General features: G+C 47.2%; 4 protein-coding genes across 9 annotated transcripts; 1 reads left to right on the forward strand and 3 right to left on the reverse strand.

The window, feature by feature from the left end:
* Window positions 1–22,722: 22,722 nt before the first annotated feature.
* On the reverse strand, window positions 22,723–28,171 carry LOC133147301 (2,4-dienoyl-CoA reductase [(3E)-enoyl-CoA-producing], mitochondrial-like). 3 transcript variants are annotated; one of them, XM_061271295.1, is made up of 11 exons: window positions 27,769–27,893; window positions 27,582–27,679; window positions 24,556–24,758; window positions 24,335–24,392; window positions 24,162–24,248; window positions 23,735–23,882; window positions 23,561–23,660; window positions 23,285–23,357; window positions 23,057–23,203; window positions 22,929–22,991; window positions 22,723–22,858 (listed from the first exon to the last, which is right to left on the reverse strand). In XM_061271295.1, exons 2-11 carry the CDS (start codon window positions 27,627–27,629, stop codon window positions 22,799–22,801), a joined length of 987 nt encoding a protein of 328 aa, XP_061127279.1. In that variant the 5' UTR covers window positions 27,630–27,679; window positions 27,769–27,893; the 3' UTR covers window positions 22,723–22,798. The 3 variants fall into 3 exon arrangements, with proteins under 3 accessions (XP_061127279.1, XP_061127281.1, XP_061127282.1); XM_061271297.1 differs by lacking the exons at window positions 27,582–27,679; window positions 27,769–27,893 and adding an exon at window positions 28,061–28,171; XM_061271298.1 differs by lacking the exon at window positions 24,556–24,758 and having other exon boundaries at window positions 27,769–27,899.
* LOC133147303 (phosphomevalonate kinase-like) lies at window positions 27,914–31,022 on the forward strand. Its single transcript, XM_061271301.1, has 5 exons — window positions 27,914–28,049; window positions 28,143–28,206; window positions 29,653–29,805; window positions 29,877–30,006; window positions 30,082–31,022. The coding sequence occupies exons 1-5, from the start codon at window positions 27,955–27,957 to the stop codon at window positions 30,222–30,224; spliced, it is 585 nt and encodes a 194-aa protein (XP_061127285.1). The 5' UTR covers window positions 27,914–27,954; the 3' UTR covers window positions 30,225–31,022.
* On the reverse strand, window positions 31,018–37,491 carry LOC133147302 (tropomyosin alpha-4 chain-like). 2 transcript variants are annotated; one of them, XM_061271300.1, is made up of 9 exons: window positions 37,350–37,491; window positions 36,657–36,797; window positions 36,457–36,590; window positions 36,271–36,388; window positions 32,085–32,155; window positions 31,803–31,878; window positions 31,675–31,737; window positions 31,508–31,577; window positions 31,018–31,432 (listed from the first exon to the last, which is right to left on the reverse strand). In XM_061271300.1, exons 2-9 carry the CDS (start codon window positions 36,786–36,788, stop codon window positions 31,350–31,352), a joined length of 747 nt encoding a protein of 248 aa, XP_061127284.1. In that variant the 5' UTR covers window positions 36,789–36,797; window positions 37,350–37,491; the 3' UTR covers window positions 31,018–31,349. The 2 variants fall into 2 exon arrangements, with proteins under 2 accessions (XP_061127284.1, XP_061127283.1); XM_061271299.1 differs by having other exon boundaries at window positions 37,238–37,442.
* LOC133147300 (rho guanine nucleotide exchange factor 2-like) lies at window positions 37,238–60,630 on the reverse strand. 3 transcript variants are annotated; one of them, XM_061271292.1, is made up of 22 exons: window positions 60,432–60,629; window positions 58,448–58,595; window positions 58,273–58,340; window positions 57,862–57,925; window positions 57,540–57,672; window positions 57,350–57,453; window positions 57,137–57,280; window positions 49,994–50,244; window positions 49,776–49,901; window positions 49,209–49,326; window positions 43,593–43,841; window positions 43,437–43,513; window positions 43,186–43,358; window positions 41,010–41,077; window positions 40,726–40,947; window positions 40,581–40,658; window positions 40,455–40,504; window positions 40,126–40,167; window positions 40,010–40,060; window positions 39,665–39,940; window positions 39,042–39,201; window positions 37,238–38,217 (listed from the first exon to the last, which is right to left on the reverse strand). In XM_061271292.1, exons 1-22 carry the CDS (start codon window positions 60,486–60,488, stop codon window positions 38,168–38,170), a joined length of 2,709 nt encoding a protein of 902 aa, XP_061127276.1. In that variant the 5' UTR covers window positions 60,489–60,629; the 3' UTR covers window positions 37,238–38,167. The 3 variants fall into 3 exon arrangements, with proteins under 3 accessions (XP_061127276.1, XP_061127277.1, XP_061127278.1); XM_061271293.1 differs by lacking the exon at window positions 39,042–39,201 and having other exon boundaries at window positions 60,432–60,630; XM_061271294.1 differs by lacking the exons at window positions 49,209–49,326; window positions 49,776–49,901; window positions 49,994–50,244.
* Between the last annotated feature and the right edge of the window lie 9,129 nt (window positions 60,631–69,759).

The raw sequence follows: 69,759 nt of genomic DNA on the forward strand, positions 1-69,759 counted from the left end.
TCGGGGACTCGGTCGGACTCGGTCGTTTTTGCTGGACTCGGACTCGGTGCTGATTTCGACCGAGTCCACCGAGTCTGACAATAAAAAAAAAGAGGCAAGACGCAGCCAGAGAGTGTCAGGTTACAGTCAGCGCGGTAGGAGTTGGAAGAAGCAGTAAAAACTCCACCAAACTCGCCATAATGACCCGTGATATATGTTATATCCTTACTATTTTCCAGGTTCTTAGATAGCAAGAATAGGTCGGACAACGACGTGAATGATAACTGCTTTATTCCTTACTCACAGTGCATTCACAGGGCGTACACAGAATGCCCATCCCACTTCCGGGGTTTTTCTACTACGGAATTTGAGTTAGCCCAAAATACACAACATCTCTTCCCCTCTTACAATGAACGTGCTATATGCATGAACAACATAGTCTTATGCACCTATAACTTGACATCTTCAAGATCTATCAATAACTACCATTAAACAATTATCATATATAGTCCAGACAATTATGACAATAATATTCCCATGAAACCTTAACTTTGGGTGAGGGTGGTCTACCTCGAATTATACCGCGAAAAACCGATGCCGTACGGCGTCGTACGGCGTCAGCACTATGTTGTTTTCAATAAAAACCTGAAGAACTCACGTTTGCGTCAGTCAATTTTAATTTTCATAAAGGATTATTCTGATTTGATGTCTTTAAATTCATCCGCGTTCTGCCATTGAAGCCAAAACCCATGACCCTCAGCTCACAATCTCCCATGAGCCTCAGCAAAGTGTAAACAATCGCGTTTCTCAAACGATCTCCTATAAAATGATCCGAACTGACTAAAGCTGGTCTTTGAATGCACCCCGCTTCAATGGCAGAACGCGGATGAATTTAAAGACATCAAATGAGAATAATCCTTTATAGAAATTCTAATTGACTGACGCAAACGTGAGTTCTTCATGTTTTTATTGAAAACAACATAGTGTTGACGCCGTACGACATGGTTTTTTTGCTTTCCAAATAAGGGGTCGTCACTAATTATTTGTGTTTAGATAAATGTCTGAGCTATAATGGTGTAATTAATGATTAAAACTGGAAAGTATCTGTTTATTGTATTTGTTTATATGTTTAATAAAGACAAAGCCATCACAAAACTGTTGTAATTATTTAGATTTTGATCTAAATGAGCCTTGAATAAAGACTAAGCAGTCACATGAATTAACAGAAAAAATGGACAGCCGGACTCGGACTCATGGTCAAGAGGCCGGACTCGGACTCGGTGCAAAAATCCGACCGAGTCTACAGCCCTGGTTGACGCTTACTCGGGCTGGCCGGAAGCATATCCGTGCTCGAAGGAAGATTCTGCTGCTGTGATCAAGGCTTTGATCACCCATTACATCCCCACACATGGTTTCCCAGCCCTGATCCGCCCTGACAATGGTACACACTTTAACAACAAAGCCTTGGCCAAGGTAGAATCAATTTTGGGGTTGAAACATCAATTCGGCTGTATTTATCATCCTCAGAGCCAGGGCAGGTGTGAGAGAATGAACCAAACGCTAAAAGAGAAATTGGCCAAAATCATGGCTCAGACAACAATGAATTGGCTACAAGTGCTCCCGCTTGCTTTGCTTTGTTGTCCGTGCGGCAATCTGTTAACAGGCAGACTGGTTTCGCACCGTTTGAATTGATGACGGGTCGCCTAATGCCGGGACCAGCGACGACGCTCGTCTTACCGGAGGATGTTCCGGTACCAAATTTGTCCCACACAGCATACTGGTCCTATTTGTCTGCTTTGGTGTCCAGGGTGTCTGCACAGGTTGGAGAGAAATCTGCTGCAGCTGCGACGGAGGAGGGTGTGTCGGTAGAGAAACAGCTCACGCCGTACGTGTACGTCCGAGTCATCTCAAGAAAGTGGACGGACCCCCGGTGGAAGGGCCCCGTTCGTGTCTTGGCCAGAACGTCTCACGCGGCCCAGCTCGACTTCAAAGGACGCAGGTGGTATCACTACTCACAACTCCGTCCGGCCCCTGAGTTTGTTCCGACAGGATGAAGGTGTCCCTGTTTGGCCGTGTCAAGAGAGGGGGGGAAGGTGGAGTAGGAGTAGCAAAACGGAGGGAGAAAGAGGAGACCCCGAAGGGGTTTTCAGAATTGCTTTTAGTGGGAGTATTAATCATAAGATGTGTTTTTGTGTGGACATTGATGACAATTGATGAAACCTTCCAACAGAGAACGTCCCAGATTCAAAATTCACACACAACAAACAACACCGTGCCTGAGTACCATTTGAACACCCGGTCCAAAAGACAAGTGACCAAGATCCCCCGAACACATCGGGGACTCTGTGAACCGGTTCAATCATTTAAATCGGGGATCCAGGTTTGCATCCCTAGGAATACGGTAGTACAAATTACCGTACCGTTTGATAGTTTGGTAAACGGGGAGATTAAAGGGCAAGATTATCGGGATTATGATTGGTATTTGACCAACGAGTTGGTAAACAGGGGTTGGAAAAATTTGGTATAGGACACCAAAGACTGGTATAAGACAGGGGGAAGTAATGTTCAAGCAAAACAACATCAGCAAATGATAAAAGGGGAAAAAACACGGACAGGCATCACCTTGTGGGTTAACACCTCACACGATTTACGGGTTTTCAGTTAAACATATATACGAAAGAATGCCCGTATTGGCAGATGTTTTTATGTCAAGAAGAGGATGCCAAACAAGAGTTATCCTCGAGTCCCTCGACAAACCACCAAATCTTCACGAAAACAGTCAAAAGCGTAGATGACTGGTTTAGGGTAACAACGGGAGTGTCAGCAATTAACAACAATTGGCTTCTCATGGCAGAACAGGCTGCCAACTCAACTCAAGAGGTTTGTTTGGTTTGTTTGCGCGCGCGGCTGCTCCTGAAAATCGGACCGGCAGCTATCGACCCAAAATGTGTTTTACAGGTCTTGTCAAGGTCCCGGGCCACAGGTAATTGTATCAGGTATAATAATGTGTTCCCAGTCGTAGGGAAGGAAAAACACAAACCCATTTTTGACAATCAAGTCACAAAACAAAATTTGTCATGTTTGGTCCTCAATGGAACGAGAACAAGCATCAGCCAAGTTGACCAGACGTGGTGTCAGGTGAATTTGAACCTAAACACAACAAATCCTTTCTCTCGCGCCGATGTATGGTTGTGGTGTGGTGATAACTGTGATAATTGTACGACCGCCTCCCGGCAAACGCCTCGGGGGCGTGTGCGCTTGTTTCACTGATTATGCCTGTTAGTTGTCCCCATTGATTTACAGAGCATCAACTGGAACGCGGAGCTCCCGCTGACAGGGCTGTTGCAGCGGGCACGGCGCGACCTACAGCCACCATGGCTTAGCGAAAACGACCCAACATATATAGACGCTATCGGTATGCCCAGGGGTGTCCCAGATAAGTACAAACTCGCCAATCAGATATCCTCGGGATTCGAAAGCATTTTGATATGGGTCATCCCGAACAAAAATGTGGACCGAATCAATTATGTCCACTATAATGTACAGAGATTGGGAAATTATACCGCTGAATCATTTGCGGCGGTCCATGAGCAACTTGCGGCTACCTCGCTCATGGCCTTTCCAAACCGCATCGCATTGGACATGCTATTGGCGAAAGAACAAGGCGTGTGCGGCATGTTCGGTGAATCTTGTTGCACGTTCATTCCAAACAATACCGGACCTGGGGGGCGGCTAACTAAGGCATTGGAGGGACTTCGCACCCTAAACAAAAAGATGAAAGATCATTCCGGTGTACACACCAATATTTGGTCTGATTGGATGAAAACGTTCGGGAGCTGGAAAGGTCTCATCATGTCTGTGCTTGTTGCTGTGGTTATCTTTACTGCAATAATGATTTTGTGCGGCTGCTGTTGTATTCCATGTATTAGATCACTCACTGTCCCGTTGATCGAGAAAACCGTTGGCCCGTTGCCACCGAATGGCCAATATACCCTGGTGACTCAACATGAGCTGCCGGGGTCAGAAAGAACCGACTGTGTGTTGGTCGCTGCTTGCTAGAGAAACAGCAAGCATAAATGAGGTCATGAGAGGGAATAAAGGAAAATGTGTTTTTTGGCAGCTTGCAAACATATTTTCTTAAAGGCTAAGTTAGACATATATATAATCACATCAAGTTAATCTTCAGTAGTGGCTGTGTTCATGAAAAGCAGTTGATGAACCGGAAAGTGAGGAAGTGTGCAGACAATTGCACCAAGATGTTTTCTCCTATGTGTTGTGTACACAGGGTGCAAGCATCGGTCAGGCGAGACCAAGACACGTACAAGCCGTCAAAGTGAGAATCACACCTCGCCGTTGTGGTCGGGTGCGCTAGACAAATCCAACCACCAGATTATTGGCACTTGCCCATAAGCACCCAGTGAGGAGGAGACGGTCATCAACCAATCATCTCACATTGTTTTGCATGTTTGAATATTCATATTGTGTTTCTTTATAACTGGGCAACCCGGAAGAATGTGTTGTTCCTTAATGGTCTCGAGGAACACACCAGTTTTTGTGTCAGGGGCCCGGGGAACCCAGGCCTGCATTAGCTTGCTTTGTCAGGAATAAACAATTGGTAAATTCGGTCTGATTGATCTACTGGTCTTCTTTTTGACAGAACGTACTCGCAAAATTGTTAGGTGCGCCAGTGTGTGGATTAGAACATAGCAATTCATGTGTTAAATGTGGATCATAATTTGGAGTCAGATCAATAGCTAAAATCCGAAACCTAACAATGCCAATCCCTCTATAATGATCCTAAAAATGTTAAGACAATTAATTCAATTATATACAAATTCATCTGGAGAAATAAAACGCACAATGTGAAAAAATCCCAGCTAACCGAAGACTACATGGGAGGTATTAAAACTGGATTTTGATGCTATGATGGGGACTTTTGAATTATTCATCTATCCATCTTCTTCCGCTTATCCGCGGTCGGGTCGCGGGGGCAGCAGCTTCAGGAGGGACTCCCCTCTCCCCAGCCAATTCCTCTAGCTCATCCCAGGGGATCCCAAGGCGTTCCCAGGCCAGGTGAGAGACATAGTCTCTCCAGCGCGTCCTGGGTCGTCCCCGGGGTCTCCTACCGGTGGGACATGCCTGGAACACCTCCCCAGGGAGGCGTCCAGGAGGCATGCTGATGAGATGCCCGAGCCACCTCATCTGGCTCCTCTCAACGTGGAGGAGCAGCGACTCTACTCCGAGTCTCTCCCGGATGACCGAACTTCTCACCCTATCTCTAAGGGAGAGCCCGGACATCCTGCAGAGAAAACTCATTTCGGCCGCTTGTATCCGGGATCTCGTTCTTTCGGTCAGGACCCATAGCTCGTGACTATAGGTGAGGGCAGGAGCGTAAATCGACCGGTAAATTGAGAGCTTTGCCTTTTGGCTCAGCTCTCTCTTTACCACGACGGACCGGTACAGAGTCCGCATTACTGCCGACGCTGCACCGATCCGCCTGTCGATCTCACGCTCCATCCTCCCCTCACTCGTGAACAAGACCCCAAGATACTTAAACTCCTCCACTTGGGGCAGGATCTCATCCCCGATCCGGAGAGTTCATTCCACCCTTTTCCGATCGAGGACCATGGACTCGGATTTGGAGGTGCTGACCCCTCATCCCGACTGCTTCACACTCGGCTGCGAACCGCTCCAGTGAGAGCTGGAGATCACGGCCTGAAGAAGCCAACAGCACCACGTCGTCTGCAAAAAGCAGAGACGCGATGCTGAGGTACCCAAACCGGACACCCTCAACGCCTCGGCTGCGCCTAGAAATTCTGTCCATAAAAATTGTGAACAGAATCGGTGACAAAGGGCAGCCTTGGCGGAGTCCAACCCTCACTGGGAACGAATCCGACTTACTGCCGGAAATGCGGACCAAACTCTGGCATCGGTGATACAGGGACCGAACCGCCCTTATCAGTTGGCTCGGTACTCCCGAAGCACCCCCCACAGGACCTCCCGAGGGACACGGTCGAACGCCTTCTCCAAATCCACAAAACACATGTGGACTGGTTGGGCGAACTCCCATGCACCCTCGAGGATCCTGCTGAGGGTGAAGAGCTGGTCCACTGTTCCACGGCCAGGACGAAAGCCACATTGTTCCTCCTGAATCCGAGGTTCGACCTCCCGACGGACCCTCCTCTCCAGCACCCCTGAATAGACCTTACCAGGGAGGCTGAGGAGTGTAATTTGGATTGGAGAGTCCGCCTCAGAGTCCCCAGGCCTTGCCTCCACAATGGTGCTCACTCTAACTTATTTTGCAAGAACCACACGGAGACAAGTTAGTCGTTTTGGGCACCTGCAGCCGGAGAGTTCACTCGTCGCTGTGCTTACAGCGATGGTCGAATGAAGTCTGACTCTCGCTTCCCACAAGAGCATCTTTATTAAGAGAAAAAGGGTGGGAGTGACAGTGGACAGAATAGACAAGTTAAAGCCCTTGACCTCTAGATTAGCGGAGCAGGGGATGTTTTACGACATTGTGTAGGATGGGACAAGCTAGGTTATTTATTACTGGTTACACACCAACATAAGCATAAAACTAATCTACCTAGCTTATTTATTACCGGTTACATACATTCCAACATAATCATACGATCAAGATAGTTTTGGAAAACCCTGACAGGTGGAATTGAGGAGGTCTTCGAAGTATTCTCCCCACCGACACACGACGTCCCGAGTCGAGGTCAGCAGCACGCCATCTCCACTGTAAACAGTGTTCACGTTGCACTGCTTCCCCCTCCTGAGACGCCGGATGCTGGACCAGAATTTCCTCGAAGCCGTCCGGAAGTCATTCTCCATGGCCTCGCCAAACTCCTCCAGCCCGGGTTTTTGCCTCAGCAACCGCCGAAGCCGCGTTCCGCTTGGCCATCCGGTACCTGTCAGCTGCCTCGGGAGTCCCGCAGGCCAAAACGGCCCGATAGGACTCCTTCAGCTTGACGGCATCCCTTACCGCTGGTGTCCACCAGCGGGTTTGGGGATTGCCGCCACGACAGGCACCAATGACCTTACGGCCACAGCTCCGGTCGGCCGCCTCAACAATGGAGGCGCGGAACAAGGTCCACTCGGACTCAATGTCCCCCGCCTCCCCCGGGACATGGGAAAAGTTCTGCCGGAGGTGGGAGTTGAAGCTCTTCCTGACAGGGCATTCCGCCAGACGTTCCCAGCAGACCCTCACATAACGTTTGGGTCTGCCAGGTCGGACCGGCATCTTCCCCCACCATCGGAGCCAACCCACCACCAGGTGGTGATCAGTTGACAGCTCCGCCCCTCTCTTCGCCCGAGTGTCCAAAACATGCGGCCGCAAATCCGATGACACGACTACAAAGTCGATCATCGAACTGCGGCCTAGGGTGTCTTGGTGCCAAGTGCACACATGGACACCCTTATGTTTGAACATGGTGTTCATTATAGGAAATCCGTGTCGAGCACAGAAGTCCAATATTAGAACACCGGTCGGGTTCAGATCGGGGGGGCCGTTCCTCCCAATCACGCCCTTCCAGGTCTCACTGTCATTGCCCACGTGAGCATTGAAATCACCCAGTAGAACGATGGAGTCCCCAGAAGGAGCGCTCTCCAGCACCTCCTCCAGGGACTCCAAAAAGGGTGGGTACTCTGAGCTGCCGTTTGGTGCATAGACACAAACAACAGTCAGGACCCGTCCCTCCACCCGAAGGTGGAGGGAGGATACCCTCTCGTTCACCGCGGTGAACCCCAATGTGCAGGCACCCAGCCGGGGGACAATAAGTATACTTATTCTAACAGAGAGGACTCTGGCCTCCTACAAGAGCATTTTTATTAACAGGGTGGGGGTGACAGTGGACTGGATAGAGAAGAGAAAGCCCTTGACCTCTAGTCAAAGCATAGCAGGGGGCGTTTTACGACTTTGTGTAGGATGGGACAAGCTAGGTTATTTATTACTGGTTACATTCCAACATAATCATACGATCAAGATAGTTTGGAAAACCCTGACATATCCCTCCTGTTTTATCATATGATTATGCCACCCCAATCAACAAACACAAGAAAGAAAATATAAAGAAGAATAGTAAAAATTATAAAAACACTAATAAAAAAAGATCGATAAAAAACAGAGATGACAGCGGACGGGTTGAGGATCGTGTAGGGTGAAACATGACAAAAACAACAAACAATGACAGCAATAATTTCCAGTGAAGATGAGGTTTTTCCTCAATACTCCAGTTCAAACTTAGTGTGTGATTTAAAAACCTGCAGCAGATGTTTAAGTGCAGGAACAATCTCACACGGTCCCTCTGCCTTAGGCGACCAGAATGCTATCAATAAAAAAGAAAAAGAAAAACACAGAAACAGTACATCACATGCAAAGCATTTTCGATGGTCAAACCATCACGTTTCTGTAAAACATGCTCAGCAGAACAGCACCTACGCAATCCACGTTTCCTTATAGTTATCACATCCGTCACGTCCAAGAAGTTGTATATGTACTAGTACTCCGGTAGAAGACACAACCTTCGTCACGGCAGACTCCAAACACGGGATAACACAGGAAATCCCAATGATGTGGCACACACCACCTTGTGCTGCCGTCAACAAGTCCAGAACCATCCTGTTTTGCAAAACCATCAGTCTAATAGCCCGAATCTCTTTTTTTATCCATCGTTGACTTGCTGTGAGAGATTCACAAAGGATTGAAAACGATAGTTCAGTGTCTTGATGAAGAGTGAATGTTTTCCAACTCCGACCCAGGCTCTTAGCGGTGATGTCCAAAGCTCCCATCCAGTTTCCTCCTGGAGAGCAGTAGTTGTTAATGCATTCGTGGGTCATGTTTTCTTGGATGAAACACGTGTAGTCCATTCCAGGTAGCGTTCTGGTTTAGGCCACTTGTGGCATCTGTCGTCCTCCAACAGTCACATTGGAATTAATCCAAAAGAGTTCGATCACAGATTCATTTCTGCAAGTCCAGGGCGGTAGGGTTAGCATCACTGACTGTGACAGCACGGTGTTGATATCCAACTCCTCCTATGGATGCCATACATTTCGTTTCAGTGACATTCATTGCTCTGCCCTCCAAATGAACTTGTGTGGAGTAAGGGGAGTTTTTGAACACACATCTAACATCCCTCCTGTGTGTGTGCTCTCACAGTGACCTTTACAAGTGTTGGTTTCGTATGGGTTTCTGGGGTCCCATGACCAGTCCTCAAAGTTCTCATTGTGTGACCATCGTTTTCCACGGTCAACATTGTCACTTGGTCTGTTCAGATGTGTCCATAGACCATAGCACGCTCCAACCACAATGCAGCAGAGGATCCACCTGGCATGTGGAGCCCCGTTGCTACTAAGATGACAGGAACACCCAGACATACCCCCGCCTAGCGGAGTGGGGATCGTTGTTCTCAGACTTTGCCACTACCCCGAAATGAGGAGTCCACCACTTCCTGTAGCTTGCAGTGGCTGAGGTGAATCCAGCTGGGCCGTTCAGCGATTTTCACTGCGGTGGGGGAAGTCAGCAAGACTTGGAATGGTCCCTCCCACCAAGACTGGCCCAGTTCTTTTTTTTGATGACCTTGATATAGACCCAGTCTCCTGGATTTGTGGGGTTGTCGACCTGTGAGGAGGAAAGATCAGGCGGCAGTAAATTTGCATTGGACACATCTTTCAGTTTGAGGGTCCTGATCATATAATCTGCAAAGGACTGTTCTTCATCTGCCCATTGCAACTCTTGTAGTCAATTGTAATGCCCTTTTGAACGAGGCAGATAGGAGTATTTGCGGGAAGAGTTTGAGCACTTCCTAATGATTCCTCCTAACCAAGGACAGTTCATGACAGGGGCTTTCCCATTTATTGCCTTCTGTCTTAAAGGAGATTCCCTTATGCATGCCGTCTTCTTCCTAACACGTTCGCACCCACACAGGTTGTGCACATAAACGCATACAAACCGAGCCCGCACACAAAGCTCAGACAAACAACAACAGCCTGACACAACTTTACAGAGATTACGCACGAACACAGAACACGCAGACAAAGGTAATCTATACATCTCTCATGTAGCTTCTTTTGATAGAACCTGTATAGCGGACTGTTTAGCATATAATCGCTAACTCAACTCCCTTGTTTCTACTTTTCCATTTCGGTGCAGTCGTAAGTGACCCCTATTGCAGTCATTGTCTTGTTAACTGTCGCCTTGTGCGACTCCTATGCATGATTGTGTGAAAGTCAAAAATTGAACGTATCCAACTTTCTGACCACCCAACCTCCACTGTGGTGCAACAAACTTACTATTTTAGTGAGTAGGTACATTGAGCAACCGAGCTTCCTCTTAACTGAATTCACTTTAGTCCAAATGTCCTATTCTAAAATTTATATAACTCGACCTCTACTTCTTAAGCCTGGCGAGCCAAAATATCAGATATTGCTCTTGTTTCCTACCGTTTTAGCCTATTTGTTCTATTCAAATCTGTTCAGTCTCCGATTATGATGCTTTTCTCTGTAGCTCTACGCATTATTCAATTTTTATCAAATCTCCTCAGTTCTGTCAAACCCAGTGCACAATGAAGCTCCCTTCCACTTTGACCCAAGCTCCACCAAGTTTGGTAACGCCACAGCAAGGAGTGCGATTTGGCCGTTGGACACTTCTTTTGCAGCACCTCACACTCTCAAGTTGGTGTTCTTTTGTTGTTGCTTCAGAGCCAACCCATCCATCACTCTCGAATGACTCCATTGCTCAAATGAGTCCATTTTCAACATTGTGAGTTCCTCCGCTTCTCGCTCTCCTTTCTCGTCCCCGAGGATGTCGTCTTTCCTCCGGGGTGTACTTGCCCCCTCCAAGCACAACAACAGTCTTTCCTTGTCCTTGCCAAAGGTCAAAGGTGCCTCAAAGCCAGGCACCGTTTTGTAGACGTCCACGGCTGCAGGCGGAGTCTCGGGATCGAGTTTCAGGGATCCTGGCACTGAGAGTGACAGACTGGGACATCAAACTTGTAACCAAATGTAGCTGCTGCCATCAATTCGCTAGTAACGTTTGTTTACCAAACTTCAAATTCTTCTAGTAACAGCGTCTTTCTTTTGAACCTCTAAATCTCACCTGCGTGAAGCTGGCCCCCCACCCCACGCAGAATTTAAGTAAAATAGTCTGTTTCGTTTGTGCTTCGTTTGTGCTGGTTTGTGCAGCAAAAATTGTCGTTTGTGCTGCTATGGTTTTTTAGTTATGAACGATTCTTTTATAGGTCATCCAGAGTTCACCCAGCCCCCCATCTGCTCAAAATTGACCCAAAATGGTACCGTTCGTTTGTGCTTCGTTAGTGCTGGTTTGTGCAGCAAAAAGTTTTGTTTGTGCCGCTTCCGTTTCGGAGATATTACACATTTATTTTATAGCGATGATGTCACCCAGCCCCCCATTTCGCTCCAAATGGACCCAAAATGGCATCGTTCGTTTGTGCTTCGTTTGTGCAGGTTTGTGCAGCAAAAATTCTCATTTGTGCTGCTTCCGTTTCGGAGATATTATACATTTATTTTATAGCGATGACGTCACGTAGCCCTGCCCCCCTGTTTACTTCCAAATGGACCCAAAATAGTGCCGTTTGTGTTTCGTTTGTGCTGGTTTGTGTTGCAAAAGGTTTAGTTTATGCTGCTACGGTTTTGCAGATATTACACATTTAATTCATAGCGATGACGTCACCCAGCCCACGTCACTGTATTTTGTTGCGAATTTCAAGCTCCTGGAATGCTCCTGATGCAGGACGAATACAAGGTAAATATGTTCTTAGCCTTTTTTTTCTTTTCTTTTTAGCTTACAGAAAACTTTCACTGCGGGGAATGGCTTTTAGTACAAGGATATTTCGGTAATTATGTTTGTATCGTGCTCATTGATTAATTTCCTTGTTTTTAATAAGCCTATGTGATTTTTTTTTTCAATTACATCTGACATGCAAAAGGTTCACCGCAACCTAAATACCTGATGAGTCTATGTCTGCTCCAAAACATTAATTAATGCAACAACTAATACATGTATGTGAAGTTGATGACAGCCAGCAAAAGAAACTTGAAAACGTGAAAAAATAACTTTCTTTGTCAACATTTTTGTTCCAACAATTCAAACAATGCATCACTGCACTGTGTAGAACACAGCATGTGGGAAGATCTTAGTATTTACTGATGCTGCTTTCACTCCACTTCCCAGGTCATTATAGATCTCCCAGGCATATGCAGTCCTCCTGCAGTATGCCACATAATGCCCAAGAAAATCCTGGGTCAGTCCCGGTTCAAAGCCAATGACTGCTCTCAAAGTAAATGTCTTCTCTTTTAGCTCCAGACTGGAGGAAAATTCAAGCAAGGCAACTTCCTTGAAACTGCTACCAAGGTCAGTGTCAATCCACACAAACTCTCCCAGATCGTAGCTGTGAGTAACATTACCTGAACACAGAGCCTTGCCTATATTGTTGTCCTGTGTTTAGAATGAAGATGGACACTGGAAGGATTTTCAATTGGCCTGAGGCAGAGAGAGTCAGGAAGGCTGAGTCCCTCTTCAGCAGCAGTCTGAAGAGAAGCCATGCGACAGGTCTGCAGGACAGCAACATTTTGGACAAACAAGTGAAACTTGTCTTGTTACTTGTTGTCTTAAACTGCAGTACTGTGAGGAGCATTGTTTTATCAAATAAACACTTGGGATATTCCTCATTGCGCTCTCAATTACAGTGGAGATGTGGCATTGTGCATCAATTTGGAGAGCACCAGAGGTCAGGAGGACAGGTTTGAATATTTCCCCCAGCAGTTCTGCCCTCTGTGAGTATACCTGTGGGTTCACAGTGTGAACTTCACACCCTGTGTTGTGATGGTTTTCACCAGGTGGAGGAAATGGTTCCCACGTTCATAGTTCAGAACAGTCTTTTCAAATGAAAAACTTTCACAGAAAGAACAGCATAAGCATTGAAAGACAGAATCAAATGCACAAGTATTGAGCACAAACACTTTTGATGTGCTGTTGATGGTTCCTGTTTTTCAACAATGGTACCTTGACCTTTTTCCAGCCCACTTGTGTATCAATATGCAGCCATTCAGGACAAGGAGAGAGATATGAAGTTATCTTTCTTTTTTTCGGTGGGACCGCTAAACCTCTCCAGTTTTCAACTGCACTGTCAGTAGATGCATCTGGCTCCGCTCCAGGATGAGATTTTTTTTCCCTTTTGTTTACTACTTCAGTTTGAGAAGTACTGCAGACATTGTCAGGCTCTTTGACAGTCATCATCACATCACACACATCCTTTTCACTTTTGCAGAGCAAATCCGCATGATTCCCTCAATGAAGGAAAGATGACGAGCAACAAACACGAATGGGTAGGCTTTCATGCTTGAAAAGGCCTTTTTTTATGTTTTTGAACTCTGCTTCAACAGCTGCAAAACTTGCAGTGATGCTGGTGCTTTTGAAGAGAGGGACCATTATTGCTGTCCAGAGTGGCAAGTAACTTCCAAGTCTTGTTATTTGGGGAATAATCTCAGGGAGGAAGTGGATATTGTCTCTATCCCCATCAGCCATGGCAAGTAACCTGCTCTCCTCACATATTTCTGTCACCCACTGTCGGACATTAGTCTGGATGTGCTGATTTAATGCATCACCTGGTTCTTGTCCCTCAACTTCTTCATCTGAAATGGGGAGAAATTCCTCTGCGATTTTCGCTCTCAAGTATTTCTTGCACTTTTCTGATGGGATAGGGGCTCCAGAATTGTCATTACCCTCTGTCTCACTCAGTGCCACAATGGTGATAGCACGAAGAAGTTCTTTTGCATGTTGCAAACATTGTGACTTAAGAAGCTGTGCTATTGACCTAACAAAGAAATCCTTAACACAAGGTCTTTTGTTTTTCAGGCAGTCCCATCGGCAGATCATCTTAATACAGTGTTCTACATCTACCCTGACAAAACATGGGGGTAGATGTCCAGGTTGATTCCCACGTGAAATGTTAAAGCACTCATTGATGTAGCTCTTCAGATCAGGATGAGGGGTAAAAGCTTTGACTACAGCTCCAAGAATTGCCAGAGAAAAGTCATTCACTGCTTCTTTAGGAACAGATGCACCTGCATGGATCCATTCCTTCAGCCACTGTGTGATAGCATTAACATCATGCTTCTCTGACAGCATCTGCACGACTGGGACACTGGAGCTGGTATGCCCTGTCATAAAGCCCTGATACAGGAAGATATGGCCAGACATGCCATTCGGCCTCATCAGTTTTTTTTAACTATTGAGCCAGTTGCATCAGCACATAATATTGGGTGAGATTTATTTAAGCTCTTGTACACATGCATTTGTGTTTGACTCCAATAGTGACAGAAAAACTTGTCAAGTCCAATGTCTTTGATGCTGTCACTGTGAAGTGCACTGTATTTCAACATCTGCAATGATAAAATTGGATTTTTGTCACCTAATGCAAAATCATTTTTTTTTTACACATTTTACTGACATTGGTCGATGGTCACTTCCCAGAAAAAGACGCTTTCTGTCACTCACTGTTATTAAATCTTCAGAGATAGTTGTGCATTTGTCGCTTGAAAAAGTTGCACGTCTTTGTTTTTCGCCACCCTGTTGCGATATGTCTTACCGGCCTGCAGAGGTCACTTTGCATGGAAATTAGTTGGATAATACATGTATAAGAATTGAGGCGTTATCATGATGTCAAGTGAAAAATAATAAAATACATGACAGGGGGTTAATGAAGATGCATGATTTTAATAATGAAAAATTGCAATGGCACAAACAAATGGTTAACTAATGGAGCAAGGATTTGACATCTCAAGAAAATAAATTAGTATTAAATGAATGACAAATTGAATGATTCACTGAACGGCAACAATTTTTTTTGCGGCACAATCGGTACCATTTTTGCAGCACAAACCAGCACAAACGAAACACAAACGAACGGCACTATTTTGGGTCCATTTGGAAGTAAACAGGGGGGCAGGGCTACGTGACGTCATAGCTATAAAATAAATGTATAATATCTCCGAAATGGAAGCAGCACAAATGAGAATTTTTGCTGGACAAACCTGCACAAACGAAGCACAAACGAACGGTACCATTTTGGGTCCATTTGGAGCGAAATGGGGGGCTGGGTGACGTCATCGCTATAAAATAAATGTGTAGTATCTCCGAAACGGAAGCCGCACAAATGAAAATTTTTGCTGCACAAAACAGCACTTACGAAGCACAAACGAACGGTACCATTTTGGGTCAATTTTGAGCAGATCAGGGGCTGGGTGAACTCTGGATGACCTATAAAAGAATCGTTCATAACTAAAAAAAACATAGCAGCACAAACAAATTTTTTTGCTGCACAAACCTGCACAAACGAAGCACAAACGAACGTTACCATTTTGGGTCCATTTGGAGCGAAATGGGGGGCTGGGTGACGTCATCGCTATAAAACAAATGTGTAATATCTCCGAAACGGAAGCATCACAAACGAAAATTTTTGCTGCACAAACCTGCACAAACAAAGCACAAACGAACGGTACCATTTTGGGTCCATATGGAGCGAAATGGGTGGCTGGGTGACGTCATCGCTATAAAATAAATGTGTAATATCTCCGAAATGGAAGCGGCACAAATGAAAATTTTTGCTGCACAATCCAGCACTAACGAAGCACAAACGAACGGTACCATTTTGGGTTCATTTTGAGCAGATGGGGGGCTGGGTGAACTCTGGATGACCTATAAAAGAATCGTTCATAACTAAAAAAAACATAGCAGCACAAACGAAAATTTTTGCTGCACAAACCAGCACAAACGAAGCACAAACGAAACTGACTATTTTGCTTACATTTTGCGTGGGGTGGGGGGCCAGCTTCACGCAGGTCTAAATCTCTCGTGTTGCTAACCTATCCACACCAGTAAACCATTTAAAGGGTCTTAAAGAAAGGACCAACAGATTACTCCCAATATCTCCTCATTATTTATGAGTTAGCCCCCCCTTTCCTCACTCGGGTGCATATCTTGTCAGTTGTTAATGGAAACCAGATGTGTCTCGTGCCAATGAGTCTACGTTCATGGACCAAGGTCCAAACAATCCCGGACGAACCTGACCTGAAACATGACCCGGTCACACTTAGGCTTACTAGTGAGATATACATTGCATAATACCAGAATAAAAAATTACCACAGTATGACACCAAATGTATTAGAAAATCCATATGTCGTAAAGTGTTGTATTATTACTATCTTCCACTATCTGTCCTACTCACTCCTTCCTTCTGAGGCTTGGCAACGCCCATGCCTCACACCTTGACAAACTTTTTGGGAGAATGTGTTCTTTACTACATATGATTCCATCATCATTTAATTTGACTTTCTTTCCAAAACGCTTCTCAATTTCTCAGTTTACACATCTTCTGCATGTGTTACTGGTTCTCCAGTTTTTTCTCGAGTTAATTATCAATCCAAAAAAAACTCAACACAAAAAAACTACTGGCAAATTAATCAGAATTTTTTCGATGTTTTTAAATTTAAAGAATTCAATCTCTCAGATTTAGCTCGCATATAGAGGTTTGTATAATTTTATAACATCATCAATCAATTATTCCTATTAAATGTAGCATTGCGATTTCTTAAATTCACAATTTTGCTTCTTCCAAATCCTGAAAGCATGTTTTGCAGGGGGGTTTTTTTCGAATTTCTCATAAGGGCTCGACACTTAACATGCACTAGTGTGGATCAATTTCTGCTCGCAAACAGATTTCTCTCTTTTCCTCTCACTTTTATCTTTCCAAATCGTTTCTGTTCTGCAGTACAAATTGGATGGACCACAGTCTAGCAAATTTCTTCACATTAAAAGTTTAGCCAATCTTCATAATTTTAACACATGCACAGCTCTCGTGCGCGAAAGGTAGATCCCAGCACCAATGATTCGTCACAGTCTGGCCATTTCCTCCGGTCGATCATGAGCTGGTCCCTCCCACGCACACGAGGACAGCACATTCTAACTTTTTATTTATCTTCTAGAAGCAAGTTGCATTTATTTACCACTTGATTTGCAAATTTTAACTTTTGTGTACACACACAATTTGATCTCTGGTCATTTGTCATTGGGCATACAAACAGCATTGTCATACTTCTTGTATGGACAGGAGCTCTAATAATCTAAAAAACGTTCCAATAATCTGACAATGACTTGTTTTGCTGTCATATGGGCATCTATTCTTTCTTTCTCTGTATTAGCATGAGCGGTCAAAGGGGAGGAAGCTTGTCATGCAGAAAATGTGGCTTTTCCTCTGCCTCTTCCTCCGCCCTTTGATTGGTACCGTTTTACAAGACAACACACTCTTGCCAAGTGTCCCCGTTTCCCACAGTTCCAACAGTCCAAATTTGATGTGGAGCTTGAATTGAATGGCGGCCTTGTTGGTCTCTAACTCTTCCTCTGCCCCTTTGGGAACTTTGGAAGAAGACCGTTGTATCTTCATCTAGATCATTACCATCATCATCTAGATGAAATACAACAGAACTTTCGCCTTTTTTTTTTATACTTTCCTTGTAATCCATACTTTTTCTTCCACTTCGGCATGTATTGCATACAATCTACTCGCCATGAACTTCTCATCTCCTTCAAGAGCTAGAGATTTATCGTTCCTTTTTCCCATCTTAATTTTAATAGTTTTAGTTTTTCCAATTTTTTTTCAATTTTTTTTTTTTTGAGGATCCTCAATGCAGGTTCAAATTGACTTTTCAACAAATTACTAGCCTGTGTAACTATTACACCATAGAACCCTCCGGTTTTGGGAGGCAAATGGTTTCATGGAACAGCACACAAGCTACCATTTTGCAAATTTTTCCCAGCTAAAGGACTAAATATTTGTGGTCCCACCAAGACTTGAATTCTGATTGCTCACCATTACACCATGGAACCCTGACAGTGATCCAAGGAAGAGGAAGAGAATTTTTCTGAGCAAAATGTACTAAGGTTTTACTAAATTGACGAAATTAGTGGCGGCGGGGCTTACATGGCTGTACACAAAGTACTGAATTTAATTTCAAAATGTTTGTTCCAGGTAAATGACTACAAATTGGAACTTACACCTAGACTTGAACTTATATTACTAGATTCAGAGGCCAGCATGCTCACAATCACACCATGCAAACATTACACGGTAATTCAGGAGATCATTAGCTTTAGGACCATCCAAGATCTAAATTAAGTTCCAGCAGTTGACAATGCAACTCTGAGAACACGTGATTATTTACCACATAAATCTGAGATGGTAGCGCGCACGGGTGCAGCGGCTCTTAGCGCTCCAATTAGAAAACGTGCTCAGCGGAGCATGACAATGCGATTGGAGCAATAAAAGTAAAACTTAGTGTAACACCTAAACCAGGGGTGGCCAACCCACGGCTCGCGAGCCTCATGCGGCTTTACCTGGTTTCAAAGTCAAAGTCTGCTTTATTGTCAATTTCTTTACATGCCAAGACACACAAAGAGATCAAAATTACGTTCTCACTATCCCATGGTGACAAGACATAGTACACAATATACATACAAGTAAACAACATAAAAACTAAAAACAAGAAGGCACAAACAATGAATAAATAAGAGTAATGAATAAATAATAAATAAACAAATAACAATAAATAAGAGGAGCAAAAATGTAGCAAATGTGCATACAGCAGACAGTCAGAATATAGCGCAAAAGTACAGGACGCTACGCAGAAGGGGGGGGAGAATTCAGGATCCTAACTGCCTGGAGTATGAAGCTGTTGGTGAGTCTCGTGGTGCGGGAGCGCAGGCTCCTTTACCTCTTTACCTACTCGTATGTGAGATTGCTGTTTGTGGACTTCAGTTCTGCCTTCAACACCATTGTACCACAACGCCTCATCAGCAAACTTGATGCGCTGGGCCTCAGTACCTACCTCTGCAACTGGCTACTGGACTTCCTCTGTCAGAGGCCACAGGTAGTACGTGTTGGCGACAAAATCTCCGCCAGCATCACGCTGAGCACGGGGGCCCCCCAAGGCTGCGTGCTCAGTCCGCTGCTCTTCACCCTCCTGACGCATGACTGCACTGCAACCTACAGCGACAACCGTATCGTGAAGTTTGCTGACGACACGACTCTGGTGGGTCTCATCACCAATGGAGACGAGACTCAATACAGGCTGGAGGTTGACCTTCTGACCACGTGGTGCAGGGACAACAACCTCCTGCTGAACGTCGACAAGACCAAGGAGATTGTTGTGGACTTCCGGAAGGGTCACACCCAACACCTGCCGCTGACCATCGACGGTGCTGTGGTGGAGAGAGTGAGCAGCGCCAAGTTCCTGGGGGTGCACATCAGTGAGGATCTCTCCTGGTCCACCAACACCGCATCACTGGCAAAGAAAGCCCAGCGCCGCCTGTACTTCCTGCGGAAACTCAGGCGAGCGAGCGCTCCTCCGGCCGTCATGACTGCATTTTACCGCGGCACCATTGAGAGCGTCCTCTCCAGCTGTATTGCTGTTTGGGGTGGCGGCTGCACTGACTACAACTTGAAGGCCCTGCAGCGCATAGTGAACACTGCTGGTAAGATTGCTGGTGCTTCGCTCCCCTCCTTGAAGGACATTTACACCTCCCATCTCACCCGCAAGGCGACCACGATTGTGAGTGATGCGAGTCATCCCGCTCACTCTTTGTTCGAGCTTCTGCCCTCTGGGAAGAGGTACAGAAGCCTGCGCTCCCGCACCACCAGACTCTCAAACAGCTTCATACTCCAGGCTGTTAGGATCCTGAACTCGCTCCCCCGTTCTGCGTAGCGTCCTGTACTTTTACTGTCTGTACTGTCTGTATGCACACTGGCTCTTATTTGTTGTGTTATCTGTTTATTATTTATTATTACTCTTGTTTATTGTTTGTGCCTTTTTGTTTATGTTTTTTTACTTTTGCGCTATGCTTGCTGGGTCCGTTTTGCTCCTCTTATTTATTGTGTTATCTGTTTATTTATTATTTATTCATCACTCTTACTATTGATTGTTTGAATTTTTGCCTTCTTGTTTTTATATTGTGTCGCGTACTTGTATGTCTATCGTGTTATGTGTCTCGTCACCGTGGGATAGAGAAAAACGTAATTTCGGTCTCTTTGTGTGTTGTGACATGTGGAGAGATTGACAATAAAGCTGACTTTGACTTTGACTTTGACTCTTGCCAGAGGGTTAAATGTCCTTCAGGGAGGGGAGTGAAGCACCAATAATCTTAACAGCCATGTTCACTATGCGCTGCAGGGCCTTCATGTTGTATTCAGTACAGCTACCACCTCAAACAGCGATACAAATGGAGAGGACGCTCTCAATGGTGCCACGGTAGAATGTAGTCATGACGGCCGGAGGAGCACTTGCTCGCCTGAGTTTCCGCAGGAAGTACAGGTGGCGCTGAGCTTTCTTCGCCAGTGATGCGGTGTTGGTGGACCAGGAGAGGTCGTCACTGATGTGCACCCCCAGGAATCTGGTGCTGGTCGATGGTCAGTGGCAGGTGTTGGGTGTGACCCTTCCGGAAGTCAACAACAATCACCTTGGTCTTATTGACGCTCAGCAGGAGGTTGTTGTCCCTGCACCACGTGGCCAGAAGGTTGACCTCCGACTTGTACTGAGTCTCATCGCCCCCGGTGATGAGACCCACCAGAGTTGTGTCGTCGGCATATTTCAGCACGCGGTTGCTACTGGAAGTTGCAGTGCAGTCATGCGTCAGCAGGGTGAAGAGCAGCGGACTGAGCATGCAGCCGTGCTCAGCGTGATGCTGGCGGAGATTTTGTCGCCAACACGTACCACCTGAGGCCTCTGACAGAGGAAGTCCAGTAGCCAGTTGCAGAGGTAGGTACTGAGGCCCAGCTTGTCGAGTTTGCAGATGAGTCGTTGTGGCACAATGGTGTTGAATGCAGAACTGAAGTCCACAAACAGCAATCTCACATACGAGTCCCTCCTCTCCAGGAGGAGTGAAGGCTGAGTGGAGGGTAGAGCAGATGTTTGGCTTGATACACAAACTGGAAGGAGTCTATGGTGGGGGGGAGAATGGATCTGATGTGCTCCATGACAAGCCGCTCAAAGCACTTCATGATGATGGGCATCAGTGCCACGGGGCGGTAGTCATTAAAGCAGGACAGAGCAGGTTTCTTCGGCACAGGTATGATGGTGGCAGCCTGTGTATGTTGGTGTGAGTATGTGTGTGTGTAAGAGGAAGGGATGGGGTGATGTTCATGTGTGCTCATGTATGATGTGGCTCTTTGCGGTAACGCAGTAAAAAAAAATGTCTTAATCTCTGACTGGTTGGCCCTGACCTAAACCAAGCGTTGCTGGTGGTCATTTCTTCATGTGCCTTGGTCAACTCGGCACTGTGAAGTCCTCAAGAGCATTTTTTACTATGCCAACCAAACCACAGGTGGACGATTAGAAAACCTGCTCAGCTCAGCCTGAAAATGCGATTGGAGCAATACAAGTAAATGTTGGGGTAACACCTAAACCAAACATTGCAGGTGGTCATTTCTTCATGTGTCTTGGTCAACTCGGCACTTTGAAGTACCCCAAAGCTTTTTTTTACTATGCCAGTAGGCGGGGGGACACCCTGAACCGGTTGCAGGGCACACAGAGACAAACAAGCATTTGCCCTCGCACTCACACCTAGGTACAATTTGGAGTCTTCAATCGGGCTACCAAGCATGTTTTTGGGATGTGAGAGGAAACCGGAGTGCCCGGAGAAAACCCACGCGGACCCGGGGAGAACATGCAAACTCCACACAGGGAGGGCCGGAGGTGGAATCGAACCCGCACCCTCCTAACTGTGAGGCAGACGTGCTACCTAGAACGCCACCGAGCCGCCCCAAATAACTATTATATAAACAATAATATTATCAAACCATCTGTGTCACTCTAAATCATTAAATCCATCGATCAAATTACTCGTACTTTGTCAACAACGCCACGCGTGCGCCCTGACGTCAACCTCGTCGTTATTCCACAGACCTAGTATATAACTATATTGTAGCGTTAACAAAGTACAAGGAAAGACGTCGGTTTGATAAACGGCTCTTTATTTAACAAAACAAACTTCCAGGCGTGAGGACTTCCAGCCACGGAGGTGGAAGAGAGCTCCATAGAATAGGACCGGGTGTGCGTAAAAGCCATAATAGTTTTTCAAACCTTCTGTGTCACTCCAAATCCTTAAATCCTTCAAACTCTTCAGAGTCATTACTGTGCAAGAACATCCTGCTCTCGATGCTTTGGATTGTCCATATTATGTGTACTATCTGTCCTCACTGCATCCATTGCAGCATGGTCACCCTGGAAGAGGGATCCTCCCATCTGTGGTCTCTTCAAGTTTTCTCATTTCTCCTAGTAGGAGTTTTGAGTTTTTCCTTGCCCGCTTGGGAGTTTAAGATCAGGGGATGTTTGAAAATAATTGTCAATTTTTGCACGTTGTCCTGAATGTTGTTAGCTACCTAAATGTTGTACAGAGGCAGAGATGTACCGGAGTCAAATTCCTTCTTTGGCATGCTCAAACTTGGCAAATAAAGATTGATTTGATATATTTATATTGGACTTCGACACGAAATTGTTTTTCGGCAAATGGACAGCAAGTTCAACGAACAGCGCCAGTTTACAGCGAGTGTGCAAGAACAGCCCTTGTTCCAAAATGACTTCCGTGTGAGCACGTCACTACACACTGGAAATACCAACGTACAAAAAACGTTTTCTAGTGTACAAAAAAACGTACTTGTACTTTGGAGTATGCTTGCATTTGTTTATTGTTGACAAAAACGGGAAAGCTCAGTTTGACTATGACATCACAGAGCGGGAAGCTCTTTAGGCTCCTTTGGTGCTCCTGATCATCGTTTCCATCACCTTCCATTGATCGGCCGTGACCTGAGCAGGGCAGAAAAAGCAAAGCTAAAGCGAAGAAGAGCGAGAAGAGAAAAGGCGGAAAAGCTCCAACCGTGCGCAGCTCGTTGAATTCTCCCGCCATCATCACATACTCGCCACCATCAAAGCGAATCACCTGAAGGCAAACAATTGGGTTAAACTCTTGGCCGTCTTATGGGAAAAAGCGATGGTGCAACTCACCGCTCCGGACATCCAGCTGGCGTAGTCGCTGCACACGTACGATGCCAAGTTGGCCATTTCAGCAGCTCGGCCCAGTCGACCCGTCGGAATACGACTCAGCATTCCGGCTTCAAATTTCCCCGTAGGGTCCAAGCGGCTGAAGGCGCCCTTGAAGTATTATGAGCCTTATTACAAACATCACCACAGCAGCTCGACATGTGTAAAAAAAACAAAGAATGCATACACTACCTTGGTTCGGATGGGTCCAGGTTGGATGATGTTGAAGCGGAGCCCGTAGCGTCCCCACTCTCCTGCCAAAGACCTGATGGGACACCCGTCACTGTGGTGACCACCTTGACAAGGGGCCCAGCACTATGGCAGATTGACAAGGTGCCGGTCGGCGTGGCGACCCCATTGTCAAGACGCCGGTGATCCTAGTGGCCAGCTCGCCGAGGCGGCGATCATAGCAGGGACCCCATGGATGAGGTTCCGGACATCAGTGCTTGTCGCGGATGCGTGACTCACTTGTAGAGCGCCTCGACCCCGGCCTTAGCGGCAGCGCTGGGAACCACAAAGCCGGAACCCGACTCAGCGTAGATGGTGGTGACGGCCAGGAAGGCAGCACCTGACAGACACATGACTGCAAGTGAGCCAGTGACGCCTGATCTTAGCTGCCCCGGCACTTTGGCACCCTATGACCTTTCTGGCTGCGGACCAGTCTCTTCCCCAGCTCCAGCGTGACGAACGCAGTGCCATTCAGGACGATGTCACTGATGCTCTTCCAAGCGTTGGCCGACAGATTTTCCGACGGACACACAAAGTTTCCCGCCGCGTTGTTGATGATCACCTGCGCGCACAACTGTGATGTCATCCGACAAGCTGACTTCCCCTTTGCCATGACACGCCTGTCAGTCTGCATCCACTGATGATGGTGACAACAAAGGCCATCGCACGATACAAGGCGCCAGGCGAGAAGCGTGGCTGACGAGTTGTCTGATTGGTTCATTTCATCGCCAGGAAAACTGATATCGCTTTATCCACAAATGGCGGATGCATCTCAGCTTAACTTCATCGCATAGGAAACATGTCGGATCTGCACGCTAGGTGTGTGCGGTTGCACTCTTACATCAGGCAAGCCTGTCAGACTTTCCACATGTTCCATACAACACGTGACAGCCTGAGGATCTCTGACATCAAGCTGGACCACATGGACCTGAAAGATCAAGGCAAGACCACACCGGTGAATCAGGCGGGCTGAGACCAAGACCAGCATATTGTGCCTTTTCTTTGATCTTCCACCTTGTTTCCAGTCCGACTGCTGATCTCATCCGCCGTCTGCTGCAGAACCTCCAACTTCCTGTACCATAAACATTTCACATTAGCCTCAGCTCGCACATATGGCCAGACACCAAAACTTGAAGATAGACGCTGTCTCCAAACTCAAGCATGAACTCCCACCCCATATCTGACCATGACACCCTAGATCGAATTCCTACTTAGGAACTACGCTGGGGTATGACCTGCTAGCGATGATGCACTGCGCCCCCAGGTGAGAAAGCGTGGTGGTCATGGCGCGCCCCAGTCCGGTCCCGCCCCCCGTGATGAAGGCCACTCGGTCCTGAAAGGTTCCAGGCGGCAGCATGGCCGCCTCCAGCGGTGGGAAGAAGTGCGACTGAGGAAGCGGCGGCTGCTGAGCAACGGCCGGCGAGCTGTGGAAACACGACTGGCAAGGCACCACGCGGTCACGTCATGTGTGGACCAACGCTTGATGAGACGGATGCAAAGTGCTTCACATTTTAGCCTTTTATAACCTTCGGGTAATTTCTCAGGATCCTTTAATGAATTTTTTTGTATTTACTTTTATTAAAGTGCATTCCACTGGCATTTTCAAGGTTGAATTTATGCAACCCAAATGTTTGGAATAAATGTGTCAGATTTGCGGCTCTTTGGCTGGTTTCATGCGGCTCTTTTACGTTCATATCAACATTTGTGTTTATTTTTCGTGCGTATTTGTTTCGCTTGAGTTCAACATGGTATTTGGTCAAACGCGCATGCGCGTGAGGTGAAATCCCGCAAAGGAGGAGGGACAAACAGAGCAATTGGTTTTGCTGGCTTTTTAATGAATGGCGACTGTGACTACGGGGGGCCCATTAGGTCCAGAAAAGCTGACAAGACGCTTGCCACAATGGCAAGGAAATGCACAGCTAAACGAATATATGACGATGAACACAGGACGTTTTTAACAGGGTTAAAGTTGTTTTTTGTTGAACGCTATGGCAAGCCATTCTGCCTGACGGCATTGGCGCATTTAAAAGCTTCATATGGTCAGCGCCACTTCAGCTCACTTCATGCCAATATCGATAAGGACTTTGCAAAAGGGACTGAATTTCGCAAGCACAAGTTTGGAGACTTTGAAAAGTCAGGCAGAAAAATAGGTACAGTTTTTCATAAAAATTACGAAGCACTCAGAGATTGTCACACTTGCATTGTTTCAACTGGCTTGGAACATTGCACGGGCTAAAAAGCCATACAATGAAGTGGAGTTCGTTAAAATATGCCTCAGTGACGTTATTGAAATCTTGTCTCCTGAAAACGACAAACTAAAACGAATGGTCTGTCCCGCCACACATAGTAAGTGAAAAAACTTATATTTTTGTTTGTGGAATTTGTTGAACTGAGGGTTTGTCTGTGTGAGACAATGCACAACAATGTTCATTGTTGAAAATGTGGTCTTTGGTCTGTGGTTTTAGTACTGTAGGAGTCAATTTGTCATTATCATGTTGGTGCGTGACATAATAATGTCACACAATAAATTTGGCTGAGCAGAGGGGTCTGTGTGTGTGCGTGCGTGCATGCATGCGTGTGTGCGTGCGTGTGGGGGGGGTGTTCATGTGTGCTCATGTGTATGATGTGGCTCTTTGCGATGACAAAGTAAAAAATGTGGCTCTTAGTCTCTGACTGGTTGGCCACCCCTGATCTAAACACTAGCATGGTCAACTCGGGACTTCGAGCTTTCTGCGTTAGACTGTTAAATTTCTAGTTTGTCCCACATTTGAACTAAGAAGACGGTGTAAAATAAATGCCCGAAATTCAAATGTACCTGGCAAAGTAGTATAACAAAATTTTTAGAACGCAAAGAGTGCAGTTTTTTCATATCGATTGGTCATCTCAAAAATTGTCTTGACTAATGTTTTAAACGAGCCCAACCGTCTAGACCAGGGATGGGCCAACTACGGCCCGCGGGCCACATCCGGCCGACGGGACCGTTTAATCCGGCCCGCCAACCCTGAATAAATTGGATTATTAAACTTTTTTTTTGGTCATTTTGCCTGCGCATTTACTACCGGAAGCCGTGTCAAGAAGCTCGGTGCACACTCACAAGTGCGTGTACGTACTCAGTAGTACGGACATGGCGCACTCGCGCTCTATTTGTATCAGTCCCGAATTTAGAGCGTGAGCTGTGACGACAGCATTCTTGTAATTACAGTTTTACGCTAAAGCCACCCACAAACCTTCCCCTGGAATCCTTCTATTATGAGTCGTCCAAGGAAAAGTAAGGTGGACACAGTGCCGAGTGTTTAGAAAAGAGTGGCCAATTTGGCTCGACGTACGCGACGTGACGTTCAGCCACATCAACATCAACCCGTCACAGATCAAGGTAAACGGACAGACACCTCGGATCTCTCCTAAGAATTGGCACAACAAATTTTACTCCAGACTATGACGCACTAGCAAAAAAGGGAGACCAACAACACTGTTCCCACTGAAAATGAAGGGGAGGCTCTCAAGTTTGTTGTAAAAAAAATGCATTTTGAATATGATTTGTACACATTGAAACTAGCGACCATTCTCATTTTAAAACAATGCAGGATGCTCAAGGACATTGATGCACCACCTGTTTGCGACTAATCTTAACCTGTAAAGTTCTTAAGGCTTACTTTAAGAAAGTGTTTCCCGTTTCCTCACCTCTGTTACCAGGTGTTTGCGAGTTAAAACTCTGCTCTGATTTTCAAATACCCCTCACCGTGTTGCCGTTTTGATTACTTTATTTGGATGTATGCTTTCACCGATTCTTCAAGATGATATATTTGGTCAGAATGTTTGCCGTTTGATGTAATCTCATAAGATAAACATCTTTCATTAGTCTGACCTGCAGGCACTGAAGTGATGGAGACTGTTATTCATAATAACAGTGTCGTATTTTATGAGAATCACTGATAGCAGTTTTTTAGTGATTTTTTTTTTTTTTAATGCTGTTAATAAATGCATTTGTTTTCAAAAAACTTGTTTGGAATATCCATGCTTTACTACCTACTAAAGGCCAAAATCTTTTATGCAATGACCTTTACAAGTCGCTTATATTACTTGACACAAACACTACGTCCATCTGCTCCTGGTTCGGCCCTCCAAATTTAGAACCCAGTTAGGCCCGCGAGTCAAACGGTTTGCCCACCCCTGGTCTAGACTAAACATGACATTGATATTCACAAAAGACAGAAAATATCAAACAACTTTTGCGTGCAGTTCCACTGAAAGTCAGGCTCACCGCCATGAAAGTTTGAAAAGTTTTCCGTCCAAGAACCAACGCCGCCATGTTGCCAAAATCTTCCGAATCTGAACTTTGTTCAGGACGTAAACGCGCACCTTTTCAAAAGAAAGTGTTGAGAAAAAAATAAAGTAATACTAAAAAGTAAAGGAATAAATAAAGTCAACAGCAAAGAAAGCCGACATGCCATCGTATTGTCGCAGTCTCGTTGCGTGAAGGACTGAAACGCGACGTGAACGCCGCGCTACGACTCTTGTTTTGGCGTGACACCAGTCAGGTCCGTCACTTCCGGTATCTCTCGGAGCGTGAGACGTGAAAGATAATTTGATCGACTAATGAACCTTCATCTTGTGTGATAGGCACCTCTTCTGCTATGGAAGGTTCACACTCAGAACCAAAACTCATTTTGATTTTCAGCGGTAAACGGAAGTCAGGGAAAGATTACGTCACGAATGTCATCCTCGATCGGTAAAGCCCACCTCGCTTAAAAAAAGAAAGTCCACCTCGCTTCCTCCGTTGATCACGTTTTGATACGCTCATTAATCGTCTGTTGTGCTGCAGTTTAGGAGAGGACGTCTGTGGCGTCGTTCGTCTTTCTGCGCCCCTCAAAGAAGCATATGCTCAGGTCAGTGACGTCACACGCACCCACGAATTTCTTGGGGGAAGAAGCAAATGCCAGCGAACATTCAACGACGACACTTACCGTTTTTTTCCATGTATAATGCGCAAAATGTAACTAATTTATTGTCCTAAAATACCGGTGTCCAAACTACGGCCCGCGGGCCAACTGCGGCCCGCAGTCCAGTTTTTATTGGCCCGCAGAAAATTCTGCAAACATAATTGAATATGGCCTGCACAACAAGCTTGAGCTCAACTCTTCGCACTTATCAGTTTCCACACTAGATGGAGCCCACCACACAAAGCGTTTGACGTCCCATCAGCAGACCAGGGAAGAGGAGCGAACGTTTGACGTCCCATTAGCAACCCCCAAGGAAGTGAAGCGAAAAATAATATTGGCCCCCGGGCCCCTTCACGTTACTAAATCTGGCCCTCCTTGCAAAAAGTTTGGACATCCCTGTCCTAAAATCTGGGGTGCGCATTATACATGGGTACAATTTATTTTTTTTCTTCTTTTTTTTTTTTTTTTTATATAGCAAGACACGTCAGCTGTATAAACAGCGAGAGTTCAATTCTCTACCTAAATGCGTATTACAGGTAATATCTTATTTCACAACACTTTGCCTTGTTCCTTTCTTTCCTACAAACACAATGCTCTCATATCAGACGCTTGCTCGATCACCTGCTCGTTTGCTGTCACAATGTACCCTACACAAATCCGAAACATTTCTTCGCTATCGAGTTTGCTACCGCATGCGCAGTGATACTGACCGGCAGAATAACATCCGGTTGTTCCCAAAGATGATGTTTTTTCTGAAATCATTTTACGTTTACGGACTTAAGTAGGAGTCAAAATTTGGGTGCGTATTATACATGGGTACAGGCTTTTTTCCAGCATCGACATGCCATTTTTAGGGTGCGTATTATACATGGGGGCGCATTATACATGAAAAAAACCGGTAAATCGCAAACAGGATTTCTCTTATAAAAACGACGCAATGGAATAATAAACCCCAAATTTAACAATAATCCAAGTCCACTTTTCGAAAAAACTATACGGATCTTTGACGTAAATATTCGGGGCGGTAATGTAACTTATTGATGGAGCGCTGAGAGAAAAAACAGAGCTGCAAAGAAAGTGCTGTACTTGGAGTAAAAACTGGCTTAAAATCAAAGACAGTCAAAACGATATATTAATCAACTAAAGAGACACAAGAAATAGGCTACAATCAAACAATCAATGACGTGTCAAAAGCTGAAGATCTCATTTGACACGTCATAACAGTCATCCACACATGCGTACACGTCGCACGTCTTGAGCGTTCCCCTTCAAGTTGGCTCAACTTGCGTACTGTGACCCAACATCTTGGTCTCCCAACGGAAAGGCCTGTTCAGCACACGCTCGTGTGAATGTGTGCTCGTCATTGTCACGGTGTCGAACGCGCATGTGCAGGAACACGGACTGGACGCCAAGCAACTATCGAGTTCCGGCCCTTACAAGGAGCTCTATCGGGTAGACATGATCAGCTGGGGCGAAGCTCAGAGACGGCGAGATCCCGGATTTTTCTGCCGGCTGGCGACAAGAGGAGCGCACCAGCCCGTTTGGGTACGTTCCTCCGCGACCTCGGATGTAGCCGTGGCAACCGGCGAGCGCTGCCCTACTCTGTGATTGCTCAGGTGGTGAGTGACGCACGGCGGATGTCGGACCTTTGCTGGTTTTGGGCCAAATTCCCTCAACAGACTCGCTGTGTGCGTGTGGAAAGTCGAGAAGAAACGCGCAGGCGTAGGGGGTGGATCTTCACCCCAGGTACGACGGTCCAGGCCCCGTTTAGGTGCCTGCCCTCTTTTCCATCTTAATTTGGTGTGTGCGTGCGCTCGACAGGCGTGGATGACGCAGAGTCTGAGTGCGGGTTGGACAGTGGGGTGGACTTCCATTGGACCATCACAAATGAGGCCGACGCCCCCTCATTAGATGACCAGTTGCGGCCAATCCTCGCACTGGCGGCGGAGGCGACCCGTCACTGATCGATCAAAACCAGCCAAGCCGCATTCAACAAAGCCTTATGACTCGGCTGATCATAACTGAATTACCCACCAGGGATCAATACAGTATCTATCTATCTTTATCTCTCTCGACGACACACTTGACAAATTAGACCGCCTGGAAGGAATGTTTTCCACAGAACGAAACCAATGTTTACATCTGAGATGTAATTGCTAGAACTCGCTATTTTGGCCAAGGCCATCAAAGGCCTATTGTTTGAAAACAATACCAGTTTTGAAACAAAATTAATTGGTTAATATTTGCCATTTTTCACGTCCTGAGTGTTGTTAGTCACCTAAATGTTGAACAGAGGCTGTGATTTACCAAAGTCAAATTCCTTGTTTGGCACGCTCAAACATGGCGAGTAAAAAACTCTTGAATCTTTCAAAATCATTGATGTGCCTCTTCGCGACTAATCCCCGTTCACAATTTTGTTGGTTATGCCGTAGCAAACACTTGAGTCATCTGTTTGTTCAACATATTAGACTCTAACCCGTGTTCTACGATCAATACCTAAAGCCCCACAGTCCCCCTCCTACTCATGATTAATACCTAAAGTCCCACCCTCCTCCTGCTCGCGATCAATACTTAAAGCTCTAGATGTGTATTTGCAAGGTCACAAGCTTGCTTGTGTTTGATTCCTGTTGGCAAATCCCCCGTGCTGGTGGTAACCGACACGGACGTCAACTGTTTGTGTTTGTAGGTACAAACTGGCCAAATCATGTCTGTTCTATTTGGTGCCGATACTTAACCTCTCAATAAAGATGGCGAACAAATGACATAGTGCTTTTATTTCAGAGAAAAAGGCTGTCTTGACATCATCACAGCATAAAACCATGTGACAACTGATCAGGTAGGCATCTTTGACCTCTGATTGGCCTCTTGACTTTATGCTGTGATGATGTCACACATTGACATCACAGCCTAAATGAGCGACAGCCGCTGCGGAACGCAGTGGTGTGACTGACCTATAATTGGCCCCATAGAATTGGCAGAAAAGCCTGATTGGCTGCTCCCTTCCAAGCACATGTCCACAAAGCGACCAAGAAATAAAGCGCGTGTTCTGTTATTGATCCCACTGACGAAGGTGAAAGGATGAGGAACGTTCAGCAGGCATTGAGCTCCTCCATGGTCCGGTTGAGCGTGGCGTGCAGCTCTAGGTTGGCCGTCTTTGCCACCACCAGCGATTCTGCAAACACGCAAGGACGGATCGGTCAGCGTTGCGCGGCTTTGGGGTCGTCAGCCCACCGGGGGCGCGCCGCACCTTCCAGATCGTCCACTGTTCTCTCCAGCTTGGCCACCATGCGCTCGGCAGAATCGGCCCTGTTGTCCGCCTGAACGTGCCGTGAAGAGGAAGCAGCGTGAGTGCTGCGTGAGCGTCGATGCCCTCAGCCTAACCCAAACCAGGGACAGCTCAAGAGCATGTCTCACCTCCATCAGTTTACTCCTGAGGCTGCTGATCTCCAGCTCGCTGCGCTCCTCCTGCATAGAGAACTACAAGAACAAACAGCGAGATGAAACACGCTGAGCCAGAGCAGGTCTCACGGCCCATCTCTCACCTTCTCGGCCTGAGACTCAAAACTCTTGGAACTGGCTACCAGACTCTTCAGCTCCTCCTCCAAGGCGCGAGTTTTGCTGTGGGGCCGAGGTCACAAACACAGTGGGGAAAAGCACAGGCCGAGGTTTGAGTTGGACGAGGCGGTCGACTACCGGTTGGTTCAGGTGACCTTTACCAATTGGCCCAAACGCCTCGGCTGATAGCATTACCGCTAACCACGAGGGGAAATACAGGGTGCACACTGTGTGATTGTGTGTGTGTGTCTGTGCGTGCGTGCGGTAACCTCTCAGCTAGCTCAGCTCGGGCTTCGGCACGCTCCAGCTCCTGCTCCCCCATCACCAGTTTGCGAGCCACCTGTCAATCAAACATCAGCTCAGCAAACAAGCCACACGATACAATAAATGTGTATACCTGGAACAAGCAACTCAAAAAGCTCAATGTATTGATGCAGTGCGCTGTCATCCAGCGTATCCCGCAGAAGCCACTAGATGGCATTGCACGACACGACACCGTCCAAAATGGCTGTTATTGCGTATTATTGACGCCAAAGCGTTTCCTCGTCCAGTGATGCAAATGGCAGTGCTCCATTCTTCACTCCCAGAAATTAAAGTATTGCTGTATTTTCTGGGCTTGCCCTGCTCATTTGAGCTAAAAGCATGTTTGGCGACGATGACATTGTAAGCAATGGAGACCTTTTTCCATATGGACATTTCATATCCCAATAACAAGATCCATCCTCTTGATATCTTTTTCCCAATCTACCACCAATTTTTTTGGTGGCGGTATAAGGAAAACGACTTGTCGCATCCCCTCAAGTGACTGCGGTGCATTGGTGACACATGCTGTCGTCATTGATCCCGCAAATTGGTGATCGGGCTATTCTTCAGGTCGACAAGTCATCTTGTTAGTTTGTCTGACCCTTTGCTTTTCCTCTTAAAAGTGCTTCGTCACTTGCCATTTGCATGTCCGTGACGCCCACGCGTGCGGTCATTGTAATTGGCGTCATCCATGATGTCGATAAAAAAACCAAACACCACGCTGAAGCAGTTCCTAAGCGGCGCTAGAGGCAGAGTCCAAAGGTCAGGGCCCAATTTAGCCAAAACACTACGCGATGCAAAACTGACTTTCACAGCAGCACAGCGGGATGCTCGAGCACCTTGCGGCCGATGCTTGATAGTGTTTCCGACACGGCATAGTTAGGTCTGGAAGCTCGCTTACTGAGGCGTTGGTCGCTGCCTAATACTAGTAGGGCAAAGCAACAGAATCAATAATGGTCAGCTAACATTAAAGTATTACAAAGCACACAAAAGAAAATGACAGGATTCTCTCCGCAGCGGCAAAGAAATCAAACAATTGGAACAATAGAAGGTTATTTGGTACAAGCCACATAAATTGAATGGCCCTAACCCTAACCATTGCAAGTTGACATTGAACCCTCACCGGCAGGTGTAGTGCGAGGCACCCATCTGGTAAACATTGCAATTAAAATATACATGTATTCACCACCATCACAAATTGTTTTACATGAATACCTGAATAATTGTTACTTGATAATTCCGATTACAATATTGATCAAAATGTCTGCCTACCGCTCGTCTGCGCCTTTACTACCGGAAGCCGTGTCAGAAAGCACGGTGCACACTCACAAGTGCGTGTACTCAGTAGTACGGACATGGCGCACTCAGGCTCTATTTGTATCAGTGCCGAATTTAGAGTGTCGGCTGCGACGACAGCATTCCTGTAATTCGCGCGCTGAGCTTTCAGATACAGTTTTACGCTAAAGCCACCCACAAACCTTCCCCTGGAATCCTTCCATTAAAATGAGTCGCCCAAGGAAAAGGAAGGTGGACACTGAGTGCCGAGTGGCCAATTTGGCTCGGCGTACGCGACGTTCAGCCACATGAACATCAACATCAACCAGTCACAGCTCTAGGTAAACGGACCAACACCTCGGATCTCTCCTAAGAATGGCCACAACAAATTTACTCCAGACTATGACGCACTAGCAAAAAAGGGACACCAACAACACTGCTCCCACTGAAAATGAAGGGGAGGCTCTCAAGTTTGTTGTAAAAAAAAAAATGCATTTTGAACATGACTTGTACAAATAGCAGTGATTGAAACTAGCGACCGTTCTCATTTTCAAACAATGCAGGATGCTCAAGGACATTGATGCACCACCTGTTTGCGACTAATCTTAACCTGTAAAGTTCTTAAGGCTTACTTTAAGGAAGTGCTTCCCTTTTCCTCACCTCTGTTACCAGGTGTTTGTGAGTTAAAACTCTGCTCTGATTTTCAAATACCCGTCACAGTGTTGCCGTTTTGATTACTTTATTTGGATGTATGCTTTCACCGATTCTTCAAGATGATATATTTGGTCAGAATGTTTGCCGTTTGATGTGTTCTCATAAGATAAACATCTTTCATTAATCTGACCTGCAGGCACTGAAGTGACGGAGACTGTTATTCAAAATAAGAGTGTCGTATTTTATGAGAATCAATAATAGCAGTTTTTTAGTGATTTTTTAAAAAAATTTTAAATGCTGTTAATAAATGCATTTGTTTTCAAAAAACGTTTTTTTGGATATCCATGCTTTACTCCCTACTAAAGGCCAACACCTTTTATGCAATGACCTTTACAGGTCGTTTATATTACTTCACACAAACACTACATCCATCCGCTCCTGGTTCGCCCCTCCGGTCCAAATTTAGAACCCAGTTCGGCTCGCAAGTCAAAAAGTTTGCCCACCCCTGCCCCAGACGGTGAGACTTGGCCCCCACCTTTCCTCTACACCAGTGCTTCTCAAATAGGGGGCGCGGTGCTATTCCTGGGGGGGCGCGTGTGACCCTGGGGAACAGGCTTTTTTTTTGGCAGTACTAGAATAAAGTGTAATTGCGAATCTTCACAGCAGGGGGCAGTGGCGCTCTCATTGTTACTTCTGTGACGTTTGCGACAGTGCAACATTTTACGACTTACAAGACAAGTTAGGATAGTCACGGTGGGGAAGGGGGGGCGCGAATAGTTTTCTTCTTGCTAGGGGGGGGCGTAACAGAAAATAATTGAGAAACACTGCTCTACACGCACACTGACCACTGGTTAACCACAAGGCTGCATGCTGAACCCTCTCTACTGTCTTTATACCCATGACTGTAGTCCGGCCCACGGCAACAACATGATTGTACAATTTGCTGATGACACCACAGTGGTCGGGCTGATCTTGAATGGTGACGAGATAGCCTAGGGAGGAGGTCCAGAAGCTCACCAACTGGTGCTCTGGAAATAACCTGGCTCTGAACACCAAGAAAACAAAGGAGATCATTGTGGACTTCAGAAGGAGAAAATGAGATCCCCCCCCCCCCTATGCATCAACAGCGAGATTGTGGAGAGGGTCCACGACATCAGAGTCCTGGGAGTCCAGATCTCTGATGACCTCTACTGGACACACAACACCTAGCTGTCATCAAGAAGGCTCAGCAGCATCTACACTTCTTAAGAGTCCTCAGGAAGAGCAGCATGGATCGGAAGCTTCTGCTCGCCTTCTACCATTCCTCCATTGAGAGCCTGCTGACGTACTGCCTCACCACCTGGTATGGGAGCTGCACTGCTGCAAATAGAGGGAGGCTACAGAGGACAGTCAAAGCAGCGCAAAGGATCATCGGCTGCCCTCTCCCCTCCCTGACGGACATATACAACACCCGGTGCGTCAGCAGAGCTCACAACATCATCAAAGACAACACACATCCCGTATCCCAGCTGTTTGAACTGCTTCCTTCTGGGAGGCGCTACAGAGGCATTCAAACAAGGACTACCAGACTGAAAAACAGTTTCTACCCAAGAGCCATCACCGCTCTGAACTCAGAGAAAACACTCCTTTAAAAACTACATGCAATAACTATTTACTATTTATTATTTACTTTTTGTACAAACCTCATTCATGTTAATACATCGAACATACTGTAAATAAGATTTTTTAACCTTCATTCTTAAACTAATAGCTATACTGTAAATAAGATCTTTCTTTTTTATTCTCAGACTTATTTTTATACTTTTTTAAAATTTCTATGTTTGCACTAGAAAGGGAGCAGCTATCCGAATTTCATTGTACAACTAAGATGTAAAATGACAAAGGGCATTCTATTCTAAAATAGTCGTGATGATCATTTACTGTAATTGTCTAGTCCAGGGGTGGCCAACCAGTCAGAGACTAAGAGCCACATTTTTACTTTGTACCGCAAAGAGCCCCCCCCCGAAGCGAACACGCAGCGTTTAACGTCCCATTAACCCCCCCGAAGCGAACACGCAGCGTTTGAGTCCCATTAACAACCCCCCCCCCACCCCCCCCGAAGCGAACACGCAGCGTTTGACGTCCCATTAGCACCCCCCCATGAAGCCGCGGGTTGGCCACCACTGGTCTAGTCCTACTGTGTGTGTGCGCACGTGTGTATGTGTCTATATATTGCGTACATACTTCCTCATATTTGCGGTCAGCCTCCTCAGCAATAATTTGAGCTTGCTTGAGTTCAACGGCCAAACGTTCCATCTTCTCCTCATCCTTCATGGCTCGAGTCTCAATTACGCGAATCCCTCTGGGAACACCGTCATCATCATCATCGTGATCGCCATCAACATCGCCATCACTCGAATGGGCGCTGACCTCTCACTCTCGTCGGCCACCTTCTCCAGCTTGTCCAGCTTTTCAATGGCAGAAGTGAGCTGCTCATGTGTCTGATCCAGGTTGTCCTCTGTCATCTGAAGACGCCGACTGAGCGATGCCACTTCCGCCTCTGCCTGCACGTCAAATGACAGCCAATCAGCACACGCAATGGTCAAGGTCACAGTTGTGCATGCTTTAACCTCATCGCGAGCCCTCTTCTCCTCCTCCAGTTGTCTTTGCAGCACTTCTGCTCGTTCTTCAGCTTCTTCCGCTTGCCCCTGAAGAACTTTGATCTTCTTCTTCACTGCCTCAATGCTGCTTACTCCACTCATGTTCTTGTTCTATCAAGGAAATAGCAATAAGTTACTTTTTGTGTGAATGACAATGAGAAGGGAACAACACATGTAGTTAATTAATTTCTTAAGGCGGCAAAATCAATTATATGGCTTCATGAAAAAGGATCACAAACATTCCCACTGACGCTTAAGTGTAGTGGAGCAGGTTCGGGCGGATCCAGGCGTGTCGTGTTCTTGTGACGTCACAAGACGAACGTGTCATGACGCGTTCACTGTCCTCGTTCTCTCATTAGTAGTAGGTAAAAAAGTCGCAAACTTGGCGACAAACGATAGCTGCCGAGTTACTGGATGGCACCATGCTAGCTCGCTCCTGAACCAAAAAGAGGACCACCGGCCCTCACGGTCTCATTGGCCTGTTAGCATCAAACGTACACGCATGTGTAGTAGTGTGTGTGCGTATGCGCGTGCTTCACACGACATGTTACCTGGACGAGTCGTCAAACGATAGTAGCTAACAGACTAGCTGATAGCAGGCGAAATGCGAATGACGGAAGCACAACTTCCTCTCAGTCTCCAGCTAGAAGGTGTGCAGATCACCTGTGTCTCGATTTTGGCGTAGATTGCGGTTTGGGTGTTGCTTTAGGTTGCGCTCAGCTCGACTCGACTCCCGTATTCAACCAACTCCCAACCTGGAACTCCGCCTTTTTCCGCGTTTTTGCGAACAGGAAGTGACGCAGGAAGACGACCCTCGCCAACTTTGGTCAATAAAATATAATAAAATAGATGAATGACTTGTGTAGTTATATGTATAGACTATTGTATAGTCCTTTATTGTCGTAGTTTGTATTTCGTAAACACTGCCCCAAATATTCAAGAATGAGAGCATGCAGCAGTAATGACAAGCTTATTTGATTTACAGCACAAGTAATGTACATGTTCTTTAAACGTTTTTCTAAAATAAAAAAAACACAACAACAAAGAGTTATCCTGAGGATTACAAAGAAAAAATTGGACCATAACAAATTAAGAGCAGCCCGGATTTCCCTTGAAATGGAAGTGCTTCAAAATGTCTCCAAGACGAATGTCTGCCCTCTATTTTGAAATCACCTTCTCGCTCGCATGCTAAGAGTTTCCTACTTTGCTTTCGTCAGCCATTAAAAATCAGATGCAAGGTTTCAGTCTTTTCTATTCTAGGCAAATAAATAGTCTTGAGGATTTTGGCCAAAGGCATTGTGGCTAGTGTAGTAGACAAGTCTCTGAGTGAGCTTTACGCACATCACCAGCCCTACCCACTCCTATGTGCTTCCTGTTTCAAGTTATTAGACAGCATTGTTGGGAAAAGTCCATCTGGAGCAGACAATGACGTCTTTGTGTGCTGACTCTATTATATTTGCCAGTGAGATCACAGTAGGACATTAACTGGGTTCAGCTCCACACTCGCTCTCCTCTGGGATGTCCTGTAAGTCTGAAAGGTCAGAGGTCATTGTTAGCCATAACATGTATTAGCCATAAACTACAACATCCAGCACATCACCACTCACCAAGAGGATATGAAAGGATGACATCAAAATGAAATTGTAAACTTAAAATGCTGTAGAATTTGTGCATTTACTGTATTTTGTGATGAGCAGCTTGAAGAGTAAATAATGTAAAGTTGTTTTGTTCATCCGTGTTGTCCGATTATGTGAAGCCTACCCCTGACGTATTTCCAGTCATCCTTCCCCATGCACTTCGTATTACAAGTTATGCATGCACAGCAGCTCCTCTTTGATAAAAACGTCATAGCATTAGAAGCACACGAAACCTGCTACTCCAGCTCAGTGGACCACGCATGCAGACTTTTTGCGTTCAGCGGGCGGCCAGTAAAGTTTGGGTCGGCCAAGATTTGTCCAGCGCTGTAGCACATGTCTTCAATGATGCTCTCACGCAAACATGTTTTTGGAATGCGGAAGAAGGGCAGAGACTACCCATGGAAAAGCCACAAACGTGAACCACGGCCAGCCTTGGCCAAGTGGTTAATAGCGTCACCTGCCACCGGGGCCACTGGTTCAAGATGCACTACCCCCCCGAGCCCTTTGAGAGGCCATCCTGACTCCAAACATGGATTCTAGTATACAACACGCACTACGAACAGAGCTTGTCAGCAATAGTAGCAATCTAAGAGGGCCTCACTCCGACTTCAGCCGCGAGGGACAATTTGTACAACAACACACATACATTCAGAGGACCGGGCCAACGTGCTTTCCGTAGTCCCGTATGTGCCCTTCGCGCTCTATACCGGCGACTGACCTCTGGGGCTGTCAGATCGAGGAGAAATCTTCACGACCTGTTGGTCTTGCTTATCCTCACTGGCTTCCTGAAGGCCGTCTAATTGGTCAAGCGGGTCGTGAGTGGCCAAAGGAGCGAGGGGGTGGAGTTCCAACTCTCGACTCCCCCGCCTCTTCCTCGCCTGGTCAAAGTGCAAAGCAGAAATTAGTCGTGGGAGGAAAGGCGTAGGACACATCAATGTATCAACCCAAGGCCACTTCATTAGGAACACGATTGAAAAAAAGAGGCCCCACCTATTTTGGCTCACTGCTCGCCATGCATACTGCCATCTGCACTTGCCTTTTCAGCATTGTTTTGAACCTCTTTGGTCCCGAGTCCAGGATAATTTCATTGATTTCCAATTTTCTCTATTTTCTCAAGTAATTAAACTCACTTCATTCATCCCAAACAAAATTACATACACTGTATCTACTGTTTTGATACTGTTGGATGTCGCCTGGTAGGTGGAAAAGACATTTTCTGCTGCGAAAAGTCATGTTTGATTGGCCATTACATCAGCCATGTTGCGACTCAAATAGCGCTTGCTAATTAAAACATGAGGCAGCGGCCCGCATCACACTCGAGTGGCGTCGCTCGTTCCTTACCGACTCTGCCTTGACAATGTCGGTCAGGTCTCCGTTGCTCCTCCTCCTGCCAGCCGACTGCGCCTCCTGCTTGCTTAGCCCCTCCTCTCGAGACCGCAGCCGTTTCACTTCGTCCTGCAGAAGCTCCACTTGCCGTCTCAGCAGCGCCGCCTTGCCGCCGTCCAGACACAAGTCCCACGACATCGAGCGGCTGAGGAGAGGTCCTGAGGCGGGCTTGGGGGTGGCGTCAGTCCGGACAAACAGCTCCACCGCCGAGTCCTGGCGAATGACAGCAGCCTGGGGGCGGAGTCAAAGAGTGAACCAAGAGGAAGCCAGGCGGGCCAGACCACGGTAACGACCCCTGACCTGAAGAGCGTGAAGCTGTGCGCTCACGCTGACCAGACGCTCACGCACTTCCTGCAGAAAGTATACGATTAGCGCGGACGCAGACGCGCTCGGCACACGCGTGACGGGAGGCTCACCTCCTTCAACACAGCTTCCTGCAGCTGGTTCCCATTTGTGTCCTGCAGCAAGAACGAGCAGGTGACGAAGACTGTACGTAGTCTTGGCCAATGTGTAAAAAGCTCCATAGCAAGCATTAGAGTATTTCAGGAAACAATTGAATTGCGATTTTCTGACTGATCATGCAATTTGGATTCTATTCACCAACCTCCCCCCCACCCAAAATCAAGCTTCGAAAGTCACGATTGACAAATATGGCAAAATAATGACATCATATATAACCTTTGCCCACCAAAGCGCCCGGTTTCATCCATTTGAATGGTGCCTGCTTGACAGCCGGTCAACTTACTTTTGAAGCGTTGAGCTCGAGAGAAGTGTTGAGTGTCGCAGGTTCACCGTCTGATGCAAACACAACAACAGGTGAAGATGAAGTATTATTCTTACTCTGGAAGTGTTGAGGACAGCGGCCCCTCACTGCTCAATTCCTGGTTGCAGTTGGCGAGCGACGCTTTGATGATGCTGCATCCTGCCAGCAGATGGCTCAGTTTGTCCACTGTAAAAAGGGGTTACAGTCCATCATCCTTTCCAGCAGACCAGCGACAAACGACTTTGGTCTTCACCTTCACAGATGGCGCCTGCGAGCAGCGGGCCGGCGAGAGGCACGTGAGCAACGTCCGCTCGGAACAGCTTCCTGTTGTTGGACAACCTGGAAGGTGCGCAGCCAACATCTGGCGCTCCTTCCCCTGCTCCGCTTTTTCCCGTCGCCTCGGCCAGCTCCGAAAACAAAGTCACACGCTCCTGGAGTAGCTCCAAAACCTCACGATCCTTCTGCAAGATGTCCGCTGACCAACAAGCGCACCGTCAAGACAATGATAATGAGCGAGTGCAAGTAAGGCGCCGCTACCTTTAAGTCGTCGCAGTAGAGCTTTGTCTTCCGTTTCAATTAGAGGCAATTCTTCCCTGGAAGGGCAACTGCGCATGCACACAAAGACACACACGCACAGGCAGAAGATGTGGACAGACAACGTGAATGTACGTACGTCATCAGTGCAGTGGTGCAGTGTGCATGTGTGGACTGAATACAACAGGAAGGCCCTGCAGCGCATAGTGAACACAGCTGTTAGGATCATTGGTGCTTCACTCCCCTCCCTGAAGGACATTTACACCTCCCACCTCACCCGCAAGGCGACCACAATTGTGAGTGATGCGAGTCACCCCGCTCACACTTTGTTTGATCTACTGCCCTCTGGGAAGAGGTACAGAAGCCTGCGCTCCTGCACCACCAACAGCTTCATGTTCCAGACTTAGGATCCTGAACTCTCTCCCCCCTCGGCTGCACAACGTCCTGCCTTTTGAGCCACGATGGTTGCCTTGCACTACTCCACTTGCACTACTCCACTTGTACTTTTGCGCTATTATACTGACTGTCTGCTGTATGCACAATTGCACCGTTTCAACCAAGTTGCTCTTATTTATTCATTGTATGTGCCTTCTTATTTTTACTTTTTGTATTTTTTATTTGAATGTTTTGTTTGTCTGTGGACCAATTGGGTGTAATATGGCTTGTCTCCACCGTGGGATAGAGGAAAGGCAATTTCAATCTCTTTGTATGTCTTGAAATGTGAGAAAATTGACTTAAACTTTGATGGTATTAACTGTCGTCGCACATGGAATAGGAACAGTCGTCCCTCGTCAAATCCCGGCTTACTTTTCATGCTCTCAATGAATCCCAAATGTTTCATTCATTTTCATATACTTCATATAAATTTCTATGGCAGATTTCTTGCTACATGGCAGGATTACGTTACTGCAGACTCACACAGTAATGAGTGCCAAAAAGGTGTGCCCGAGACAGACACATTTGGCATCATTTTACACCTAACGACAGACAGTGTCAACTGTAAATGTTCAAGATGGCTAGATACTTACTTTCATGCATCGTACTACCGCAAATTAGATGCGATGGTAATCCCTCCACAGGTGGTCATGGATACCCACCCATCGCTTTATTGTTCAAACGGTGACAAAATCAAACACACAGTCCCTTCATACACAAGTCGCCTTGGCCATAAAACGCGCACTTGGGCAAACCTGAGCTATCAACGTTCACCGACTGCCTGCCACGTCACTTGCCAGGCCAAGCCCTGCCTTTTAAAGGCATGCCTATTCAAGGACCCAGATGCGACAGATTACAACATGAGAATGGCAATCCCAAATGGACAGAAAGAATACCTTTGCCTCACCATTGATGAATTGGACGGGTTTGTGGAAAAAATAAATTTCTATGCACTCATTTGTACAATTCATGAGATGGTGGCTTGGATTCTAAAAATATTCCATGGACCCAGCCCGACAAGTTAGTTTGTAAGAGTACGGGTACGGTTAATGAGAGTGTCGTAAAATAAAAAACTACTAAATACCCCTTCATAAATCTAAGGTCGCTTTGATCAGGATTTGACGCTACTGATTTCCCGTGCCAACTATCCAAGGGGGAGATTGGACGATACCGATTCTGATCATGTGCATGAGCCACACATTCTCAAATTGCACAACAGCTCCGCACGACCGCAGGTTTGTTTGCTTTGTGGCGTGGTCGTGCAGTGTTCAGCAAAGGGATGAGTGGACGCTACATTGCACACAGGCTGCGGCAGTTTTTTGTGGTAGGCAATGAACAGCATTGACCAACATAGGCCGACTTATCCACAGAAATGGAGCGATCGAAGCACCGCTAAATAAAGGGTGTTGACGGTTGCATTCCAAATCCCGCCCATCCATTTTCAACACCGCTTATCCTGTTCAGGGTTGCGGCGGGTGCCGGAGCCTATACCGGCAGACATTGGACCAAAGGCAGACTCCACCCCAAACTGGTCGCCGGTCGGTCGCTGGGCACATATTGAGATGAACAACCAGCCACAGCCGCACACATGACACCACTGAACGGAAATCAATTCCTCACTGCCGGCGTAGGGCGAGCATACCCCAACACCACTTAGCGTTCCCCGCCATAAATTACCAACATGCGCATGCGGCGGTACTAAGTTACGCAGCTGCGCTACCCGAGCCAGGCAATGGCAGCTCACCTGAGCGAGGCCTGCTGTATTAGGTTCATCCAAGTGCGTCGGTCATCTTTGGAAGAGGCATGTAGCTCATACATCTCCGGGGGTGTGGAGTCACTGATTAGGTACATCCCTCGCTCCTGATTGGCTATGTCTCTGACAATGAGCTTGGTCAGAGAAACCACCGGAGACTTGTCCTGTCACGCACACAACACGCACATTGTAGCCGCAGCGGGCAGGCGATGAATCCCTAAGGGTCACCAGCAAGAACTTACAAAGGACGCAAAGGTGAACTTCTGGTCCTTTTCCTGGAGAAAAACCAAGATGTCCGACATCAACAGGACGTGCACATCTGGAAATACAAATAAGATGAAGTCATCCTATTGCCTAAGCGCCGGCTGGCCGGCCAGTTCGCATCTCCCGCCTGGTACCTTTCATCCTGGAGCCTTGGACTCTCCAAAGGAGCATTCCTTCATGAAGGAGCTTTCTTCGCAGAAGCTCCCCTCCTCGGAACACACCTCCGCCACGCACCTCCGCTTGAGCCCGGGGGTCTAGACGAGCTTGTACTTCCTGCAGCCTTCTGCTACGGTCCAGCTCCAGAACCTCCTTATTCACCGAGACGATCAGGTCCTTGAGGAGGACCAAGGCTCGGTCGAGAGCTTGCGCCTCCTCCTCGTTGCCTAGCGGGAGGGAGGTCAGGATATGGTGAGCGGTCGACAGCGGCGACCTTGATGAGCAACCCGCAACCGGGGACTCCCCCTTTGCCATTTTAACCTTGAAGATTCACACGTTAACATTATCTTTGGGGGACTGGCGAACTGACTGCTTTGGTGCTCCAATTAATGGTACATACATACTCTTTCTTTTCAATGGATAGCGCAAAGGCCTTTCACAAGCCTGATGATGGAGCCTTCGCTTCCCAGGCTGTGCCTTTCCAAGTCTTGCCATATACTGTGTCCAGCTATTTAATAATAATAATAGTAAATAATAATAATTCATTAAATTTGTATAGCGCTTTTCAAAAACCCAAAGACGCTTACAGGGAACAAGGCAAAGACATACAGAGGAGGAGGGGGACCAGTTATGGGTAGGGGAGGTCAAAGGCTTGAGAAAAGTGGTAGGTTTTTAGAGGGGACTTAAATATGGGGAGTGTGGGTGAGTCACAGACAGACTGAGGGGGAGAGTTCAGAGTCGGGGTGCTGTGCAGGAGAAGGCTCTGTCACCGAAGGATTTGAGTTTAGATTTGGGGACTGTCAGACGTGAAGTATTGGAGGATCGGAGGGGACGGTTGGGGGCGGTAGGGGATAAGGAGGTCGGATAGGTAAGTGGGAACCAGGTGGTGAAGGGCTTTGAAGGTGAAGAGGAGTATCTTGAAGATGATACGCTCCTTGATGGGGAACCAGTGAAGAGAGTGGAGAACAGGGGTGATGTGTTTGCAGGACCGGGTGTGGGTAAGGAGGCGTTTTGGACTAGTTGAAGTCTATAGAGTGAGTGAGCACTGAGAAAGGAGTTGCAGTAGTCAAGCCGGGATGAGATGAAGGCGTGGATGAGGGATTCCGCGGCAGGGAGAAAGAGGCAGTGTCGGATTTTGGCCATGCATCGGAGGTGGAAGTAGGAGGTCTTAACAACTGAGCTAACATGAGGGTGGAAGGACAGTGTAGGGTCAAAAATAACACCAAGGTTGCGTGCCAGAGGGGCGGGAGTGATGGTTGAGGAGTCAATGGTGAGTTAAGTTAAACTTAAGTTAAAGTCCCAATGATCGTCACACACACACATCTGGGTGTGGTGAAATTTGTCCTCTGCATTTAACCCAGTGCTTCTCAATTATTTTCTGTTACGCCCCCCCCTAGCAAGAAGAAAACTATTTGCGCCCCCCCCCTGCCCACCGTGACTATCCTAACTTGTCTTGTAAGTCGTAAAATGTTGCACTGTCGCAAACGTGACAGAAGTAACAATGAGAGCGCCACTGCCCCCTGCTGTAGTAAACACGCAATTACACTTTATTCTAGTGCTGCCAAAAAAAAAAAGCCTGTTCCCCAGGGTCACACGCGCCCCACCAGGAATAGCACCGCGCCCCCCAAGGGGGGCGCGCCCCACTATTTGAGAAGCACTGATTTAACCCATCCCCGTGTGATTTTGATCCATCCCCTGGCGGAGAGGGGAGCAGTGAGCAGCAGCGGTGCCGCGCTCGGGAATCATTTGGTGCTCTAACCCCCCAATTCCAACCCTTAATGCTGAGTGCCAAGCAGGGAGGCAATGGGTCCCATTTTTATAGTCTTTGGTATGACCCAGCCGGGGTTTGAACCTGAAGATGGTGTGAGTGTGATTGATCCAGTTTTATTGAGGGAGGATTTAGTGTCCATGAGGAGGAGCTCTGTTTTGTCACTGTTGAGTTTGAGAAAGTTGTGGGTCAGCCATGTTTTTATTGTAGAGATGCAGGTTTCAAGGTGGGCGAGGGGAGGGAATTGGGTTGGTGTCGTGCGTCTATAGATCTGGGTGTCATCAGCGTAGCAGTGGAAGTCCAGATTGAGTTTGCGGATGACATTACCAAGGGGAAAGAGATAACAGATGAATAGCAGGGGGCCAAGAAGTGAGCCTTGGGGGACCCCCTGTGTAACTGGGGAGAGGATGGATGTGTGGCCGGAGAGAGAGATGAACTGGTTTCTGTTGGCGAGATAGGAGGTGAGCCAGTCGAGTGCAGTGCCCTCAACACCTACCGTTTTTTTCCATGTATAATGCGCCCCCATGTATAATACGCACCCTAAAAATGGCATGTTGATGCTGGAAAAACGCCTGTACCCATGTATAATACGCACCCAAATTTTGACTCCTACTTAAGTCCGTAAACGTAAAATTATTTCAGAAAAAAGATCATCTTTGGGAACAACCGGATGTTATTCTGCCGGTCAGTATCACTGCGCATGCGCTAGCAAACTCAATAGCGAAGAAATGCTTTGGGTTTGTGTAGGGTACATTGTGACAGCAAACGAGCAGGTGATCGAGCAAGCGTCTGATACGAGAGCATTGTGTTCGTATGGAGCGCGTTTGAAGTGAACAGCAGAGAAGAAAGCGCATCTGTAATGGCGGCCTCCGTATCATATCCGGATTAAAAAATAATAATAATAAAACTTTTTTTTTTTGTACCCATGTATAATGCGCACCCCAGATTTTAGGACACTAAATTAGTTACATTTTGCGCAATATACATGGAAAAAAACGGTAGTTGGCGCAGCCTTTGAAGGAGAATGAAGTGGTTCACAGTGTCAAAGGCTGCGCTAAGGTCGAGTAGTAACAGGATGTTGAGGGCACTAGAGTCTGCAGAAATGAGGAGATTGTTGGTGACTGTTTTGGTCCTGTGAAGTGGGCGGAATCCGGACTGGAAGGGTTGATAGAGGTTGTTGGACTGGAGATAAGTGTGGAGTTGGGCGGGGACAATGCGTTCGAAGGTTTGGAAAGAAATGAAAGGTTGGAGATGGGACGGTAGTTGGAGAGGTTGATTGGGTCCAAGGTGGACTTTTTGAGGATGGGGGTGATGGCTGCAAGCTTATAGACAGTGGGAAAGTGGCCAAGGGATAGAGACTGATTAAAAAGGGTGGTGAGGTGAGGGAGGAGGACAAAGAGGCAGGCCTTAGTTAAGGTTGTTGGAAGGGGGTCGAGAGAGCAGGTGGTTGTCTTAGATGCGCTGATGATGTCTAGGATGGTGGAGGAGTCGACAAGGGAGAAGGAAGTGAGAGAGGGGAAGGGCGGGGGGTCAGGAAGGGGGGCAGGAGAGCAGAGGAGGTGGGGGAGGAGTTATTGATGGTGGCAGTCAGAGAACTGTTGATTTGGGCAATTTTGTTGTTAAAGTTGACAAGGAAGGAGTTACAGAGGGCGGGTGAGGAGGATGGGTTGATGGCCGGTGGCTAGAGCAATTTGTTGATGGTGAAGAACAGTATGCGGGGGTTCCAGTTGGTGTCATTAATGAGAGATGAGAAGTAAGCAGATTTGGGAGCAAGAAGAGCATCACGGTAGGAGGAGATGTATTGTTTGAAGGTTTCAGCATGGACAGTGAGGTTCTTTTGTAGAGGCGTTCAAGTTGACAGCCAGTTTGTTTCATGGAGCGGAGTTCCGGGGTGTACCAAGGGGCAGCGTTAGTGACTGTAACAGCATGGTGGCGAAGTCATCAGCGGAGGAAGGGGTGAGGTCGGAGGGAAGGGCAGAGGATAAGAGCTGGCAAAGCGTGATTGGGTTTACAGTCTTGATGTCGCAGTAGGAGATGGTGCGTTTTGTGGAATTATGAGGCGAGGGTAGAGGGGCGGAGAAGAGGATGCAGAGATGATCTGACAGTGGGAAGGCAAGAGGACGGGGGTTGGATGTGAGTGGAAAGGAGGAGCATACTATATCCAGGGTGTGACCTTTGGTGTGGGGGAAAAAGCGAGATATTCAAAGGAAGAAATAGATGGGAGGTTGAGGTTCAATTCAGTGATGGTAGGGACTGCTCATTGACGACAGCAATGCCACCCCCTCGCCTAGAGAGGCGGGGTTTGAGACGATGTAGCTGTAGTTGGACGGAGTGGCTTGGTTGAGAGCAAACAAATCCAGGGGCTGTTGCCATGTTTCACAGAGAAGGAGCAGATCCAAGTTATTGTCCAATAGTAGTTTAAAAATAACTGGTGATTTGTTGGAGAGGGAATGACAGTTCAGCAGCGCGAAGGAGATGGATGGAGGAGCGTGGGGGGAGGGGGAGCGGAGGTTGTTGAGGTTGGCAGTACGGGAGATGGGGTGTAATGAGAGGTAGTCCAGAAAGAGGGGATGGGTGAGCTATCAAGGAAATGTCGGTTCAAAGATAGTCCAGCACTACGGTGGATGTAGCAGCGACGGCAAAGGATCCCAGCCTTGCTGGCAGCTGAGGCAGCAGCAGCAGGGAGATGTTGATTATTGAGACGATGAAGATCAGCAGCACTGTAGACAAATGGGCGAGAAGTTGGTGGAATAGGTGCCCAGAGTAGCACAAGTGATAGTTCATGGAAGAGATGAGAAGTGACAGCAGTTGGGAATAATCCAGATAAAATGCTAGAAGTGGCTAGTAGCTGGTTAGCTAGAAGTTGGTAGGCAGTGAAATGCATGGAAGCAGCAGTGGACCAAGTAGTGATGTTGGTGCACTTAGTGGCGGTGTTGGTCGATCCCGACTGTACCCACACAAACGGCAAGCCCCAGTGAGTCATGGCGGCACACAGCTGAGCCACGACCGGCGAGCTCGCAGCGAGCGGGTGCTCCCCCCGAGGACGCCTGCCAAGTGGCCAGACAGTTGGGTCAAAGCTGTTTGCCGAGCCAAGAGCGAGCAACCACAGACTCAGAGCCGGGAGGCAGGAGAGTCCCGTGGTGGTTGGCTAGCTGGCTAACGTAGCTCGGAGTCCGAGGTAGCGGGCAGAGCTGCAGAGATACGCGGTGGACAGGGGACAAAACAAGAAAAGTAAAAGAAGAAACAGGTACACTTAAAACGGGAAACACAAAACAAATAGCGGACAAACAAGTAGCGGACACAGTTCGGGACAGAAGCGGCAGTCAACAATCCAGACACCAGCGTTGCTCTAACCTGGAAGACAAAACAAAACGACCTTTACAACTTGAGTGATAATGTTGTCGTTGAATTTCTGCCTCTGCCCAAAGTGGGCTGGAAGGACTCCAGCACACCTGCACTCCAGCAGCTTAGTGGCCTAGTGGTAGAGTGTCCGCCCTGAGACTGGAAGGTTGTGTGTTCAAACCCCGGTCGGGTCATACCAAAGACTATAAAAATGGGACCCATTTCCTCCCTGCTTGGCACTCAGCATTAAGGGTTGGAATTGGGGGGTTAGATCACCAAATGATTCCCGAGCGCGGCGCCGCTGCTGCTCACTGCTCCCCTCTCGCCCAGGGGATGGATCAAAATCACACGGGGATGGGTTAAATGCAGAGGACAAATTGCACCACACCCAGATGTGTGTGTGATGATCATTGGGACTTTAACTTTAACTTCTAACTGTGGTATGTGGGGTCCCAAATGGATGGGCGGGCAGTGGCGTGCGTACCTTTGGTGTTGTCTAGGATTCTCTGAATGAGAACAGGGTATTTTGTGATCCTCTGGGTTACCAGCAGGATGCATTCCGGAACGCCGTGACGACGCAGCAGAGGACCGCGGCAGGCGCGCTGAGCAGGATGGGAAACAAGCACAAGCACACCACTCTTAGTGGACAAGCTTCAACAGCAACCAGTGGAGCACAGACAACAGAGATATGTCCCTCAGTCCAACGAATGCATATGCTAACGGATAATCTCACTAGTCGAAGCCGGCCTGTCTATTTCAACCTTTTGCAGATCACCAAAACCCCAACGAGTGTCAGTCTCCATAGGCCAGACGTGTCTGTGTTGGGACACAGACTAGGCCAACTACTTTGGGGTAGACCATTATGCTTGACTGTTGCGGGTAGGTCCAAGATCTGGCAAAATGCCTTCCTTGCATTGGAGTCATGTCTGAGGACCGAGGCTAGGGGACCCGATACAGATCTCATGTCCTCCTACTGCTTCAAGTGAAATTCAGGTGTAGGTGATTTCCTCCTACTGCTTCAACTGAAATTCAGGTGTAGGTGCTTTCTCACCCTGATGAAATACTGCAGTCTTCTGTCACGAGTCAAAACATCCTTGTAGAGTTTCACAGCTTTCGGGTGACGACTGCAAAATTCCGAGTAAACTTTCTTCAAGTCGTCTGCGCTCTGACCTGAAAACTAGACGCGCAAACACACACGTACAGAGACAGCCGGCTGATTATCACCTTTCCCGATCCCGACATCGCCAGCCTTCAGCGTGGCATTACCACCTGCGCAAGGAGCAGCTCTCCAATGTTGGGGATGATGAAGTTGGCGTCACTGCCCTCGGCCATGCCCTGCTTCCTGCGGGCCACGAGCTGGGCCAAGAAGGCGGTGTGGAGCTCCAGTAGCTGGTCCAGGCACGGGAAGATGGTATGGACCACGCCTGCCTCTAACATCACCTCCTCCAGCATGCCCCGCCTATACACGCCCTCCATGATGCGTAGCGTGCGGACGTGGTTGAATTCCGTCTGAATCAACTCTGCACAACAAGCAAACAGAGGGTGTCAGGGTTTTCCAAACTATCTTGATCTATGATTATGTTGGAATGTATATAACCGGTAATAAATAACTTAGGTGGATTAGTTTTATGCTTACGTTGGTATGTATCCGGTAATAAACCACCTAGCTCTGTCCCATCCTAAACAATGTCGTAAAACATCCCCTGCTCTGTTTACCTAGAGGTCAAGAGCTTTAACTTGTTTATTCAGTCTACTGTCACCCCCACCCTTTTCTTCTTAATAAAGATGCTCTTGTGGAAAGGGAGAGTCAGACTTCATTTGACCATCGCTGTAAGCACAGCGACGAGTGAACTCTCCGCCTGCAGATGTCTAAAACGACTAACTTGTCTCCGAGTGGTTCTTGCAAAATAAGTTAGAGTGAGCACCACTCTAACATTTTGGTGCCGAAACCCGGGACCCTCATACCCGCCATCTGACTGACGGAGGAAGACGTGCTGCATTGTCGACAAGCCAGCGTCCATTAGGAGGACCTGGAAAAGAAAGTCCTGGGAAGAGAACTTCTTCGCTGGGCCAGCATCTTAGGTCTGCCTTCGTCTGACAGAGGTGGTTTGACGGGACCCGGCAATGCAACGAACCAGGAGACACGTAAGTTAAAAAAAAAAAAAAATAATAATAATAATAATAATAATACGGCTGATACGGCTTTGGTTTGTCCGAGCTATGAGATACGGCTTTGGTTTGTCCGAGCTATGAGGTACGGCTTTGGTTTGTCCGAGCTATGAGATACGGCTTTGATTTGTTCGAGCTATGAAACGCGTAAAAAATTAAAGGTGCACGAGATACGGCTTTGGTTTTTCCAAGCTAAGAAACAGCTGGGATTCTCGTCCCAGTGGAAAGAACGGGCTAAGAAAAAAACTTTTTTTTTTTTTCTCAATTGAAGAAGGGCGTAGATTATTATTTTTTTTGTCCGTTTTTCCAAGCTGTTAGGAAGGGTTTTACACCCATCCTGGATAGGCCTAAAAATAAAAAGCGCTGGAGTTTGTGTGATTGAGAGTGACTGGTAGGATAAATTGGCAAAATAGCAGTTCTAGCATTGATCGACGGCAATAACACAGGCTAGTAATTTGTTAAAAGGTCAATTTAAACCTGCATTGAGGATCCTCAAAGAAAATAAAAAGAGATTGAAAAAAAAAAAAACACTGGAAAAACTAAAATTAAGATGAGAAAAAGGAACGATAAATCTCTAGCTCTTGAAGGAGATGAGTTCATGGCGAGTAGATTTCTCGATTGTATGTAATACATGCTGAAGTGGAAAAAGAAAAGAGAGAGAGTTGAATTGTGCTAGACTGTGGTTGAAAGCTTCACAAGAGAGAAGAGAATAAATCCAAAAGACAAAAGACAGAAAGTTGAAAAGTGCTGCGACTATGTTTGTCAGGCCGGAAGACAATGAGGCCACAGTGCGCAGGCGCACCGTCCCGGCCACGGCTCCAGCTGCAGCTCAAGCAGAAGGGCAAGAGAGGCATTCCGCTTGTGTGCAAAACTTGTATACAACAACTATGCAGTGGGACAGGCATGCTGAAAAAGTGATCCAAAAAGGCAAAAGTTCTGATGTATTTCATCTAGATGATGATAATGGTCTAAATGAAGATACAACGATCTTCTTCCAAAGTTCCCAAAGGGGAGAGGAAGAGTTAGAGACCAACTAGGCCGAAGGCCACCATATAATTCAAAACACCCATCAGATTCTGACAACTGTTGGAACTGTGGGAAACGTGGACACTGGTCAAGAGAGTGTTTAAAAAAAAAAAAAAAAAAAAAACGGTGCCAGTCAAGGGGCAGAGGAAGAGGCAGAGGAAAAGTCACATTTACAGCATGACAAGCTTCCTCTCCTTTGACCCCTCATGCTAATACAGAGAAAGAAAGAATAGATGCCCATATGACAGCAAAACATGTCATTGTCAGATTATTGGAACATTTTTTGGATTATTAGAGCTCCTGTCCATGCAAGAAGTATGACAATGTTGTTTGTATGCCCAACGACAAATTACCAGGGATCAAATTGTGTGTGTACACTAAAGTTAGAATTTGCAAATCAAGTGGTAAATGAATGCAACTTGAAGATAAATAAAAAAAATTAGAATGTACTGTCCTTGTGTGCGTGGGAGGGACTAGCTCATGATCGACCACAGGAAATGGCCAGCCTGTGACGAATCATTGGTGCTGGGACCTGCCCTACGCGCGCGAGAGCTGTGCATGTGTGTTAAAATGATGAAGATTGGCTAAACTTTTAGTGTAAAGAAATTTGCTAGACTGTGGTCTATTCAATTTGCACCGCAGAACAGAAACGACTTGGAAAGATAAAAATGAGAGGAAAAGAGAGAAATGTGTTTGCGAGCAGAAATTGATCCACACTAGTGCATGTTAAGTGTCGAGCCCTCATGAGAAATTTGAAAAAAAAAACGACAGAACATGCTTTCAGGAATTGGAAGAAGCAAAATTGTGAATTTAAGACATTGCAATGCTACATTTAATAGGAATAATTGATTGATGGTGTTATAAAATTATACAAACTGCTATATGCGAGCTAAATCTGAGAAATTGAGTTCGTTAAATCTAAAAGCAAAGAAAAATTCAGATTAATTTGCCAGTAGTTTTTATGAGTTGAGGTTTTTTTGGATTGGTGGATTGTTCTATCAGGAACCTTGAGTTGAAAATGGTATATGAATGTTGTGTGGTGAGCTTGGATGAATTGAGACCAATGTGATGGAAAGACTCCTTTTTGGAGACTGTGTGTGAGATGCAAATGAGCATTGATGAATGATTGCCTTGAATGATAGGAAAATACAGGTTGAATGGTTGAAGCTGTTGGCGACTACTATGGAAAATTAGTAGAGCGACTTTGCTGAAAGAGTGGTTTTGAGTAAGTTGAATGCTAAAATGAAAAACATAGCTTTTGGATTAATAATTAACTAGAGAAAAAAACCGGAGAACCAGTAACACATGCAGAAGATGTGTGAACTGGGAAATTGAGAAGCGTTTTGGAAAGAAAGTCGAATTAAATGATGGAATCATATGTAGTAAAGAACACATTCTCCCAAAAAGTTTGTCAAGGTGTGAGGCATGGGCGTTGCCAAGCCTCAGAAGGAGGGAGTGAATAGGACAGATAGTGGAAGATAGTAATAATACAAACCTTTACGACATATGGATTTTCTAATACATTTAGTGTCATACTGTGGTAAAATTTATTCTGGTATCATGCAATGTATATCTCACTAGTAAGCCTAAGTGTGACCAGGTCATGTTTCGGGTCAGGTTCGTGCGGGATTGTTTGGGCCTTGGTCCATGATCTCATTGGCACGAGACATCTGGTTTCCATTAACAACTGACAAGATATGCACCCGAGTGAGGAAAGGGAGGCTAACTCATAAATAATGAAGAGATTTGTTAAAAAAAATAATAATAATAATAATAATACCGTTTTTTTCCGTGTATAGTGCGCAATATTTAACTAATTTATTGTCCTAAAATCTGGGGTGCGTATTATACATGGGTACAAAAAAAGAAATTTTTAATTATTATTTTTTTAATTATTATTATTATTATATATATTTTTTTAAAGAAAGTCATGGTACAACAAAACCAACAACAGGACTGACCGACAAAGTCATGGAACAAAAAGACAGGGTGACATTACCAAAGACAGGAACAGAATGACAGTAACACATGCAATGATCCAACGGTGAGCGAGGGGCAGACAGGACTTAAATACAAAACACGTTACATCGATTGAGGTGACACAGGAAGAGAGGGGTGACGCGAACAGAAACTATGGCAACCTAGACACATAGCAAAACTGGGGACGAGACATGACAAATCTCCCCCGAAATAAAACTCACCTTTCTTCTTGTTTGTTGTCAATCGCGCATCGCATTCAGCCATCCTGCCCAACACACTTAGTAAAATTCATAATTGACGACACATCGTTTGATGCGATGGTGCAATCCTCGATGGTGTGTTATTGTCAAATATTGTTTGTTTTTTAATCTCCATCGCGGACCGGACGTCATACGGAGGCCGCCATTACAGATGCGCAGAACGGTTGCGCAAGACACGTCAGCTATATAAAGAGCGAGAGTTCAGTTCTCCACCTATTAGTTTCAATTCACAGTTTAATTAGCAGTTTCAATCAGCAAATAACAAAATGCGTATTACAGGTAATATTTTATTTCACAACACTTTGCCTTGTTCCTTTCGTCTCTGCTGTTTATTTCAAACACGCTCCAAACGACCGCAATGCTCTTGTATCAGACGCTCGCTCGATCACCTGCTAGTTTGCCGTCTGTCACAATGTACCCTACACAAATCCGAAACATTTGTTGCGGCTCCGAGTCACGACGAGGGGCAAGTTTTGGTTTCCAAGGGTGTTTTTATTCCTCTTCAACGTCTCTCCCATACAGAGCCGCCTCTTTCCCGTGCGCGCACGGAGCGCGGTGGTGCGTTTAGGGGCAGTCGGAGAAATCAACGCCAACAAAAAAAATGACATCCAGCCTAGTTAAGACCATACCAAAGACTATAAAAATGGGACCCATTGCCTCCCTGCGTGTGTGACGATCATTGGGACTTAAAAAAAAAAAAAATAAAAATAAAAATTAAAAAAAAAATTAGAAAAATTCATAAAAATCGGGTGCGTATTATACATGGGTACAAGCTTTCTTCCAGCATCAGCATGCCATTTTTAGGGTGCGTACTATACATGGGGGCGCACTATACACGGAAAAAAACGGTAATAACAATTAAATAATGCGTAAAGCCACAGAGAAAAGCATCATAATCGGAGACTGAACAGATTTGGATAGGACAAATAGGCTAAAACGGTAGGAAACAAGAGCGAGATCTGATGTTTTGGCTCATCAGGCATAAAAAGTAGAAATTGAGTTAGATAAATTTTAGAATAGGACACTTGGACTAAAGTGAATTCAGTCAAGAGGAAGCTAGGTTGGTCAATGTACCTACTCAATAAAATAGTAAGTTCGTTGCACCACAGTGGAGTTTGGGTGGTCAGAAAGTTGGATACGTTCAATTTTTGACTTTCACACAATCATGCATAGGAGTCGCACAAGGCGACAGTTAACAAGACAATGACTGCAATAGGGATCACTTACGACTGCACCGACATGGAAAAGTAGAAGCAAGGGAGTTGAGTAAGGGATTATATGCAGAACAGTCCGCTATACAGTTACCAATAGGAGGTTCTATCAAAAGAAGCTACATGAGAGATGTGTAGAATCCCTTTGTCTGTGTTTTGTGTTCGTGCGTAATCTCTGTAAAGTTGTGTCAGGCTGTTGTCGTTTGTCTGAGCCTTGGGTGCGCGCTCGGTGTGTGTGCGTACGTGTTAGGAAGAAGACGGCATGGATAAGGGAATCTCCTTTAAGACAGGAGGCAATAAATGGGAAAGCCCCTGTCATGAACGGTCTTTGGTTAGGAGGAATCATTAGGAAGTGCTCAAACTCTTCTTTCAAACACTCCTATCTGCCTCGTTAAAAAGGGCATTACAATTGACTACAAGAGTTGCAAAAAGCAGATGAAGAACATAGGTAGCATGATCAGGGCCCTCAGGCTGAAGGATGTGTCAAATGCAAATCTACTACCGCCTGATCTTTCCTCCTCACAGGTCGACAACCCCATCAATCCAGGAGACTGGGTCTACATCAAGGTCATCAAAAGAAAGAACTGGGCCAGCCATGGTGGGAGGGACCATTCCAAGTCTTGCTGACTTCCCCCTCCGCAGTGAAGATCGCTGAACAACCCAGCTGGATTCACCTTAGCCAATGCAAGCTACAAGGAGTGCTGGACCCCTCATTTCGGGACGGTGGCGAAGTCTGCAAGCAACGATCCCAACTCCGCTAGGCGGGGGTTTGTCTTGGTGTTCCTGTCATCTTAGTAGCAACGGGGCTCCACATGCCAGGTGGATCCTCTGCTGCGTTGTGGTTGGAGCATGCTATGGTCTATGGACACATCTGAACATACCAAGTGATAATGTTGACCGTGGGAAACGATGGTCACACGATGAGAACTTTGAGGACTGGTCATGAGACCCCAGAAACCCATACGAAACCAACGCTTGGTACCGGTATGTGAAGGTCACTGTGAGAGCGCACACACAGGTGGGATGTTATGTGTGTGTTCAAAAACTCCCCTTGCTCCACACAAGTTCACTTGGAGGCCAAAGCAATGAATGTCACTGAAGCAAAATGTATGGCATCCATGGGAGGAGTTGGATATCAACACTGTGCTGTCACAGTCAGTGACGCTACCCCTACCGCCCTGGACTCGCAGGAATGAATCTGTGATCAAACTCTTTTGGATTAATCCCAATGTAACTGTTGGAGGACGACAGATGCCACAAGTGGCCTAAACCAGAACGCTACCTGGAATGGACTACACGTGTTTCATCCAAGAAAACATGACCCACGAACGCATTAACAACTACTGCTCTCCAGGAGGAAACTGGATGGGAGCTTTGGACATCACCGCTGTGTGCCAGAATGGGAGAGCCACTTCAAGGCGTAAGGGCTCTCCTGCCAACATGGCTGCACCATTGGACGGGACCTGCTTCATTCAGAACGGATCATGGCTTTATTTTCATTTTCTTATTGATAGCATTCTGGTCGCCTAAGGCAGAGGGACCGTGTGAGACTTTTCCTGCGATTTAACATCGGCCAGCAGGTTTTTAGATCACACAATAAGTTTGAACTGGAGTATTGAGGGAAAACCTTAGACTAACTTGTCTCCGAGTGGTTCTTGCAAAATAAGTTAGAGTGAGCACCACTCTAACAGAGGGCCGTGGCCATCGTCGTGACAACAAGGACACTCAAAGCTGTCGGTTAGCATCCCATGTGGGATGCGGCGTACCGTAGATGACGTCTTGTTGTTTAATCAGGTCTTTATGGAGCGTCTGCAGGAATTTGGGCTCCACCACCAGACTCCAACTGTCGGCTTGTACGCTCCGGCCATCCGTCTGCAGCTCCTCCAGTAGGGGGCTCCACCACCAGTCTCCTAAGACACGGCAGCCTTCACTTTCATCCCACCCCGACAAACAATAAGCAGTGGTGGAAAAATACGCACCGTCATCAGTGAGTGACTCCATGGACAAAGTCCTGCTTCGAAAGTTGAGAGACTCGGTGGACTGAGACAGAATCCTCCTGAGGCCGACCGGGTCCTCGCTCACGCTGGACACACAGATGGATTTCTTCTAACAGGTAGGCTACAATGTGACACTGGGCGGAGGAGAAGTCGGCCAGTGCTCACCACTCACCCTGCGATATTATTGGTGGAGACGCTCTTGGCAAGCGAGAGGCCCGAGCGGACCCGTCGGGAACCCAGCAGAGACTGGCGGAGGCTGTCTGACGGGTAGATGGCCGAACTCGGACGCTGCTTCATTGCCGGTGCTGAACAGCCAAGTGACGAACTCGTCACATCACTACCACCCATCCATGAACAATACACACACTCGTGCACACACACACACACACACACATCGCCACACGCACGCGCACGCATACACACACACTCGTGCACGCACACACGTGCGCACACACACACACACACTGCAAACTGTCAGAATTAAGTTAACTCACTTTTTGCCCGCAGAGCAACGTTCTGAAGAGCTGAACTGTTTCTGGCCATCGCCAGCTTCTGTTGCTGTTAACCAGACAGGCAAGAGACAGAGAGGTAGACACATAAGAGCGAGACAAGTCCGCTGCCATTCAGTACTACTAGAAGCACAACGGACTCCAGCGTATTTGTGCTTTGCCTGTCACAAATTCTCATATTCTGTTGCACATTTTTTTTGTGGAGACCTCTTCTTATCTGCATGTTTTTAAGATCCCTTGGTTACTTGTGATTTACCTCTTCTTCTTTTTTTAAATGGCACTCACAAAGAACATTAACAATTTTCCAATTTTGCCCATTCCCATTTGTGAATGAGATTTAGTTCTTTGGAAGCAGACTAAAGTCCCTCGTGGACCAGGTCTTGTGTTGTCAATTACCTTCTGCTTCATCTTGGCACAGCTCGCCAAACTGTCTCGGCAACGGTTGTGAATGGTCACGTTACAACCTGACAGACGGACCAATTAGAGACAGACAGGTGGTCAATCGTTCACCCATCGTCACTGTCGGTGCTGTCAATTGCCGCGATTGCCTGCGTGCATGTGTGCGTGTTACCAGGGCAGCTGAGGGCCTCCTTGGCGGTGATGCTTCGGTTGCACGCCGAGCACAACGTGGTGGATGAGACCGTGAGGGACGTGAACAGGTGACCTTTGTTGGAGCGAGCCTCCTTCTCGCGCTCCTTAACTCGCTCCTTTTCCTTGTTCTGACGACAACACACACACACAGGGTGACCCCAGGAGATGAAATGTTTACATGAGGCTCCTGTTTGAAATGCAATGTAAATAATGAAGATGACTTTTCTTTTTTCACTTAGTTTCTGTGCCACACACCCAGGACAGGAAGTGTGCGTGCGTATAGTAGTTTGTTTACATGTCTTCACACAACAAGCCGATTTATAATTTCCGCTTGCAGCTTTGCCTTCAAATGTTACCAATTAAAAGTCATGCACGGATATAAAATAACAATAAAAAGAAGACCGGTGTCTCTTTTGCCTTTCAAACTGTTCAGAAATCAGCTGACAAGACTCAAGACTCTCAATCTGCATGCGAGTGTGCAGGTATCATGAGACACCAGTCACACTGCTTGACCACCAGCAAAAAGTACACCCTCATAGCACCTCGAAGGAAAGATGTAAGCATGCCAGTGCAAAGAAATATCATATACCGTATTGGCCCGAATATAAGACGGTGTTTTTTGCATTGTAATAAGACTGGAAAAGTGGGGGTCGTCTTACATTTGGGGTCTGGACGTTATACCCATTCACAACGCTAGATGGCGCCAGATATTTTTAAAGCGAATGCTGAACTTAACTCTCCAGGCCAAAGCCATTAGTTTCAGATGTACTGTAATTATTTTCTGTATAAAAATTAAAATTGGTGTTCAAAAAGTCTTTTTTCAAACTCGAGTCTTGAAAAAGAGGGGGTCGTCTTATAATCAGGGTCGTTTTATATTCGGGCCAATACGGTACGTTGGCCGAGACTTGGCCTAGAGCTTGGACTGGTCGCTAGTCGGTCACAAATCAAATCCATTTTCCAGAACCGCTTTCATACATTCAAAACACACCACAGACATTTCAAATGGTGAAAGAAAAACATACATAAGCCCACCCTTGGTACCAGAGACAGACATGACACCCAGATCCCAGATTGAGACATGCTATGCTTTATCTGTGTCAACATGAAAGCTGATGTAGGGAAGCAGGTCAATTTGAAAAAGAATTGGGCCTCAAGTTGACAGACCCTTGAGACAACCCACTCTCTATTTCATTTGTCAAATTGCAGCTTTGGGGTCAACGTGCAATGTAACAGGCACGCAAGCACGTGTAATGTCTCATGAACTGTTAAATCGTCATTTCAATCCATCCCTAACCCTAACTATTTAAATAGTATTTGAATAACCGTTACTAAACTTTTTTTTATAAAGACCTATACAGTTGTAACCATTACAACTCTGCAATAATAATTCATATGAAAGTATTTGATGAAGTGCGCTTAACAATTTGTAGTTGTACATTTTCACTTCCTGTTTGGACACGCGCACTTCGGGCCTCCCCTCCCCCCGTCCGCCCGTTTCCTCTGTAGGACAAAGCGGCCACGCTGAGAGTAACGGATTTAAGACACACGCGAAGCTCAAAAGAAGCGCTAACACGATACGCAAGACCACAATCATAACATGCCACCGCGCGCGCACGGCACTACCGGGAGTTAAAACGTCCTATATTATTATTTTGTTTTTCAAATCTCAAAAGGAAAAAAACGCTTCAGTTTCCACCAAGTTGCTTCTGATCACGCGCGCAAACTCTCCCCACTGTTGCAAACGCAAAGTGCTCGCGCGACCAATCACCCGATCACGGGTCAATATCGGCTTTACGGACTTTAGGCAGATGAAACGTGGGGGGGGGGGGGGGGGGGGTGCAAAAAAAAAAAAAACGGAACCAAAGAAGAGGCTCAAAGAGACTTGCTTTTAACTAAATCTTTGGACGGCTAATAATCAGTTATCAATGACGGCATTCGTTCTTTTTGCTTTCAAGAGGGCTCACCTTTGCGTTCATTTCTTTCATCTTGTCCTTGTTCCTTCCCTCCAACAGCCGGGACATTCTGCCCGCCCAAGTGTTCACGTGGAGCCAACAGTCAGTCAATACTAAATCAATTAGTCATTTGATCGGTCACCGATTGATATCCGTCGGATTGGGCTGAGGTTCGGGTCCAGGTCCACGAACAAGGCGTGCAGTCTGGGCGCAAGGGCGGGGCTTGCCCCTGGAGTGGACAAGCAGCATTAGCGTGCTGTGTCCAATAGCAGCTCAGGCAGCAGTAGGAGCCTTTGACCAATACCTGAGACGATCCTACCGGAAGCCCCCGCCAGTCCACTTGGAGGGGTTCGCTTTGTACGCTGCGGAGGGCGGGGCGGAGTCGTGTGGCGGAGTCTATCACTATCACAACGTGTCGACTGATCACAATGGCGCTTCAAGAGCCATTCAGAATCCTGTCGGAAGTGAAATGGCTGGCTCCAAATTCTTCTTGATGGACGTGGCCGCTATAGTAGCCCGCCGATTGGGGTACGGCGGTGACATGATGGGACAATTAAAAAAAAAATATATATATATATATATAATAACCAGAAAACCAAGAAGACCAAGAAAAAAAAAAAAACAAGAAGACCAAGAAAAAAAAAGTATTATATATCCATCCAGCCATTTTCCGGACCGCTTATGGTCCCCACAGGGGTCGCGGGGAGTGCTGGAGCCTATCCCAGCTGTCATCGGGCAGTACGGGGGGGACACCCTGAAATCGGTTGCCAGCCAATCGCAGAGCACACAGAGACAAACAACCATTTGCACTCGCACTCCACACTAGGGACAATTTGGAGTCTTCAATCGGCCTAACCAAGCTTGTTTTTGGATGAGGGAGGAAACCGAAGTGCTCGGAGAAACCCACGCGGGCCCGGGAGAACATGCAAATCCCACACAGGGAGCGCCCGGAGGTGGAATCGAACCCGCACCTTCCTAACTGTGAGGCAGAGTGCTAACCAGTGCGTCACCGAGCCGCCATATATATATACAGATATATACAGATATATATATACAGATATATATATACAGATATATATATAGATTTATATATAGATATCCTCTCTCTATCTCTCTCTCTCTCTCCCTCTCTCCTCTCTCTCTCTCTCCTCTCTCATCTCTCTCCTCTCTCACCTCTCTTCTCTCTCTATCTCTCGCGCTTCCCATCCTACTCTCTCTTCTCTCTCTATCTCCCTCCTTCTACCTCCCTCTCTCTCGCTGCCGCTCTCTCTACCTTCTCACTCTCTCTGCTCTTCTCCTCTCTCTACTTTCCTCTATTTCCTAACTCCACCCCTCACTCACCTTGCTCCTCTTCGGACTCTCGCCTCTCTCTCTCTCTCCGCATCCCCCTCCCCCCCTAACCTGCTCCTCAGTCCCCACTCCCTCTCTCCGTCTCCTATCTCTTCTCTCTCTCGCCTCATTCCTCCTTCGCCTCCTTTCGCCTCACCTCCCGCCCTCCCTCTTACACTACACCCTTCTCGTCGCTCTCCCCTCCTCCTCACCCCTCCGCTACCTCTCCCACTCTTCCCCCTCTCTCCTGGGGGGGGGGGGGGGGGGGGGGGGGGGGGGGGTCGGGGGGGGGGGGGGGGGGTGCGGGGGGGGGGGGGGGGCAGCTCTGACATCCGCCGCCCCCCCTACTCACTCCACTCTACTCAGCGTTCACGCTTCCCCGTCACCCAAACGCCCACCACAATACCTTCCCTCCATATTCACTCCAAAGCAAAGATCTGCACTCGTCATCATAGCACCCACCCCCAAACACCACTCCACACCCTTCGCCCTATCCGTCACCTCCTCGCACGCTCTCACACTAATCGGGCACTGCATCACCTTCTCTCTCCTATCTCTCTCTCTATCATCTCTATCTCTCTCCCTCTATCTTCTCTCTATCTCTCTTCTAGCTCTCTCTACCCTCCTAGCCCACTCTCAAATCGCATCTCCTACCCCACCCAATCCCCTTCCCTATCCCCTCCCCTCTATTTGTCTTCTCATATCGGTCGCTATCTGTCTCTATCCTCTCTCTCTCTCCCTCTCTCCTCTCCTCTAATCTCAATCGCTATCTCTAATCTCTATCACTCTCTCTACTCTATCTCTATCACTAACTCTCTCTCTCGTCATCTCTCTTCTCTTGCTCTCGCTCCTCTCCCACGTCCACACGCTTCTCCCCACCCTCCCCTCTCCTCTCTCTTCTCCCCTCTCCTCCTCCTCTCTTCCCTTCACCGACGACGCTCAAGCTCGAGAAGTCTGACCCCTCAGGAAGCGCGAAACACGGATAAACCTACCCTACCGATACTCTCACCTCTCTCAGACATTCATCACGCAGACCTCAGACCACAATCCACCACCACAGGACTCCTCCACAGTCTCCTCAATCACCAACACTTCCTCCCCCCCCCCCCCCCCCCCTCGTCCCCCTCCCCCTCCCCCACAAAACCCACCAGCACTCCAGAAACCCTGTCCCCGCACATCCGTCCACCATCCACAACTCTCATCACCAAACCCCCCACTCACAATTCCATCATTCTCTCTGCTCACTACCGCCCTCTTCTCGCTCTCTCTCTCTCTCTGCTCAGCCTCCATCTCTCTCCTCTCTCTCTCTCTCATCTCTCTCTCTCTCTCTCTCTCCCTCCTTCCTCTCTCCTCTCTCTCTCTCGTTCTCTTCTCTCTCATCTCTTCTACTCTCTCTCTCTATCTCTCTCTCTCTACTCCTCCCCTCTTCCTCCCCTTCTATCTCCTTCCCTCTCTCCTTCTCTTCTCCTCATCTCATCTCTCTCTCATCCTCGTTCTTCATCGTCTTTCTCTCGTCTCTCTCTCTCTCTCTCATCTCTCTTCTCTCTCTCTCTCTCTCTCTCTCTCTCCCTCTATCATCCAAATTCTATTCTCCTCTCTCTTATCTCCCCCCTTCTCTCATCTCTCCCCTCATCTCTCTCTCTCTCCCATCTCCTCTCGTCTCTCTCTCTTCTCTATCTCTCTCTTCTCTCTCTCTCTTTCTCCCTCCTCATCCTCTCTATCCTCATCCTCTTCCCTCATCCCACTCGTTCTCTCTCTCATCTCTCTCACCCTCTCCTCCGTCTCACTCTCTCCCTCTCTCTCTACTCCCTCACACTTCCTCTTGTTCACGTATCTTCCTCTCCTCCGCCCTCCCTCTTTCATCTCCTCCTCCAGCCCTCTCTCTCTCCTCATCACTCTCTCCTCGCGCCCACTCACTTTCTCTCTCACTCTCCATCCTCCGTCTCGCTCTCCGCTCTCCCCTCTCTCTCTCCCTCACTCTCCTCCCCATGTCTCGCCCCTCCCTCATCACTCCCTCACCCCCTTCCTCTCCTCCTCTCCCCACATCTTCCGTCTCATCCTTCACCTCAATCCTACCTCTCCTCCCCTCTCGCTTCTCGATCACGTCTCTTCTCTCGCATCCCCCTCGTTCTCCTCCTTCTCTCCCCTCTCCTCTCGTCCCCCCCCTCTCCCCCCCCTCCTCCTCTCTTCCCCCATCCTTCCCCATTCACTTCTACCTCCTCCCTCTCTCCAGCTCACCCACCCCCCCCTCCTCGTCTTCCTTCACTCCTCCTCCCCTCCTCCCCCTCTTCTCTCTCATCTCCCTCCCGACTCCTCTCTCCTCTACTCCCCCTCCCTCTCTTCACCACTCCCTCTCATTCCTCTCTCTCTATCTCATCCCCCCTTCCTTCCTCTCCTCCCCTCTCCTCTCACCATCTCTCTCCCCTCCCCTTCAGCTTCTGCCTCCTCCCATCTCTCCCTCCCCCTCCTCTCCCTCTCGGCTCTTCCTCTCTCTCTCATCCAATCCTCTCTCCCTCCTTCCCTCGCACTCTCCCCCTCCTCTCGTCTTCTCCTCCTTCCCTCTTCCTCCCCTCTTCTCCCCTTCTCTCCCTTTATCCCTCCCTACTCCTCACTCTCTCGCCACCCCTCCCTCTTCCTCCTCGCTTTTCATCCATCCTATCCTCACTCTCACTCTCCTCTCTCTCCTCTCTCCTCTCTCCCTCTCTCTTCTCGTCCTTCTCATACTATTCCTCTCCACCGCCTTCTCTTCTCCCCTCTCTCGCATATTCTCCTCCCATCTCCTCTCCCATGCTCTTTCTCTCCCATCCCCCGCACCCTCTCTCGTCTCTCCTCATCTCTCCCCCCTCTCTCTCTCCCCTCCCTCCTCCTTTCCCTCGTCCCTCCTCTCCATCACTCTCCCATCCTCCTCTTCTCACTCTCCTCTCCTCTCACGCAATCGACACCTCTCGTCCCTCCAACCCTCCTCCGACTCTCGTCCTTCATCTCTCGCACTCGACTCTCCTCTCTCCTCTTCCCCTCTCCCCTCTCCCTCCCCCTCCCCTCTCTCCCTTCCGCTCCCCTTCCCTCGTCTACGCTCCCTCATCTCCCTCCAGTCTCTCCCTCCCGTCAACTTCCTACTCCTCTCACCTCTCTCTCGTCCTCTTCCTCTCTCCACGCATCCTCTCGCCCTCTCCTTCCTCTCTCCCCTCTCCCTCCCTCTCCATCTCCATCCTCCCTCCTCTCTACTACTCCCATCTCTCTCTCTCATCTCAAACTCCTGCATCTCTCCTCCTCTTTCCCACCTCTCTCATTCTCTCCCCCATCCGCTCATCTGCTATCTCCCTCCTCATCCACTCTCCTCTCTCTTCCCCTGCGTCATCCCTTCTCTCTCATCCATTATCCCCTCTCATCTCTAATCCTCTCTTCCTCACCCACTCTCCTCTAATTCTCATCCCTCTCTCTCTCAATCTCCTCTCCAATCTCACTCTCATCTTTCTCCCCGTCGCCCGCTTCCCACCTCACCTCCCACACTCCTCATCGGTTCTCTCTCTCTCCTCGTCCTCTTCCATGTCTCACCCTCAATCCATCCCCTTCTCTCCTCCCTCGGTTCTCTCTCCACTCTTATCCCTCCAGTCACATCCTCTTCTTCAAGAATCATTTCCATCCCTTCATCATCCTACTTCAACTCAGCTCTCGTCCACATCTCTTCTTCCTCTCCTCAGTTCTCTCTACACATCATCCCTCTCTCATCCATCCTCTCTCTCCCCCAATCACACCTCTCCCACATCTCCACTCTTCCATCTCATCTCACCTCATCTGCGACATCTCTAGCCCCCTTCCCCTCCGTCGTCAATCTCATTCATCATCACTTCTTTCACTCTTTTCTCTCTCCTTCTCCCATCGCTCCTTCTCCAAATCTCTCTCCCTCGACATCTCGAGTGGGTCGGGGTCTCCCTCTCTTAGCCCGTCGTCTTCTCTCCCCCTTCCCCTCTCCTCTCCTCTCTCACTCACTCTCTCCCGATCCTCAACTCTCTCTCTCACCCTCTCCCCATTCCTCTCCGAGTCTCCCCTCCTACTCTCTACCTCTCTCTCATCCTCCTCTCCTCTCTCTCTCCTCCTCTCCTCAATCCCCCCTACTCCTCTCTCCTCTCTATTCTCTCTCCGCTCCCCTCTCTCCTCTCTCTCTTCTCTCTACATCTCCGTCCTCCTCCACTCTCTCCATCTTCCCTCCTTCTCCGTCCTCTTCTCGCCATCCTCCCGTCCTATCTCCTCTCTCTCACTCTCTCATCCTTCTCGTACTCTCTCCTCTCTCTCGCCTCACTTCATCTATCTTCCTCAGTAACCCCTCACTCTCCCTCGTTCCTCCCCATCTACCGTCCTCCCTCTCGTCTCTCTCGTCCTCACTCTCCACTCCTCAACCTTACCATCGTCTCTCCCATCCTGCTCGTACTCAACACTCCTCCTCTCTCTCTTCGCCTCCTCTCCTCACTCTCTCACCATCCCCCTCTTCTCTCACACTTCGTCCTCGCGATCCTCCATTCTCTCTCTCAACTCATATGCTCATTCCCTCCAACCTTCATCTTCGCTCATGAACACGCCCCCCATCTCCCCTCCTCAATCCCCTCCTCCGTCCCAGTCCACTCTCATTTTCCTCTCTCTCCCCTCTCCTTCATATCAATCGCCTACTCTTCCTCACCTCTCTCCTTCTCTCCTTCTCTCCTTCTCTCGCTCCCTATCCTACCCTCTCTGCATCTCTCTCCCTCCTCACTACTTCTCTCATTCTCCCTACACTCTCCTCTCTCCCTCCCATTCTCCTCTACCTCTCTCTCCTCTCTCAACGCACTCCTCTCCTCCCTCCTCCTCTCCTATCTCCTCTCTACCCCCTCCTTCTCTCCTCCACCATCTCCCTCTCCTCCATCTCTCTCTCAATCCATCTCTCTCTTCCAAATCTCTCATCTCTCTCACTCTCTCAAATCTGTCACTTCACTCCCCTCATCATCTCTCACGTCCCGTCGCTCTCACTCCCATCGTCGTCATCTCTCCTGATATTTTCTCTTCACTCCTCTCTCATCTCTGTCCCCATCTTCTCTCCATCTCACATCTTCTTCCCTCTAGTCTCCATTCACACGCCCTTCCTCTCTCTCTCTCTCTCTCTCCCTCATCCCCCTTCCCCCTCCTCCCGGTCTCTCTCTCCTTCGCCTCTCTCTCCTGCTCCTCTCTCCCTCTCATCTTTCCTCTCTCCCCTCCCTCCTCTCCTCTCTCCTCTAATCTCCACTCCTCTCTCTCCCTTCCTCCTCCATTCCCCCCTTTCCCTTACCTTCTCAAACCCTCTCTCTCATCAACCCTCTCTCCTCTCCTTCTACTCTCATTCTCCTCCTCGCTACCACCCTCTTCTCTCCTTCCTCAACCCTCTCTCGTCTCCTCTCTCTCTCTCTTGGCTCTTCATTCTCCTCCACCCCCTCCCCTTGTTCTCCTCTCCCTCTTCACCCATATCTCCTGGACCCTCACACTCCTCCTCTCCTCACTCTCTCTCCTCTCTTCTCCCGAGACTCGCTCCTCATCTCCTCTCTCCGTATATCTCTCTCTCTCTCTCTCCTCTCTTCTCACTCTCTCCGCAAGCCTCTCTTCTTATCCTCCTCTCCGATCACGCATCTCCCATCTTCATCGTCCTCTCCACTCTTTCTCTCTCCTTCTCTCTCTCTCTCTCCTCTCTCTCTCTCTCCTCGCATCCTCTCCCCCCTATTCGTCTCTCTCCTCCCTCTCTCTCGTCTCAACTCTCTCCTCTATCTCTCTCTCTCTCGTCTCTCTCTCGCTCTCTCTCTCTCTCTTCTCTCTCTCTCTCTCTATTCTCCTCTTATCTCAACGTCTCGTCCTCTCTCTCTCATCTCTCTCTCCTCTCTCACTCTGCTCTCTCTCTCTCTCTCTCTCTCTCTCTCTCTCTCATCTCTCTCCCATCTCCTCCTCTTCACTGTCCTCGATCACTCAGTCCTCTTCTCTCTCTCATCTCCTCTCATCTCCTGCACTCTCTCTCACTCCTCTCACTTCTCCTCTCTCTTCGTCTCCTCTCTCATTCTCTCTCTCTCGCCCTCCTCTCTCCCCCCTCTCCCCTCTCCTCTCATCCTCCTCTCTACCTCCCTTCTACTCTTCTCTCTCTTCTCTCTCTTCCTCTCTATCTACTCTTATCATCTATCTTACTTATCTTTCATCTATCCTATTCTTATCTATCTATCTTAACCTAATCAATTCTTTTAACTATCTCATACTAATCTATCTCTATCTATCAGCTATCATCTAACATTCTCATCTATCTATATCTACATCTATCTATTATCCTATCATCTATCACTCATCATCATTCATCTATCTACTATATCATCATCTATCATCTATCTATCTATATCTAACACTACTATATATACTATCATCAATCTATATATAAATATATCATCTCTTATATATATAACATCATCTATATATATAAATCTATCTATAATATTATACCTCATCATCTATCTATAATCTATCTATCTATAGTAACCGATTTTTTCGTGTAAAGTGCGCAAAATTAAACTAATTATTGTCCCTAAAATCTGGGTGCGCCATTATACATGGGTACAAAAAGAAAAATAATAATATATTATTTTATTTTTTTTTTTAAGTCCAATGATCGTCACACACGCAGGGAGGTAATGGTCACATTTTATAGTCTTTGGTATGGTCTTAACTAGGCTGGATGTAATTTTTTGTTGGCGTTGATTTTCTTCCTCCTCTGCTGTCACTTCAACACGCTCCATGCGAGCGCAATGCTCTCGTATCAAGCTAATGCTTTGCTCGATCACCTGCTCTTTGGCTGTCTCACAATTGTACCCTACACAAATCCGAAACTTTGCTTGCGGACTCGAGTCCCGACGAGGGCAAGTTTCGGTTTCTAGGGTGTTTTTAATTCTTCAACGTCTCTCCCTGACGAGCCGCTCTTTCGTGCGCGGATGGTCGCGTTTACGGGCAGTCGGAAGAAAGGAACGAACGCCAACAAAAAAAATTACATCAGCTAGTTAAGACCATACCAAAGACTATAAAAATGGGACCCATTGCCTCCCTGCGTGTGTGAGCATCATTGGGACTTAAAAAAAAAAAATTACATAAAAATAATTTTTTTTTTTAAAATTCATAAACATTGGGTGCCGTATTATACATGGGTACAAGGCTTTTTCCGCATCAAGCATGCCATTTTAGGGTGCGTACTATACATTGGGGGCGCACTATACACGGAAAAAAACTTATCTATATATCTATAGTCTATATCTATTCTATCTATCTATAGATATATATATTAGGGGTGTAACGATACATCATAACTCATTATACACATCGATTAATCGTAATATGCTCTACGATTTATTGGCATCGATGCTAAACTTAAACATCGATTTTATATCGCCGTGTTTGAACCTCGGACATGAGAGCGACTTTATTTTTGAAATCCGTTCATTGTTGCTCGCTTCTCATTCCGAGGAGCAGTGCGCCCGGCGTTGTTGTGTTGTTGACGGAAGCAGGCACGTGGAGAAGGTGAGTCGAACAAACTAGTAACGTCTGTCCTGGTGCTGTGCTATGGCTAGTGTCGTGCAAAAAGAACGAGGAAATTTGCTCCCCTTTAGGCTTCAAGTCATTCGTTGGGAAGCACTTGGATTCCAAAGAAAGATGGCTCAACGAGAAACGACAGCTGCAAGTTTGTATAGTCCTGCCCATGCGGGAAACAAAAATTAAGGGAGCACAAATCTCCCGGCACATTAACCTAAAAAAACAGACGACCAAGTTCAGTGTTAAAAATAAGCACTTATCTATACTTGCAATACTCCTTGTATGTAATTTCCTAATAAAGAGTTTGCAGTACTTGGTTGATTTTTGGGTATGAATTGTTATAAAATCAGGATATTGTTCTATATTTTTATTAAAAAAAAAAAACGATCGTAGATCACATATTGCGAACATATCTGTATGAATCGCACTGCTTTAAGATATCGGCTAAATATCG

This window comes from Syngnathus typhle, unplaced genomic scaffold (assembly GCF_033458585.1).
Source record: "Syngnathus typhle isolate RoL2023-S1 ecotype Sweden unplaced genomic scaffold, RoL_Styp_1.0 HiC_scaffold_41, whole genome shotgun sequence".
Taxonomy (NCBI): domain Eukaryota; kingdom Metazoa; phylum Chordata; class Actinopteri; order Syngnathiformes; family Syngnathidae; genus Syngnathus; species Syngnathus typhle.

Coding starts and splice junctions, on each gene's coding strand:
- LOC133147301 (XM_061271295.1), bottom strand. CDS start 27,629: ATGGCGGCGTTGGTTCTTGGACGGAAAACTTTTCAAACTTTCATGGCG. Junction 24,393..24,555: donor CAGTGCATCATCGCTAGCAG/GTCATACCCCAG, acceptor TTTATGGTACAG/GAAGTTGGAGGTTCTGCAGC. Junction 23,358..23,560: donor GGGGTCGAGGCGCTCTACAA/GTGAGTCACGCA, acceptor GTGTCCCATCAG/GTCTTTGGCAGGAGAGTGGG.
- LOC133147303 (XM_061271301.1), top strand. CDS start 27,955: ATGGAAGGTTCACACTCAGAACCAAAACTCATTTTGATTTTCAGCGGT. Junction 28,050..28,142: donor ACGAATGTCATCCTCGATCG/GTAAAGCCCACC, acceptor GTTGTGCTGCAG/TTTAGGAGAGGACGTCTGTG. Junction 30,007..30,081: donor GGGGTGGATCTTCACCCCAG/GTACGACGGTCC, acceptor TGCGCTCGACAG/GCGTGGATGACGCAGAGTCT.
- LOC133147302 (XM_061271300.1), bottom strand. CDS start 36,788: ATGAGTGGAGTAAGCAGCATTGAGGCAGTGAAGAAGAAGATCAAAGTT. Junction 36,591..36,656: donor AGAAGAGGGCTCGCGATGAG/GTTAAAGCATGC, acceptor TTTGACGTGCAG/GCAGAGGCGGAAGTGGCATC. Junction 32,156..36,270: donor CTGACCGCAAATATGAGGAA/GTATGTACGCAA, acceptor TTTGATTGACAG/GTGGCTCGCAAACTGGTGAT.
- LOC133147300 (XM_061271292.1), bottom strand. CDS start 60,488: ATGTCCCGGCTGTTGGAGGGAAGGAACAAGGACAAGATGAAAGAAATG. Junction 43,514..43,592: donor CCAAGGCTCCAGGATGAAAG/GTACCAGGCGGG, acceptor TTGTATTTCCAG/ATGTGCACGTCCTGTTGATG. Junction 39,202..39,664: donor ACATTGTCAAGGCAGAGTCG/GTAAGGAACGAG, acceptor CACTTTGACCAG/GCGAGGAAGAGGCGGGGGAG.